We start from the raw sequence: 71,197 nt of genomic DNA, 5'->3' as shown, positions 1-71,197 counted from the left end.
AAAAGACTAGAAATCAGCAACCTATAGGAAGGGAAGAGAATAATTAGTAGAATTACAAATTTGAAAAATCTGGAATTCTATGAACACTGCAAGGCATGATAAGCCTTGACTTGAAACACTCAAACATCCTATTCCAAGAAAAAGCATTATTTCCCCTATACACTCTCATTTTTTTCCTTATTAATGCTCTATTTGTTGTCCTTGTTTTCATAGCATGACAACATTGTCAAGCCATTCCAAATGTCATGGTAGAATTCAACTGTTCTTTAAATTGTGAGTTTCTTTCAGGAAGTTAGTCAGCATCTGACGTTTCACAAAGTTACAGCAGTTGTGAAAAATTCTTATATTATCAAAATTCTATCATATGCGATGAGTGTGAGAGAGATTTTGGCAAAAAAAGTCCAGAAGAGCTAATGTCTTTGTGTATGTGGTGCTTAAAGAGAACACTAGTTCTACATACGTTTAATTGATACAATTTGTTACCAAAACTACTTGTTAAATAATAAAGCATTTTATTTAAAAGTGATAAGTATATTTGTTTAAACTGTGAAAACAAATTCAGCTGCAGTACAACATTTCTGTACTAAGGCATCAGGCGCCTTCTCTAAGTTTCTTTGGATAAACTCATTAAAAACGTAACATTTCAGCCAGCAGTCATTAACTGGGCTGAAATATTTCTTTGAGGGGATTAGAGCTTTTTAAAACTCTATTTAACAGTTTAAATGGTTATTTTATTAGAGTTTAATCGCATCCCTGGAAAAGACAGAAATGTAATCCCAAGGTTAGGTTAATTAAATATTGTTGGAAAAGTAACTAGTAAGAGTACATAACAATTTCCCTGGCTGAGGTTCAGCACGTCTGTTGTGCAGGATGCCTGGTAGCAGTACCTCTCCCTCAGTTGTATGGCATTGCATGATTCCCATCAGGGAACACAGCAAAGAATTGTTTTACTGATATCAGCACGACCATGTATGTAACGGCTTTTGTGAAAAGGTTTGCAAAGTTGAATCTGGGTGCTAATGGGTAATTACTGCAGAGTATGATTTGCTTGTACCAGACATTTCTGATTTCTTTGTGAATTACCAAAGTGCTTAGCCATAACGGGAAGACGTGCCAGGAGACGCTTTTCAACAGGTGACAGTTTTCAGTATTGTAACTGTTTCCTTTTAATTATTAGGAAGAGAAGGTATTTGACCATGTGCAGCAGGGATACCCAAAGAGAAATACAAACCCAGATATTAAAGATGTATCAGTCTAACTTCTCTCATGGCATGAAGCACTATGTTGGATAACCCTTGTTAGATTAGCGGTGCATGGAAGAACTTGAAATTATGCTTTTCTTGCATGCATACATTTGCAACAGAAATTCCCTTGATATTTTCCCTTTCACAACTGAATCCTACTCTTCTGTGACTGAACAAAAGCAGAAGACACCGCTTAGGGAATTTCTTTGTCCACAATCCCTGTAAGTAGTAAAGCTTTTCTGGAGCTTGCACCCTGCTGTACAGGCTACTGAAAGCTCCGCTGAAACGCCTATCGTTCACGTCCTGGCTTTATGCTCTCTATTGACCTTTCATCGCAATCACATTATCGGAAACCAAGGGAACGAGATAAATCTAACAATTCAGCATCATTCAGTCTGGGAAGGAAATGCTGAAGTCTTGAGTTCACTTACTCTGGAAATTGCTGTCTAATGTGATGATTACAATCTTCACCTTCCTAATTGGATTTCATACTGTTAATTTTGTGTATGTAAACAGGGCCATATGCTGTCTGTACTGCTTCTTATTGTGGTTTGACTTTTCTGAGTGTGCACATACTGTTTACTTTTTACAAATTATATCCACTGGATTTTCTTTGTTATGATTACTGTATGAAAACTTTAATCAGTTAAAAAAGCAATCCTAACTAACCAACAGCTCCTAGCTACTGTTATTTTGAGCATACAAAAGCAGATCAGGTGTCACACAGTAGAAAGGAGATGTTCAATCTAATTGCAGAGATGATATGCTGTTGAATGTTACACTGCATTAGGGACACTGAGGGAAGCAGAATGAGGGACCATGGGTAAGACTATGGAGTTTCCCTTCAAACTTACTGGGAAGAGTGAACAAGGAGAGTAAGGAGTGGAGAAGCACAAATCCCATTTGTTTTTTTCCACTTAGTTTCAATACGGAGCATCACAGTTTACCATGGGCTCAAATACCCACTGTTAAACAGCAAAGCATGCTGTTAGATGCCCAACAGGTGAGATCTATGCTGATTCAGGATAGTGCAGAACTGTAAGAGGTAGCACTTCTGCTAACCATGTGCTACTTTTAAATCTTTGTGAAGCACAGATGTTTTGCAGTGAGCTTCAAAGACTCCATTGCTATATTTTTATCTTTGATTCCTTCTAAAGAAATAGATACTTCTGTTTTATTTGGGGCAGCTTTTTCACCCATGCCTGTCAACGTCAGGATTCAAAATATGTTTTCAAAGACAAAAAGGGTGTCATTAGTCAGCCTGCATAAAATCATTATTGCTCTATGTAGTCAACAGCTGCTGTGATATAACTCCTCTATACTTTGCTGTGTTCCATAAGTACTTTTTGGTTATAAACCTTATACACTACTGAAAAGGTTTTCTAGAGTAGCTAGGCTGTAGTTTCTGCTGATACCATAATACTGTTGTAACTTTCTACTGCTGATAAAGATACTTCTTTCTGAGATGGAATCAGTCCTCTGCTGAATTAATGTTAGAAGTCAGAGCGGTCCCACTCACATTTGCTTGGATCCCTTGAGAAGAGTTGGAACAACCTGAGCTATAGAACCTTCTATGGACCAGCAGCTACAAAGGCACATCAGGTCACTTGTGCTGTCTAAACCACGGGCTATACACCTAGAAAAACATAATGTCTCTGCAGTCCTGTAGAGATGAGAATACTGTGATACAGACGATGTGAATTTCTAGCTTTTGATAGTGTGTACAAGGTAAGAATGAAGCTGCATGGCAATGTGCATTTATGATGTAAAAAGAGATGTGCTGAATGGGAAATAATCCACAAGTTCTTTGCATTTTTACAGAAAAAAAGATCTTTTTTTATAATCAGATTTGAGAAATTGTTCTCACTTTTCCAAATCATGGCAACTGATGTTTAGAAAGGAAATCCTGATGCACAATCTATTTTAAACTATCTCCATATCCACAGTGGTGGATATTTGTGTTTTGAAAAACAGTTGTGACACTGATCTGTAAATGTGGAAAAATTCTTCCCTTTCTTTAAATAGTCTGAAGTAGGTAAACATGAAAATAAGAAACAGGTGGAATAAATCCCAAGTTAAATTGATACTGGACCAAATAAATAGGATTGAGGCCATTATGATTAAGAGCAGTGTTTGTCCAACACAAGCAGATGCTCAGCAGAAGGAGGGTGATTGTCCTGCACCATCCAGGCAATGGAGCGCTCCCACCAATACACTTAATCCCATGCCAGACAGGGGACCTGTCTGCTGTCCAGGCACTGCTATGAAAAATAAGGCCAGGCTGTTGAAAGCTCAAACTTGAAAAAAAAAAAAAATTGAGAAACACTCCATTATTTAACATATAAATAAGGTTCCTTTTTTATTTTTATACTTAAAAAGCAAGACCAATATGTACTTTCTAACCATGAACATATAAGAGATGTATATTCAGAGATCATGTTTTGTGGTACAAAATTTCTTCTTGGTTTTGAACTAGCAGGTTCAGAAATCTCAGAAAATGTAGAAAGGATGCATTAGGGCCAGCACAGCACAGAAGTATGATAGGAAGGTACAGTGAAGCATTATGAAACTGATTTTTTTGTGTGTATGATGAAAATGGTATTAGCTACAGGTCCTCATGTAGACAGAGACAGTAGACATGTGAAAGAAACTCACATAGGTAGAAGATGGAAGAGGGATCTGTAGAAAAGGATTTGGTCTTCTAGAATCCCCCAACTTTTCTGCCTGTTTCCCCAAAAAAACTTCTGAAGAACTCACGACATAAGGAGCACTGAACTGCTCTGCTTTAGTCACCTTTTCTAACCCTTTCCACCCAGGACACAGCACAATCACTTGGTGGATCAAAGCGAATAACCTGTTTAAGGATTTGTAGAACTGGGTCCTTCGAGAGGGTGTCTCTGGGGCTGGCGAGGCAGCACGCTCAGCTGCACATGGCACTGAGCTCAGGGCTGGCTCTGGGCGAGTAATGACGTGGCCAAACCTCTTCTATTCCCAGCCCAGTTTGCCATCTTTTGTCATACTGTAGCAAAAAATCCCTAAAAATCCCTGTATATTTAAAACACTGTTTTTCTCCAGGGCTAATGTAGGGTTATTTCATGTTCTGTTCCTAGCAACTGGTTTAGTCCCATATAGAGACTGGTAAATAATTAACAATTATGTTATCCTAATATTAGACTAGGCCTGAACGTTTAGGATAATCATTCAGTGATCAGAAACTCCACTTCACAATTGGATGAGCCTTTCTGAACCTTGGTAATGCTTACGCCACTCTGCAGTTTACATTACAGTTGGCTGCTTTACTGAGGGATTGACAACTCCTATGCAAGTAAAATGTGAGACATCAATTCACTTTAATGGGAGTTCAATCATGCCCTTTATAAGAAAATAACCATCATGTATATTGCAAAAGTATCCATATGAATGTACTGTTATTTATAGAAGATATAAAGGGATGTACTCCCTTTGATTCAGATAACATGAAAGGTTTTTCACTGGCGATTAAAGAAAGATGAAACATTAATGCTTCTTGCACTGATGCAGAATAAAGTTATATAATAACTAATTTCTGATTATTTCTAAAATAACATTAGTGGTATTATTCATAACCATTCAAAACACGAAACTAAGTCCTGGGAAGGAAGTAGATTTCTTTACAATGCCTGATGAATTTATAACCTGTTTCTGGGTATCATCATATTTTTAGAACATAACCACTAGAACTCTTTCCATACAAAAATTATGACTAATTATACAGTGACCATATGATGATTTAAGCCAGTCTTACTTAAAAAAACCAACCTTTAAATCACTCAATTCCTACCAAGAGGAAGACAGAACAAACCTAAGCGTTACAGATATTAGTGGGATTATGGATGGTGCTCTGACACTCCAGTGATGCATCAAGTATGGGAAATGGAAAAGACCAGAGAGACCTGTCTGTCTGTCATGTCTCCTGCAGAGAGAGACTCCCTCTTGCTTTTAGAGGGGTAAAGTTTAGTTATAAAATAACGAAGCAACCGTCTTCTATTTCTGCTCATTGCAACTGGTAACTTTGTGGAACGGGAAGGTAGGTTTCTTCCATCTGTAGAACTTAAGTGATTATTTGAAAATTCAGGCAAGGTTAATTAGCTTTTCTAAAATAAAAACATAACATAGTTACTGTCTGAAACTGAGGGCGGTGTGAAGTACTAGGCTGAAAATCCTGGAGAGCAGAGTCTTTTTATACAGACAAAATGGACTATGAAATGGCAGCTCCACACACAATTCGTCATCTGTAAGCTTCAGCTCTGATGTGAACAGAAACACCCTGCTGCTGAGCTGTACCAGTGGTGGTTGACTGACAGTGCCTCGGATAAAACTTAATATCACGACTGACCTCTGAGACTATCAGTAATGACGCTGATCAGTGTTATAAGTGACAGTATAAGTGCCCATTTGATAGCAACTGGAAGAAAACAGCCTCATTATTTTCTGTGGGGAACCAATGATATTTTAACCTCTTTCGATAACTACCAGACTCTGCAGGTTTGATTCTGCAGTAGATAGGTGCTGATTTACCTTGGAATAAGAGGCTGTACCTCCCCTCGTGAGCACCAGCCCAGAGCGTACACGCCCCCAGTCTTGTGACACGGCAGCCCATGGCTCTGTGGTCCCCAGACGAACACGGATGAATCAGTTCCTATATCATGCATGTTACAGTAATAGCTGTGACATTTACAAGATGGTGTCTTCATGCAGTTCAGTCTCCCAGATTTTGTGTTGTGTAAAGAACTGTAGTTCTTGTCATCAGCACATCTACCATGAATGCAAAGCAAAGCATACATTGGGGTATGAATTATCTGCAGCTTTGTAAAAAGGCATCCTCAGGAAGCCAAAGGCCGGATCCTGGTATCCTCACTGATCAATCACGTTTAAATGGAACCAGCTGTTGTGGGGCCTTAAACACCATCAGCCACACCAGAGCCTCTCCACTTCACTCTCCTGTCAGAGGAAAGAAATGACTTGTTCAAGGTCACACAGAAAGTCTGTGGCAAGACAAGGAATCGAACCATCTTCCAAGTATCAAGTGTTGGACAGCTTTTCCTTTGGCTATGGGTCCCTTCTTCCACGGACAGTCTCGTTCATTTAAGTGGATCTTTTAAATGAACAATATATGCCAAGTGAAAACACAACACAGCAGAGATAGAACCAAAGGCTGGGTTAAGAGCATATACTACTGATTGCAGAACTATGATCCTTACTAATGATCACTGTTATATAACTTCTAAAAAAACCCTTTTTGCATCTTTCCTAAGCTGTTTTTTCTCCTTACGATGTACAGAGACATCATAACTACCTACGTTTTTTGCATTTTAGCTGTAAACCAAAGCCAGAAACCATCCGTGATGTGCACATCCTGATAGCTGAAACAATAAATAGGAGAAGGAATTGTACCTGCAAATAGGCTTTTTATTTTTACAACAAAATAGATCAGACCAGCCCTGGAAAAGATAACACTAGTGTTTGTTTTTGTATGTTGGAAACATCAATAGGAAAAAAGGACACTGGGTAATATTAACAAAAGCATTGCTCCACCTGTGCTGCCACCAGATAGCAAACAGTGTGCTACCTTTTGTCACTGCTGTTCTCAGATCTCCCTATTTTAGAGCGGCAGCTGGACCTTCAGACCCAGCTGTTCCTTGAAAGAATCCTAATAAAGAAGGATTTAAAAAATAAGTTTACAGATTTCTGTGGCACCAAATAACGACGACCAAACTCCACTGTTAAACAGAAGCCACTGCTACACTTGTGTGCTATGGTCAGCAAAGAGCACAGAGGCACTGATCCCGGTATGAACCTACCACATGCAAATACACGTGGCTACAGGATGCTGCTACCTGGCGCCTCTCAACGCAAAACCCTGCCCAGCTACCACAGCCTCAGTCAAAAGGATACTCAATCACAGGAAGAAATCAAACTATGAGATTCAATAACTTAGGAATGCTACAAAAAAACCCTAGAGCAGATTAATAACAGCAGAAATGCATAAACATTGCTTGCCAGAAGTTGTAAAATACTGGAAATAATAATAATTTGGGGAAGGAAGAAAAGTTATGCAACGAGAGAGCAAAGCGCACCATTTTGAATAAAATTATTTAGTTCGTCAAGATGAGAGAGGCTACTGGCTAAGTTCAGACAAATCCAAGCTAGATGAATGGGAGAAAAGATACATATGGAATTTAGGTTGGCAAAGTCACTAAAATGACTCACATAAACTTCTTCATTTTTTACATAGTGGTAAAAATTTAAATATCTATCTGTTGTGGAATCCAGTTAAGAGCTGCACAGCATACAGCACCACAGCAAAGGCAGACAGTCTATTAGATAGCAAATGGGTGCAGAATAACACAGAAAAGATCGTAATATCATTAGTATAATGCAGTGAGACACCTCCATACATCCCTGAGTTTGAGTTCATTTTTCTAATTATAACTTGCTAATACCCTTGGAAGGAATGAGAGGATGCGATGCCTGCAGTATTAGGCCAGTTGGTCCCAGGTGTTTCTTTCCCATCACGTGTTCCTATCTCCAAAAGCGGGAGGCAGAACAGAGGAAGTTCAAGGACAATTTCTGAGAATAATCAGTTAAAGAAAAGCTTTCATATGATGAAAAATTGAAAGACTGCACCTATTTACTACAAATATGCAACGCAGTAACTTACCGAAGACTTCCTCTACTAAACCTTTTCAAAAGCATAGATCTACACAGTGTATCATTCATGGTATAAAAATATTATCACTTCTTCCAATTATTTTTAAATTGATATTGATACATTTCTGAATTTGTTTCATCATTAATGACGCTACAATGTTTTTTTCGTAAGTTTATGTTACTCCTAAGCTCAGGGTGGTCACATGAGTCTAACCAGTTTTCATTTATTTTTCGGTGTTATAGTCCTCTGATTTCTCTACGTGTTTTTCATTGAGCAACTGTGGATTTTTACTCTGGCAAAAGAAATTCCCCCAAAGCTTCCATCAAAGCAAAAACCTGTGAATTAGCAGAGGGCCACCCTGATAATTTTGCCATCAAAAGATGACAAAATAGAGCACGTGTGATATCTAATGCCAATGTGCAGGTTTTGAGGACACATTTTGCTCATCAGGAGCCTGCAAACGTTACTAAATGTTACTAAATCCGCATCCTGTTCCTGAACCTGCCACTGGTACACTTATTCTGATCTGCTCCACGGCAGCGGAGCCTAACCACCCTCCAACAGTCCTGCTGTATTTCTGACATACAAAAGGCATGAGATCTCTAAGGAGAGACAGCTCATCTTCATTTACAAAAACACCTTCTTTTCATATTTTCTTAAATTGCTTCATCTAATTTTTGTCAGTTAACGCCCGACATAAAGGATGCGAGCACATCGAAATAAATACGCACGCATTCCCCTGTAAAACGCGCTATTAAAACCAAGAAGGCAGAAAGGGGAAAGGCACTCCGCACCCCGCGGGAGCCTCGGACGTTTCGGGGCCGCCCGGGCGAGCCCCCCCCCCGGTTTTCACACGCCGAGGATGATTCCTAGCGGCTCTCCTGCCCGGCCGCCGGGGTGGGGTCGGAGCCAGCCGGCGCCCCGCGCCCCGCGCCCCGCGCCGGGGATGCTCCGCCACACGCCGCCGCCCCGCCGCGCCTCCCGCCCCGCTCCGCTCCGCTCCGCACCGCAGTGCGCGGCGCCCCGCGGAGCCCCGCGCAGCCGTCGCCCGCCCGGGGCCCGCGGGCGACGCCCCGGCGGCCCGCCCGGCCCCGGCCCGCCGCCTTACCCCGCCGTGCGGCCGTGCCCTGGCCGCCAGCCGCCTGCGCGCCCCTCCGCGCCCGAGCCCGGCGCCGCCCGCCGCCTCCGCGCCCCTCCGCGCCCCGAGCCCAGCGCCGGCGGCGGCAGGTGGGTGCCCGGCGCGGCGGCTGCGCACCGCGGCCCCTGCCCTGCCGGGCACGCTGGGACTCGTAGTCCGGCAGCCGGCGGCAGCCGCCGCGGGGTCCGCGGGCACCGGCACCGGCAGCAGCACCGCCACCGGCACTGCCAGCCCCAGCCAGCCCCCCCCGCCAGCACCAGCTCCGCCAGCAGCATCCCGCCCGCCCTCACCTGACCAGGTCACCCCCTTGGTCCCCCAATCCTCCCTCACCCCTTTCCATTTCTTTCTGCCCCAAGCCTGCAGGTGAAGTCCCACCTAACCCGCATCCAGACCGCGTTTATTCCCCCTCGCCTTTGACCTGGCCTGATGTAGCCTCAGCCTTACCCCTCCCCTGCGTGGCCCCTCTATATGGAAACCATGAAAACAGACTACGCTGTGGCTTGGATGCTCTGCTAGCTGCAGCCATCGCCCCTGCCCTACGCACATCTCTAAGCAGCTGGGCAGGCACTCGCTGCACGTGGATGCACGGCCTCGGCACATGTGCTGGACAGTTCTGGGTGCACGTGTAGGCAGCCGACCCTAAAGAACACGGTTGGCCCCTCTCACGCACCCTCTGCAAACTGAACCAGCCAAACAGGTCCTGCAGCAGAAGCCTGCCGGCCCTCACCCTGCACCAAGATGTGTCGCTCCAGGGAGCCAATTCTGGAGTGCAGGGCGCTGGCCTCTGAGACCATTTTGATGTTTTTCCTCTCTTCTTTTCATTAGTTTTGACAATTCAATTTATATTTGTGCTTTTATTCTATACTAAACTTAACCGTTGGTTGAAATTGTATATAATATGTAATACAATTTGAATGTACCCCCTATAATCAAGTACGTCCATCATTTAATTTACCAGATTGCCTTCACTGCGTGCTGTGTTTTAGCTGAACTGAGGCCCTTGGTTCTGAGCACAAAGTGATGAGTCACTAGCAGCAGAAAAGCTATTCCCGTGATTAAAATGTCTTTAAGTTTCATGACATGTTGGCAGGAAAACAAGACGTTGCTGTGTTAAGAAGCAGATGCTGCACCAGAGATGAATTTTCCTATGGAAAAAAAAGTACAGCTAGGAAATACAATGCCTTTGGCTTCACTCCGTACCCTGCCAAACACCTCAGGCATCTGTAGCCAGACTTACAGCAGAAAACTCAGACTAATATCAGGGACTGAAGGGTTACCTTGGGCCTTTTGCCACTGCTGCTCAGGAAAACACCTGTATCCACAATAACGTGCAGAGTGCACAAAGATGCTCCAAAGCTGCAATTATCTGCTTGGAGCCTCCTTGCCTCAAACATCTTATGAAATGGGATATTCAGCCATAAGTTAACAAAGCTTTTGCCAAACACCCAAAATGTGATCAGATCAACAGAAATGGAAAAGCAACAGATCCATTTATTCCACAGCCTTCCCCTCTCTCTCTCTGCCTTGAAGCGTTCAGAGAAAACAGGGTTTGCATCCATGGTTTTGCTTGTCCAGTACCAGCAGCGTCAGGGAAGCAGAACTGAATTGCTTTGAAATCTGCTGCTCGGCAACTTGGTGGCTCAGGCTGAAGACGAATCTGTTGGTTTGGTGTTGGGGTTGAAGCTTCACTGCACACAGCGCTGATTCAGACATGAGACAGAGAAATGTGGATTTAATTCTTAACATGGATTAAACCCTCTTTTGGTGTTTAATCTTGGTCTGTACGATCAGGCGTTGAATGAGTTACTCAAATTATAATTATACAAATACTGGGAAAGGGAAATGTACAATATCAACGAAGAGCGAAAGTTAACTTGGGGATGTTTGTTTTTTGATAAACTTCTGCAAGTTTTTCACTCAGATTTTCCTGTCACGCCTTAAAATATATTTGTTAAGTTGAAACTCTTTCTCAGTTGATATGAATGGGAAGAACCCCTCCCATGCTGACTTTTCCATTTGCAGTTGCCTTGTATCTGCTGACAAACTCAGTTCATATTAGTTTCTGTTAGAAATGTAACAATCTAAGACCTCTGCAGGGAGTGCAGAGTTTGGCTGGAGTCAAGGTTCTTCTCTTCCTTGGCTGTGGTTTCATGTTTCTTTCTTCCTTTTACCTCATGCATAGAATTTGCAATCAAAAAATCAGAAACATGATCAGTCTTTGTCTAAAAAAAAGATACCAGTCACCTGTATTCATGAGACATACAGACAAAAATATACGTGATAAATATATTAGATGCAGATGTACAGAAGAGTATACCCACATGTATAGGAGTAACATTCTCCTTAAATCACAGCAGACAAAGTAAACCGTATCAGACTTCAATCTCATGTACAGAGTGTGTGTTCTAAATAATTTTTCATTCTTCCCAAACCACAAAATTAAAAGATGAAAGTATACAATGCAATTCACAAATCTAAGATGTATCCCTTGCATGGGATATACCTGCTATGAAACATTTACATCAAATGACTGTGACTACCTGGACTGACTGTATTTCCAATGTAAGGGACTTCACAGACAACACCCTGAAAGCACATCTAAAAGTGCAGGGTAAGGTTTCAAAACAGTCCTTTTTCTCTGGTAGGAATCTTGCGTAACATTTTGCCCGTCTAGGCTTTTTATGTATTTACGTATTTAAGTTGACTTGTTGAAAGAAGTACAGTGGTGGAGTTAACACCCTAAGGATACAATATACATGGGGACAACTACCCTAGAAAAAATGTTGCTCCCCTCTGAGGGGCATCTTCAAGAGCAAGCGGTGCTGTGGATCCCAAAAAAAAGTATTTCCTGGCTCTGCCTTCCCTTTGACCAGTGGCAGCTGGGTTCGGAGCTGCTGCATGGTGAATGCAGTGTAGAGGTTTGGCGTTTTTCCAACACTGCCTGAACTGAGCTTACTGCCAGCAGGCTGCACCAGTAAATCTTTAACTGGGGCACCCAAAAGCAAGTTTTATTTCGCTGAACTATCTGTAGCCAAAATGTGGTCAGTTGTTTTAAATTGTTATATTTTTTAAATTAAAAAAGCAGAGGGGCCGTTGTGATCTTTTCATCTGTTTTCCTTATAACACAGCTTGTAAGACTTTGCTTAATTAATTCCTGCTTGAGCTGGAGCTTGTCTTTTAGACAAACATCTGGTCTTGATTAGTGTTGTCCATGTTTTGATGTCTTCCCTTAAAGACCAGCTGTTGATCAAATTCAGTGACCTGTACATAAAAACCCTTGGTTCAATGCCTGATCAGCAAATCTCGGACCTAGGGTAGAGACAAAATTTGACTCTTGTTCACAAGTAAAATTACTGTGTTGTGGTGACACATGCTGAAATGTTTTTGAAAGAGAACCAAGGCATGTAGTCAGCTCCAGTTCATAAGAGCCTGGTGGTTCAGGCCTTAAAATGCTGGCCAGCAGCATCTCAAGTGGTCAAACCCCAACTATATTTAGGCTGGAATTTTTTAATTGCATTGGTTTGACAGATAATAGGATTTTCTTGGACTGTTTTATAAGGCAGAGTACAGTAATACATTAAATAACAGTAACTTCAAGTCATCTTTCACCCAAACTTGATTTCTGCGAACCTTTCTATATCCACAGTACTCTAAATCCTGAAGAAATGCATTTAGATTTGGACACAGCACTTGCCATGGTAGTAACAGTAATAAAAAATACCTCGTCTGTACCAATTAATTTGCAGCAGTAGATCTCAAATTGAATCACCATTTCCATTTTGCAGGTGTGGAAAGCGAGACACAGAACAGACGGTTATTTTAAGTCTGGGGCCCAGTCGGTGGGCATGCCGTTGGGGACGGGAACACAGGACGCCAGAAGGCTGAAAGGTGAAAGGAATTGCCTAAGGGCATAAGAAGACCACTGCTGACCCTGGGACCAGACCCCGTCAGCTCACCATCCTCTACGCCCCGCTTACAGAACTACGCAGTGCCGCTCTGCTCCAGGCAGCATGTCCAAAAGCGTGCCTTGGGTTGGCTCACACTTCCCTGGAGCCACCCCTGAGTACAGGCAACACGACTTCTGCTCCATCCACTGAGATACAGTTGCTCCTCCACCTGCCCGAGCTCTGCTGTCTGTGCTGGTATGAGAAGGAGGAGGCTTCGGAGGTACAGGCCAACTCTCCATCTCCTTTAAACTGTCCCATTTAAAGTGGTTTGCTCCCCAGAAGGGAGCAGGAGCTAACAGATACTGTCCTCCTCTCTTTACAGGGTCTGCTAATGGTGAAGATCTTTCTGCTCCACCTCTTTCTCCATGCACGGATCTGCAGGACAGCTTGTTCAGTGTTGGCTTTCCTTCTTTACCTAAAGAGCTTGAGGCCCAAGGTCAGACAAAGGCCCTCTGCAGCTGACCAGTATGCACTGGGGATGTTTCTCTTAGCACATGTTTCTTTTATACAGCCAGTTCACAGTGAATTGGGTCATTCTGGAGATGTCTAAACTGTCTTAATGGTGCACTTGAGAAACAAAACCCCTTGCAGCGTGGTCCCAGATGCTGAGCAGAGAGCGCATTAGACAGCGTGCGGGCTCCTGCAGATAGGGCTTAGAATGCTGCGAGTCTTGCGGTCGGTGCTTGAGCTTGTCTCCAGACACGCCTCGGCAGGCTGGCCCCAGGCTGGCCGCAAGGCAGCCATCTGCAAGAAGAGGGAAAAATTCCAAAACACATGTAGGTAGCTACCCCTGTGGCCTCCTACCAAAGGCTGTGTAAGCCAGCCTGCTCATGGGAATGTGCTCGTCTTAACCCTTCATGTCAGAACAGAAAATTCTCAAAGCATTGGGGTTGTGTCTCAAGAGAACCAGGACTGAACCATGTCCTTCTTTGCTGCCTTCGCTGGAAGGTATATGATTTCCTCACTCATAATTTGTTTCAATCTGAGTTTGGCCACTCTCATAAAAATATTATATAGGATAGAGGGTCCAGGCATCACTTTTTATTATTATCTAGTTTACTGACAATATCCTTCCTGTCTATATCCTGTGTGAATTCCCCAGCCCGGAAGATATTTCTGTCTCAGGCCATATACATTGAACCCATGTTCTTCATTTGTACCACATCAGCATTGTAGAAAGTAAATATATTATGCTTTAATCAGTTTAGGATTATGGCTGAGACTTTGGATGTTCCTTTCCTGCCGTGCACAGCTCAGCTCAGTGCACGGCAGCGAGGATGCTTCATGCTGTATCCACTCTTGCTTTGCATGTGCTTCTTTTCAGCCCTAGTGGAAGTTCCACTGCTGTCCAGGTCTTCTATATCCTTTGAGGTTTCGTATTTGCAACACTTCCCTCACCCATGCATTATTGTCTTAAATTATATCGCAGCCTTTGAAAAAGAAATCCCTCTACTAATCCTTTTGAGAACATTATGTTTGCCCTCTGATACATGCTTTGGTCTGTCAGCTTGGAAAACACCAGCCTTCTAATGACTGAAGGATTATGAATCTATTGCTGAGCATTTGCAGAAGTGCTCTTGTGGTTATAAAAGTGTCTCTTCATTCACCCGCAGGCCCGGTGCCAGAAGGACTCAGCGTGGCTTTGTGGGTCTCTTGCCTCCAGCGCCAAACAAGTGAGCGTCTCACAGCGGTCAAAAGCCCAGCTCCATCACCCGCTCACCACTCCCAGCCTCCTCCTTTGCACGCACTGGGAGTTTCTTTCTTTGAAGCAAAGCACTCTTAGACGGTTCAGCCCAATACATTGGACTGTTCCATTTTAAGTTTGCACAATTTTGATTTTAATATAATTTATCAGATGAATTTCTGTCTCTATTAAAGTTAATAAGAGGCTCACTAATGACTTCAGCACAGCCAGGACTTTGCAAAATATCTTTAATTAATGTATTAGTCATAAGTTACTAGAATTTTACATATTTTAAATAAACTCCATATTAAATAAAATGGATTATGTATGTTGCCTTACACTCTATATATCTTATGGAAATGAAATCTTGGCACTACTGAAGCAGATGGCAGAACTTACACTGACGCCAGTGGAGCCAACATTTCACACCCCGTTTCTTTTCCCAAATCTACCAAGAGTTTCCAGTGACTCTGAACAAATCAGTGTCTCAGTATGACCTACTGTGTAAGCCTTGGAATCATTTTTCTCTAGGTCCCAGTGGTATTGTAGGGCCCTTGATATCTGGAAAATGCTTCGAGGTTCAAACTGCTATAGCTGTACCAAGGATTACTTGTTACTATTTTCCTGCAACAAATGCCTTATCCTCAAAGCAGGAATGGCAATGTCTATTAGGAAGGTTACTCAACAGGTTCTGTTGTAAAACCATATTTTCCATTATTTTATGTGCCAAAACTTAGCCATTCAAATTAAATGGCACATGCCAGACAACTGCCTTAATTTTAATTGTTTTTTTTATTTTGAGGTGTGGAAAGTCTAACAGTTTCCAACATGAGATAAGGAGAAAGTAAACCTACGGTAAAAAAACAAACCTCTGAAGACTGCTGTCTTTGAGCTGCTCCAGCTTTCATGTACACTGAAATTTGATAGCGCACAGGCTAAATCAGGTAAGATCTTTTACTGTTTTCAAGACAATTTGTCCAGATTGCTTTCACATGATAAAGCTTTAAAAAAACTGTACATAGCTAAGGTTTACTAGCACACGGTGTTTTCTAGCACATGATGTTTGGTAGCTGAAACATCCAAAACTTCATGCTCATTAAGCACACGCCAACCCTTAACAGGACCCCTCAGCGCTTGGACTCCTCCTGCCTCACGCCAACAGGAGGGAGCGCTGAGGGTGCTCTTGGCCCAGAGCTTTGCAGGAGAAGCCACCATTTCCCTGTAATTGTGCCTTTTGTTGGGTCAGGGAGGGACGGGGCATTGAACCCAACCACAAGGGACTCATCTCCCCAGTGCCCTGCCTGACAGCCCGGAGGAGGAAGCTGCATGTTTTGCATACAAAGAAAACAAAATGTAGGCAGAGGTGAAGGCGAGGAGCCTGGAGGGGCCACAGGAGAGAAGGAAGAAGCTACCAGAGAGATCTGCAAGGACGCAGAGAGCTGTAAAGGCACACAGGGGTTTCAGGGACACCCTTGGTCCGGCAGGGCAGGCCGAGCCCCGCCACTTTGACCCCACTGGCAGCACACGTCGGGCCTGTCCGGGAGGAGCTGGCACACACACATCTCAGCCTAAGCGCAAATCCTCTTCTTTTACTGCATTCACCCATCCTCCAGCTGGGACCTGCCAGCCTCCCTGCCCTGTCCAACATCCACCGTGGCTCCCAACAGGCACTCTGTTAATGCGTGTAAATGCCAGCTCTCCCTCAACCAGACACAATTTCGGGGGTGCTGCAGAGCGGGAGCCATGAGGCCGGCAGCCTTTGAGGCGCCGCACCACGAAGGCCGCCCGGGGCCGGGGCAGCTGCGGAGCGGGGCCGGGCGGGAAGCAGAGGCGCACAGCGCTGCCCGGGGACACACTTCGCCCCCTCCGCGGCTGCGTTTGGGTCCCTCAGGGCCCGAGGTCGCCCTGCGTTTTATGAGACGGCGGGAGCCGGGCCGCCCGACACGGCACGACAGCCGGCCCGCCGTCCTGCGTGGGCCTCGACCGCCCGGCTGCGGCGCCGCCCCGCAGGCGCAGGCGCGGTCTCGGTCTCGGTCTCGGCGCCCCGCAGCCGGACTACAGCTCCCGTCATGCTCGGGCGCGGCGCGGGGCTGCTGGTCGCGGCTGAGGGAGCTGGGTCGCTGCCGCCGCCCGGGTGAGTGGGGAGCGGCCGCGGCGGGCGGGGGTCGGGGCCGGACAGTGGACGCGGGCGCTCGGGCTGTGCCGGGCAGTCCTCACGGGGGTGCCGGCGAGGGTACGGGGGGGGGGGGGTGGGCGGCGGCGGGCGCAGCCCTCCGCCCGCTGCCACGGTGCGGCGGGAGCCCGGCGGGAGGGGCCGCGGCGGCGGCGGCGGCGGGAGGAAGAAGAAGAAGGGGCTGGGTCGGCGCCCGCCCGCCCCGGGCCCCCGCTGCTCGCTGGGGGACCCCCCGAAACCTCGGTTGGTTTTCCGGAGCGGGAAGGTCGGGGCTTCGTTAGTGCGGAGCTGAAAGGCGGAGGGCGGGGTTTTGGTATTTGCATTGGGAAATGGGCTCTCCAGCAGTGGGGCTTTCCTGCCGCTGGCAGTTGAAGGGGTTTTGTGGGCTTAGGGGCTGAGAGGAGCCGGGTGGGTGTCTGCTGGTGGGCGCTCCGGTAGAGGGTGTTGGTTCGTTTTTTAGCCATCACCCAACTTTGCTCTCAGACCCGAAAACTGTAACTTTAAAAACTTTGCCTGTAGATCCGGTTAGCATAATTCTTTCAACTTGCTATATATGTTTTCTGCAACTTAGAAAGCATGCAAGTTAATGATACTTAATTACGGAAGAGTGCTTTTCCGGTGCACCCGTGGCTGGTGGCGGGTTTGTGCTCTGTAGCACTGGCACCAGGCCTCCGCTGCTGGGAGCTCCTGGTGAGGCTGCGCCCTGGCAGGGAGCGGGCCCTGGGCGAGGGGTGCTTGCACCGGGGAACAGCCAAGGCCCAGGAGGCTCCGTGCGTGTCTGCACACCCTGTTTTCTGTATTTCCTGAGAATTTTGCACATAGGCTCTCAATACAAGCCTCTGAAAGCTATCTGCCTGTTTCTCCGTGAGTAGGCACAAGTTGTGTTGAAACATAAGTACTGTTATAGAGAGTTGTTGTATACTTTAAATTTGCTATACTATATTGAATGTATCCTCAAGACTAATGTTTTGCTACTGTATCAGGTGTACAGAGCTTGAAAGACAGCCTGTGATGTAAGGGAGAACCTGAAATTGGCTAGCACTCAGAAGTTTTCCCTAAGTAACATAATGGGAATAAAGTGACTTTCTTCTACTGTCCTGTTCTAGGCTTGTCAGTTTCGCCACTTTTCTGTAATGGATACAAATATCTGAAAATTTCTATAAATGTTCAGATAGCTTGCATCTGATGTTTCTTTTTGACTGAAATGCCTGTAGGCAGCTCTTCCAGGAGGAGGTACTGTGTATCAATGTCCATGGGCAGCGTATCTCTATTGAAGAAAATCCAGGTAGTGTCTGAAAAAAAATAATGCCAAAACATCCCTCATCCTGGCCAGTCAGTAACTCCCAATGCAGTGGTGCTGCCCTGCGTGTTGGGAGAGGGAATGGACAGCTGGAGTGGCAATTTCTGCCAGAGGAGCTTCTCAGGGCAGGCAGTACCTGTCGTACTGGGGATTTTTAGCTTATCCCAGCCTTGTATTTATTTGGGATCGTAGCACCTGCCCTGCAGCTAGTTCAATGAGCACGCCTGGAAGTGTAGTGGAGATGGGTGTGCTGAAATGCTGCCTCCCGCGCCGCCGAGGCTGCTGCTTCCGTGCCCCATGTAGCTTGCTCAATGTGCGCTTTGGGGCTCCTGGCTCTGTTGCCTCTGCTATTGCCTGGGCTGGATGGGTACGTCCATACAGCCCTGCAGCGTGGATGACTGGTTTTCAAGAACAGGCACACAGGAGTAAGTTTTTATGGGACAATGCCAGCTTGGCAGCTTAGCCATCACTCAGAGCACCCTGCCTGCAAGAGAGCTGTGTCCTAGTTCTGTGTGGTTGTATACAGGACATATAAAAGAGCAAAGTGGGCTTTGTCTGGTTCCAGGTGCCCTCTGATACAGAGGAGGAGCTGGCAGGAACTGGAAATACAGGTGTTTTCTGATTTCCTTCATCATGGAAGAATCTTCATGGTCTGTGTAGTTACTCTGCAGTAGCTGTCTGTCCCCCTCCACTCCCCGGGTCACTGTATGGACAAATATGAAGTTGGGGAAGCTCAGTTTGCTGTGTATAAAATTTAGTGAATTGTTTCTTTGAACAGAATGAAGTCTTGGGCTTGCTGTTGTAGGAAAATAGCCCAGAATAGCTATTCCTTACTGCCTGGAACACAATTAACCCTGACAAAAAGCTTAGGCAAAGACGAGCTGCCACCTGCTGGCTCTGTAAAGCTTTGGGCTAGGGAATGTCTGCTGGTTCCCTGGGCAGGAGAACCTGGTTCGTGAATGCTACCCCAGGCTGGAGATTCGGAAGGCTCAGGTGGGTTTTCGAGAGCTTTCTGCTAAGAAAAGCAGCATTGGGCTGTTCAGCAGAGTTATCGTAAGGCGTTACAAAAACATCCTAAGGAACCTGCTGGGATTATGGTAATATTTATGTTTACTCATTTTTCTCCTAACTTTGGTAAATAAAGATAGCTCTTTCAAGTGCAGCACATTCTTCATAAACAGTTCTGTATAATCTTGCACACTGGAAAATAAAATTGTTGCCATCGTAGGGGTTCCCTGGGGAAACACTTGGATTAGGCTTCTCCAAGCAGCTGGGATGGTCTGGGGCTCTGGCTGGTGTGGGAATGACGACAGCCCTGCAGACCCCTCTGCTCCAAACCCCCCTGCTCTGGGCCAGGTTCACCCAGAGGCTGGGTGGAAGGAGGCTCCAAAGGAACAAATGAGATTAAAGTGAACTCTGTGAACGTGCTGGCCAAAACCGGCTTGGTTTGTTTTTCATGATGTCACTTCTATTTTAAAATCTAAGTGACGGAAACCATTTACAGTGGACTTTAACAAAACTGTAGTTTCCTGTGGGCACGATATTTCTGAAGAGTTACTTCTGTTAGGGTCCCAAGAAATTGTGTTCTTAAGTATAATAGAAATTTCGGGGGGGTGGATTTTTGAAAGAAAATTGGAAGCTAGCTATTTTTGGAATCTTTTGGTTTTTAAAAATACACTTTCAGAGAGGAGAAAACAAAAATATTTTAACTTGTAGATAAGAGATGCGTGAAAGTTGGTTGACAGTCTTTCAGGGGATGAGTCAGCTTATTATAAAATGGCCTAAAGTAAAGTTACTGCTATCTTCTAATTTCTTTAGTTGTTCATTGATTTCTCAGGTGAAGGAATAATGGCAAGATTTTTGTCTCTGTGACGTCCAGCAGAATATCTTAATTTCTGATTTTTCAACTTCTCTTCTGCTTAACAGAGAATTGAAATTTGATTGATTGGAAGTGATGGCTTTGTTTCCATTTCCCTAAATGTTTCTTATGCAACTATGAAGTTGCTAGAGTGAAGAACTTACTTTACCTTATATATCTGAAAAAAGAATACTAGCCCTTTTGACTTTTAATGTGTGTAATGTTTTCATGGTAAAGCTAAGAAGGATACTTAGAAGAAAACTAGCTCCGCTCATCAAAAAAGTGCAAAGTATTTGCAAAGCCAAAATTGATGGTTACAGTTTTGCCTACAATTTTGCAGTAAGATGTGCCACAAATATTCACAGTCTAAATAACTGCTCCTTCTAAAAACTTGTAATTTGTTACGTGTGTATCTATCTCTATGCTGCACTGCTACGGTGAGTGATGGAATGCAAATAGAGTACCAAATGTGTTTAATGGGAGGTGAAGAGGCTTGTTTGATTAGATTAGGGCTTTATCTGGCCTTTAGGCCCTTTTTAGGCAATGAGAATTCCTGACACCATGTTTTAAAACCTGATTTTTAGCATGTTATATACGTGTCATATATGCTGTGGTTTCTTTTGTAGGGAATGTTTCTGAAAGTTGTTACCAAGCAATCTCTGTGTAGTACAGATATGCTAATCAGTGCTACTATCATAACTTTTTAAAGGTGTCTCACGTTAAGTATGCTTTCATATTTTAAAAAATACTTTTGATTGATAGATGTTAGAAAATATGTCCAAAACTCTTTAAATTTGAATTTGCCAGGCCACATGTGATTCTCTTCCTCTTGCTGAAGACTCAGTTATAGAAGTAGTGGGTTTTTTTGCTCTCCTGCTTTATTTTTCACATTTTTTGTGTGTGAACACTGTAGCTCAGGATTTGAAATGGCTACTTTGATCATATTATAGAAACAAGTGAGACTAAGGGCTATGACCTGAACATTAATTTATGTATTATAAAGCATGAGTAGTTTTCCAATGTAAAACATACTAAGGCAGTAAATAAAAGGTAGTTAATTCTGGGTGACAGCATTTTACAGCGATTCATGAAGAGGAAATATAGCCTATGTGAATGTAATGTATGGTTATGCAGTGCTACTCTCCGTCAGAGTAAGGGGAGCATTATTCTGCAGTATGCTAACTATTCTGCTCTTTATAATTACCCATTAAAACTACACCTTTTAATATTTGAATGCAAATGGACATGCAGAAATGTGGTAAATAGCAGTGTGTTGATGTAGGATTCAGATGGTGCAGCCTGGTCACAAACAATGCTGTGTAATCGGCTGCAGGAAATGTTTTTCTCTTATGATAGTGTGTAATGGCTTAAACTGTAAGGAAGGGCAAAACATTAAGGCTCTAGGAATGAGAAGTTTGCATGCAGATTGTGTGGCATCTGCTGCAGCTATCAGCTAATTGTCCTTCAGCTGTTATGCACCTGGAGAAACAAATACCATGAGACCATGAAAACTGTAGGAGGTGGCACACTAGACCATAGAGGCAGTCCTTTAGTTACTTTTGGAACACAGCTTTGAAAAACATAGGTGTGCTACCCTCTGCGTTTTCTGCAGCCATTAAACTTGGATATTCTCAGCTCTGTGGCCTCTTGCAAAAGGTCCAAGCTCTTCCAACGTGATTGGTTTTAGTTCAGAGGAAGCCAGACACTGTTCTTTTGACGTAATTTGCCATTAAATTGAGAATTCCTTCTGGTTTTTGTTATGTTCGAGAGAACTTTACCCAAGTTAGTAGTTCAGCTTTGGAATTACATCCTATCGATGTCAACTGTGGTTTACAAGTAAGCTCTAGTGTTTATCTCAGTAATATTTTTTAAAAGCGGACATCATGACAATAGCTGTAAATATATTCCTCATTCAGGTGTAGATGTTGGTAGGAACTGAAAATTTACGGTTCTTGCAAAGGCAATTGTTAAAACCAGATTTGCTTTACAGGTAAACTTGACTGAATGGCATGGATGAACCTTTATGTGCTCATGTCTGTTCAGTGTCTCTGAATTAAAATATCACCATGTGTAACTGTGACAGCCAGGGAGACCTTTCTTGATGTAAACAACTGAGGTGAAGGAATCCTGTAAGCAGGATTCCATGGAATTGTATGTATATACGACCCTTCTTTTACTTAAGAGGCAATAACTTGAAATTGGTCTGTTTTTGAAGTACAGTGTAAGTGCAGGTTTGAAGTAATGCAGTTAGTATATGTGGTGTGAGCATTTGAACTGGAATGTGGGCTATTGGAGAACGAATAATGTTTGCTGTATGTCTGATCTGTGTTGACTATTTCTATAGAGCTGAGAAAGGGGTTAGGGAGGCTAATGAGCCTGAATGTATGGATCTAGCTTTTGCTCCCGAAATTACAGACACTCTTGCTCACTTACGGAGAGTCATTCAGGTTACCTTTTTTGTGTGTGTGCTCAACTTGGAGCAAGAATTTGGCTGAACAAAAGGAGAATCCCAGAACTTCTTACAGAAAAATGAGAGAAACCAACTTGTCTGCTTCAACACTGTCATGTTTAACTGTTTGTTTTTTCCAAGCCAAATGCTCAAAAATTGTGACTGTTAGAGAAAAGGTTCCCTGTGCTCTCCTTGTCCGTGAGAAATACTATATAGACTGTGCATCTTTTGAAGGACCCTGAGTATAATATTTATACTCTAAGTATAATACTTAGTGAGCAGTTATGCAGTCTGTTCTGTATTTTTAATTTTTTTTTTGGTAGTAGGATTGACTGGAGTGCTGCTACTTAGGAGCTGTATTCCCTAAGCCTTTCATCAAGGTATTTTAATTTTCCTCAGGCAGAACAGAATGTTACTTCGATAGTAGTGCTATAATTAACTCGGAGGCAAACTTCCTTTGTTCCCTCTGTAGGTAATACACAGGGATATGAGTCAGTAATAACCAATTGGCTTGTTTGTAACGAAGTTCTCCTTTACTGCCGTCGAACAGCAGCAGCAACAATAAATGTAAAGCATCTTAACTCTTCTTTTGATTGCAATATCTGTAAAAACCGATGGTGTTAAACTGGACTCATAAATACTAGGTATAGTTGGCATCTCCCCCTGCTCTGTGGGAATTATGGCCTTGGAGTTCTTGTCGAGAAAACTGGGTACTGGCATTCATCTGAAAATATATGTAGCTTAGTTGCTGATGGAAAAGGGCATGGCAGGACAGGATTCTTGTCAGTGAAGAAGCAAGGTGTAGACAGTTTCCAAGCGTTCTTTGTCTGTTGTAGAATAGCAGATAGATATGAATACTGGATGAAAAAGCTTTCCTTTCAGAGATGTATTTGGAGGTTGAAGGTGCTTTGTAGTTGGGATATTTACCTTAACTATGGTTATTTCTTTTTAAAACTTTTTTTTAATAGATCTGGTTAAGAATAAGACTTGGGTTTTGAGGTGTTTGAGCAACTTGCTACTGCCCAAGTCATGACGCTCCCATTTCGAAAGGACTTGGACAAGTACAAAGATCTCGATGAGGATGAAATTCTTGGCAAACTTTCGGAAGAAGAACTGAAACAACTGGAAACTGTTTTGGATGATCTTGACCCTGAGGTAGGTATTAGCCAAGAGAAGTTTTATTTTTTCATTTGTTCAGAAACTAATCTGAAATAAATTGAGACTTTTTTTTACTTGTGCAATATACTTTTGGACAGAGTTTTTTCCTAGTCTGCTAATGATCTTATTTACAGATAGATATGTGTATATAATGTTTCAACTGTTTATTTCCTGTTTGCAACGTGAATGCAACTGCAATAGAGGAAAATGGAAGAAGGGATTGTCAGGAGGAGCTTTCTGGGATTTATTTATAAATAAAAATTGCTCTTAGTCATGTTCTTGAAGAGAAAGTTTATTTAGAAAGGCCTGTTTAACTTTCCTGTTTCCAGTGTTGTCTGGTAAACAGCCCTTTTGCATCTGTTTTTATTTTGTTGCTTCTACCGTTGGAGTTTGATGGGAGAGGGAGGGTGCTAACCTCTTCTAAAGGTTTCTGGTCCTGTATCTGGTAGCCTATATCTATTCCTGTCCTCGTGCTGACTTTGCAAAGAGGAGGCAAATAATTACTCAGCTCCTGAATGATTATGTCAGCATGGGGTATTGAATAAGGAATATTTTAGTTTTCTGTTACAAAGAGACGAGTTATGTCCTCTACTGATCCTGCAGCTAATGTCAGAGTCCAAGACCTGTGTTTTCACCTCCTGATTCCCTGTTCTTGCTTTAATAGTACCAGGATTAAGTTTAATCTTGATGTTCAGGGATCAGTTAAGACTATTATGATCACTTATTTTTTTGCACTGCAAGATATTCTTCACATTTTAATTGGCTTTGGCTTTATAGACATTTTAACAGAGGAGAACTGGCAAAAGTGATTGGTTGTCTTTTATGACAGTCTGGATTTCTGTACGTCCTGTTCTTTCCCTACTAATATCCTCCATTTTTTTCTGTGGTTTTTTTCTTTAGCTGAAATATGTTGATAGCAGCAAAAAACCCCCACCTTGAGTCAGGTCAAAAGTAGAAATACTCTGTATTAAATGCCGGACAATAGTATAGTCAGTTGTCTTAAAGACTTAGAAACACATGGATGTAAGTGATGGAGGAAGCAGTCTCTTGCTGAATGTCTAAACTGTAAATAGCTGAGTCTTATTTACTACTACTCATTTAAACAGTGTTCATTCTAGAAAAGAAATGCAAAGTAACTAGCAAGTCTAGTGCTGGGAGCTGTTGTGCTTAAAGAATTGCTTCAGTCCAGAGTGCAGCGTGCTCTATTTTTATTATATTATTGGTATCTAAAGAATAGATTACCTTGTGTCTTCCCCTGCCCCAAAACAAGAAAGTTGGTAAGAGATCAAAGATTGCCTAAAAAGGATGATGTATTGGGTTTGAACCCTGGGGAGAGGGAGAAGGAAGAGGGAAATGAAACTAAACAGGTGTTCACTCAGACTTTCTAAGCTGTACTTATTTGCTCCATTTTGTTTTGCAGAACGCACTTCTGCCTGCAGGCTTCCGACAGAAAGACCAGACTGCTAAAAAGGCTTCAGGTCCCTTCGACAGGGAGCGACTCCTTGCGTATTTAGAGAAGCAGGCTCTTGAGCACAAAGACAGGGAAGACTATGTGCCTTTTACAAGAGAAAAGAAAGGTAACACCACCCTTTCCGGTGTAGGTGGTGATGAAATCTCTGAAGTGGACTAGCCAGTACTACTGTGAACCAAAGTTTATTGAAGCACTGGCAGCTCTAACGCTTTTTAACTCGCGGCGTTTCCAAATGAATGCTACTGTGCAGAGGCGGGATGCTTCCTGTTCAGGCTTTTTGTGGTGCTGGGGCTGGTGTGCTGTTTGCATGTAGCACAGGAAGGAAATAAGACTCAAAGATTTTATCAAAGATTGCAAAGTTCTGGTGGGGATGGTATCCTCAAAGTAAGAGCTACCGCTGATTTGTGTCAATAATAACAAATGCTGTCGTCGTGCCTGTGGCTTATGCCCTGTAGTGCTGAGTACAGACAGTAACATTTGTAATACTACGTTGAATTTAAAAAATAGCAGTAGAATGATGTCGTGGTAGATACTCAATAATGTTCAGAGACGTAGGCTGACAAGGCCAGGCAAGTGGTGCATGCAATCATGTTGTCTTTCTAGTATCCTTACCGAGAGGTTTAATAAGATTGCATAGTTATTAACTAACTACATAGTTAACATCCCAAGAAACTTTGAAATCTGGCAGTGGTTTGTGGTCCAAAAACCATGCAAACATTGACCCAATGAGTGGACCCATTATTAAAACCTGGGATCTTAAATCTTTGTTTTGGATCTAATCTTCTCATTGACTTGATGGGAAGCGTTTTCCTTTTCAGGAGAAAATTGAAAAAGAATGTGCATCTTAAATATTGTAAGAATAGATTTCCTGCCCCCCCCCCCCAAAACAAGAGTTCCCAAATTTGTTGTGCCTTACTAAGCACTATTGGTAGGGACAGAAACTCCCATACCTGTGCTGGGCACATATGCGTAGGAGGAGGCTTTTAGCTGTTGCCACAGTGTTTGTGTACTGCTTGTGAATCCTAGCTTGTCTGAACCTTCCCCAGCAGCAGGGCAGATCTGCTGCAGTAAGACTTCAGTAAATTGTTTGATAAGTTGTATTCCAACTGCCCAAGATGAACAGGCTCCTCTCTTCTTAAGGGTTTGAAACTCTTTAATTCTACTTAGTTCTCTGGTGTGAATCATTGCTTATTTCAGACTTGAGTCTTCATTCATCTACTGAGTTTGTATTTATGATTGTGGTGTATATTCAGTGAAAATTTTGTGGGGAGCATTTGCATTTTCTCTGCCTATACCAGATAGCTGTTACTTGACAATGTTGGTGTCTCTTTCTTTTCCTTGAAGTAATAGAGAGATTGTGACTTTGTAATGTACTGCACTGTATATGATGTACTGCTTCCTTAATACACTGTGTTTTGCCTTATGTGTGTAGTTTAACACCACTTTTGTTGAGAGGTGATAACTGTGACACTCCTTTGCTGACAGGAGAAAGGGAGTTTGCTGACTGAATCTGTAAGAGTAACCAAGTTAAGGATAACGCAATGTCTTGAATGTAGAAGGCAGTCAAAGGTACCTATAGCAGCAGTACCCTTATAGTACGTCCGCTGCTGGCAAGTACCTGTTGATCCCATGTTTGGCGCTGTAGTGTGCTGCTGCTTCCTCCCCTGTTCTGCTTCTTGCCCAACATATTTCCTGGTATATGTTGGAGACAGCCTAATGGTTTAACATGATTAAGTTCAAGTATATTTGGGCCTCAGAGCTAGTTTGGGGAATCCCTTGCAGCCTGGCTAGCTTGTACACCGCTCCTTCAGGATGTGAGGCTGGACATGGAGTATTTGCTCTAGTTAGTACTTCTTTTTTTACTGAGTACTAGTGCTTCATTCAGATAGGTGGTTCTTTAAAGTCAGCTTACGTATACATGCTGTTGTGGTTTAACCCCAGTCAGCAGCTAAGCACTACGGAGCTGCTCCCTCACTCCCAGTGGGATGGGGAGGAGAACTGGGGGGAAAAAAGGTAAAACTCGTGAGTTCAGATAAGAACAGTGTAATAACTAAAGTCAAATATAATACTAACAATAATAATAATGAAATATAATAATAATAATTGTAATGAAAAGGAATATAACAAAAAAAAAGAAGAGGGGAAAAAAGAGAAAAAAAAAAACAAACAGTGATGCACAATACAGTTGCTCACCACCCGCTATCCGATGCCCAAGCGGCGATCCACCCCTCCTGGCCAACTCCCCCCTGTTTATATACTGGGCATGACGTTCCATGGTATGGAATACCCCTTTGGCTAGTTCAGGTCAGCTGCCCCGGCTCTGCTCCCTCCCAGCTCCTTGCACACCTGCTTGCTGGCAGAGCATGGGAAACTGAAAAGTCCTTAACTTAGGATAAGCGCTACTTAGCAACAACTAAAACATCAGTGTGTTATCAACATCATTCTCACACTAAATCCAAAACACAGCACTGTACCAGCTACTAAGAAGAGAGTTAACTCTGTCCCAGCCGAAACCAGGACACATGCACGTGGCAAAACTATTTGTTTGGGCAGATAAAATCTGTGAGAATCATATAGAAAAACAGAAGGGTCCAGCTGTAACGCAGATCTTGGTTAAGAAAGACCAAATGTCATTTCCTTTATGTAATAAAGTATTACTAAATAGCAGTCTGTCTGGATGTTGCAATATGTCATACCAGTTCAGTTAGTAAAATTTCCTGTATCTCTTAAAAAAAAAAAAAAAAAAAAAAGTTGCTATTTAATAACTTTTTCTACCATTTCTTTTAGTACCGTAGAAGAAGAGAAAATAATATGAAAAATGAAATGTAGCTTACTTTCATTAAAACTAAAAATGTGGAAACAAATGTTCAGTATGGAAATTCATGCTCTGTTAAATGGGCATGAGGAGGCAAGAAGGCTAAGCTCATTTTGTAGTAGGTGAGGGATAACCTTTTCTTTTCCCCTCATGAAAATGTTATGGTTTAGGTTTGACTTGCTGCCATGTTTGTAGCCATTTTGCACAAAAATGGCAAACCTATGTAACTTAATCTTTTAAACCAAGAAATCATGATCTTTATCTAGATGTAAAACTTGGAAAGGGAGTGGAGCAAAACTTAATACTTGTGTAGGATGGTTTTTATCTAGAGGGAGCTCTTATACTAATGTACTTTTCCTTAATATTAAAAAACCAAACAAACAACTAAGCTGTCTTATAATTTTTCTCTTTGGCTAGATAAATGTATTACGGAGAAACGCTAACAAATTGTGGAATGGGGGTAGGTGAAAATCTTGCTTGATTATCCTGTTAATTCAGAAGAAAACTGACAATCGTAACCTTCAGATCTAGAGATTTTGGGGGGAGAGAGATGGATTGGAGTTGCAGCTATTTTCTTGGTGCCATTTTTGTGCGTCAGGCTTTGCTAAAATATTTGTGTGCCTAGCTGGTCTCATTGCTCTAACTTGGTCTAATTATTCATTTCATAGAGTAAGAAGGGGAAAATCTATCCTTGTCTTTCTCTTTTCTTTTCCTGTTTTAGTAGAACTGATGTCCTGTGTGGCGATTTGGCCTGCAGGTTTATCAAAGAAGCTTACCCTGGGTTAATTTTAAATATGCTGGCTTGCTACTGATTATGGTAACCTTGTTTCCCTGCTACAGTGTAAAGGAAAATCCTCTCTACCAGTTGTCCTAAGTACTTCATTTCGGGGTAACATGTTATTAAAACAATGTTGCATCTCTTTCACTGATAGATGATGTGATTTCTCCAAATCTTTGGAACATTTTTTTGCTATGTGCTATGAAACGTGGAAGATCTGAAATAACATAAAGTAACCTGATGTAGTGAGATGAGCAGTGCTGAAGAAATGTGAAGCTTTACAATCCCTGAATTATATTCTATTGTATTTTTCCAGTGCCTGATTTTGTTTCTAAAAGCATCCTTAAAAACGTACTTTGTTTTTAAACAATTTAATGACTTAAGTCACATTCTGTTCCAATTAAGTGTTGAACCATACAGTAAACTATTGTTCAAGAGATTCATGAGAGCAATGTGGTAATAATTTCAAGAAAACTAGCTTTGTCTCAATCTGTGTACGTAAGTATGTCATAAAGATTTTACAAGGCATACTGCAAGGAGAAGGGTCTCTCATCTAAACAGTGAAGCAAGGCTTCAGTGCTGGAGTCTGTTGCCCTTGAGTGTGTTCCACACATCTGACCAAGTCTGACCAGTGCTCCTCACTTCTCTTGGAACAGCAAAAGATGAGAATTATTGCACCTGAGATAAAAATATATCTGTCATCAGTAATGTACTTTGTGCTGTATGGTGCAAGGCATTAGCAAATTATTATGTAAACTAAGCTTTGCATTTCTAGCCTTTGCACTCACCTAATCGTGGCTTTCTTTTCCAACTCTCACTCTGCATTCCTGCCACGGTATGTTTGTTCTCTGTGGATTTGCATTTCATGTAACTTTTGCTTTAATGTTGGTTTTTTGGTGTGGTTTTTTTTTTTCCTGCTCTGTCACCTAGAAAATATTGTTAGGCTGAAACTGTAGTTACCTGGCTAGAGCTCTTTTGTTGCTGCCCTGCGCAGTTGTTGCTCTAGTTCGCCATTTGCTTCTGTTGCAGCAGGATTTGGGATGCTGTGTTCTCTGTTTGCCTTTCTATCACTGGTCTTTAAAGGAAGTGTGTTACGTGTTGTAAAATGAAGCTAATATCCTGTAGAAGCTTTGGAGAAACAACTTGTCGAATTGACATTCTCCGTACAAAACCACTAGAACAAAATAACATGTGATACTCTAGCCTTAATGTAAAACAGTTTTCTGACTTACTGCTATGTGCTCTGTAATCAGATAATGAATAACAGTACTGTTTCTACAGTAAGACACTGAGGAAAAGTCACTTGTAAGTTGAACTAAAAAAATTAGTATTAAATTGTGCTTATAAGTGAATTGATGAACCTAAGTCTGTCAAATGGTAAGAATTGGTGAATTGTGGATTACATCAATTTCTGGATTGATGAAACTTTAAGGAACATAAGATGTAAGGAATATCAGATGTTGCTTGCTCTTCCTCATTAAGTCACTGATGATACGAGCTTGTATTTGGTTGTCCTCAGGTGACACTTAATTCCTTTTCTGCAAACAGAGTACTGCAAAGTAGATTTTAGACTTTCTTCTCATCTGCAAGTTGTGGCGGCTTGCTGCCTACTAGTATGTGTGTAGGACTGCGGGATGTGTGAGAATAGTACCAGCAATATGCAGTGCATGGCCACACTGAACAGACCTGATTTCTGCTACATTTTCAGTCCCACCTTAGATACTGTGAGTCTGTGTATGAAATGTCTAGGGCACTTCAACAGACATCATCCAAAGTGTCTGCCTTTTGAGCAATACGGTTGTGTGGAACTTGGAACTGAAAGTTCATTCTGTAGCAAAGAAAGCCTGTGAATTAATCCTGGGATGTGCATCATTTAACATGTTAGCTGAAGGCATAGAAGGCCTGAATATATAATTATTACAGAAATTATGTGAACATCTCTGAGATTTGCCTCTTCATATTGTATGGCTTAATCTTTGCAGTATCCTTGTTGGCTGAAAAGGAGGATGTCATGTTCCTTCATGTCATCAAATCCCTGCTATTTGGATACGTTCCACTTGAGGGCCAAGAAAGCTATTCATCTCATGGGCTGCACAGATATGTAGTCTGGTTGTTTTGGGTTTTTTTTGCTTAAAGCTTACATTAGTAAGGGGGGAAGGGAATTTCCAGACTGTCTTGGCAGCAGGCCTTGAGTTAGATCATTGTCCCCAGAGACACAGGGGTCTTACCCTTTTTGAATTAAGTTCGTTACAAGAAGTGGAGAGTGGGGAAGGACCTGCTTTCATACGTGCATTGTAAACCTCTGAACTCTGGGCTAGGACGAGATGAAGCCAATGAATGAGAGATTATATACACAAGGGTGTGACCTGTTTTATAACAAAAACTGCTCCTGACCCAGTTCATGTGACTGGAGTTGGCTGCAATGAACATTTCTGGAGGGGAACAGCTTTTAACATTTTTGTTTTAATAAAAACTGAATATAATTCTCTCTCTTTTTAGGTTATCTTAAGAGTCAGACCTGTATGAATAAATTTAGTCTTACTCTTAGGAAGCAAATGTTTAGAACCAGAAGTTCCTAACCTATGAATTTAAGAATTAGTTAAAGTAACATCAGGAAAAGTAGTTCTTTTTTGTGAGTACTGTATGATGAACCAGACAGGAGGCTGATCTAGGTTGAAATACCTTTTTACAAAGTTGCTTTTAATTGAGATCAGTTTCCTTCTCCCGCTCGCTGCCTGCTGCACTAATGCTGCAAATAGGATGACATGAACAAAGGCTCAGGTGCTCAAATCACACTTTCCTTCTCTTCTTCCTTGTACTCTGAAATCCTCACTTTTTTACTAGTCTGTATTACTGAGGGAAAACAATGCAAACATAGCTAATGAAAGGCTTTAGATCATGTATATGCTGTTTAGAGTGTTTCAAGGGTTAATGAAAACCTTTTCAAACATTCCTGTATCTCTTCTGAAAATTACAATTTAAGTTGAAAGTTATTCTCTCCCCAGTAGGCAATGCTGGTAAAATAAAATGGGGGTAGAAATGTACTGTATCAACTATATCAAAACAATCTTAAACATTTTCTACGTAAGCCTTCAATTTATGAAGGTTTTCTTTTAATCCTGAATCACCACAAACATAGTTTCTCTTGCACTGTCCATCGAACCTGAGGTATGGGTGGTAATGCATGTCAGCTGCTTTCAGCTACCTTTTGTAGTCAGTACACTTATGTAAGGAGATTTATTTTCTGCTTCTAAATATGGATAATGACCATTTACACAACTTCCCAAAGAGATAGCAACCCAGGAACAAAAATACTGTGTTGCTAGCAACATATCTTGGTCATCAGACTGTGTTGTCAGAGAAAAACCTGATACACTTCTTTGTAATCTGTGCTAGTGGTAATGCATTAAATTCCTTTTAAAAAGGAAATTAACCACAAACTATTGTAATCTAGGATGGGAATTTGGAGAGAGAGAAAAGGTGGATGGGTTTTGTTATGCCTGTGTCTGCTGTGGGACACAGGAGCTGACTTCAGACGTTGCTTCCCACAAATGGTGAAACCAAAATCCCGCTTTGTTGGAATTTCCCAGAAATAAAACTCAAGCATCCCTATATAGCTTCTTGTCACTGGAAGGTATTTAAAAATGCTAAACTTAGTCTTAGTCCAAACATGTAACAAGATACACTTGTATGCAGTACGAGGAAAAAAAGCTTAGGCTTCTGGCTTCTGCCCAGCTGGTCTGATTCTGGTGCATGGTGGGTTTTCATCGTGTAATTGGGATAAGCTAGGGTGATTTGTGTGTGGAAATGTTTTTTAGCTATGAATATGGAAGAGGGTGGGTTCCTGAATTAGCACTGAGACTTCATCGGAAGGTTATCAACACCGCTTCCTACCCTGGGAAATAACTAAAGGAAGCTGGAACCCCTTTCCCACAGTTCTGTCTGCTGATAGCTCAGGCAACTTGGGAAGTTTGAAAAACTTTGAATAACTGTTAAGATTAGATTCGCAGTTTTCTAGTTGTGAATTACTTCTATCAAATGCATCAGTTTTGTTTTCTCATACATTACCAGAGCTTTTATTTACTATGTTAATTTGTCCTGAACCTAAGCATCCCTTACCTCTCCTGGGTTCTTACCCAGTGGTAGACTTCTTTGTTCTGAAAGGCCAATTCTAAATCATTCAAATCTGAACTGTTTTCAGAATAACTGTTAGAATAGCCTTCTCATATTCTGATTTCTTACCCTAACTTTCCAGCTGAAGATGTATGCAGGAATTATGCTAACTACGCAGACCTCTATTTATAATGCATGTCTCCTAAAATAACTTTTCCCATTACTTGTCTGTAATGACTGAAAAGTTCATGCAGAATGTGATATTACTAGTGCTCCTTTTCCCATTGGATCTTCTGTGGCCTTTCCAAGTATCATTTTAGAAGGTAGTGTCATTGGCAGAGAACTCTATTATCTTGCTTTTGCTGTTCACAAACTATGGTTTTCTCAAGCAGCTCAGGCATCTCCTTTTTTACTTCAAATTGAGTTAACATCTGAAATGAGAAATATTGTGTATGCTGTAAAACTGCAGTGAATACTCAGGTCCATGATTTCAGATGATTCTTTGATATTCTATTTCTCTGACACATTCAGATTACAGTTCTGCCTGGGTCCCTTTCTCCCTTGAGAGGATACTGGTCATCGTCCTCCAGCGACACTGAATTTTCCTTACATGCACTTTTTCTAGGCTGTTTAAAATGTATAATGGAGGCTTATATTTAACTTTCTCATCCTTAGGAGAAACAAATAAGATTGGAGTCATGATACAGACTCCTGAAAATTTGGAATAAGTAATGTTATATTCCTGCTTATGCTCTTTCCTCATCTCTGACTTTCAAGAACAAACAGAAGAAACCTCATTCCTTTATGTTGTCCTTGGTGCTCTTCTCAGGATATTACTAAATGTAATATGTATTCCTTAAGTACAGAAAAGTTTAAAGATAAGTAGCTATATAATGCAAAGTAACATCAGATTTTTCATTTTCCTTACTCCAGGGAAAGTATTTATCCCCAAGCAAAAGCCTGTACAGTCTTATACCGAAGAAAAATTCTCTCTTGATCCGGAACTGGAGGAAGCCTTGACCAGTGCCACAGACACAGAATTAGGTGACCTTGCAGGTTAGTTTTTTTGAAGTATGAATGGGCTGGTGCATATTTAGACAAGAAAGATCTATAATTAATGTGGTAGTGTATTTGTTATCTGAAATGTGACTATAGGAAGTTGTAGGTGTGATAGAAACTAGATCATGTTAGATACCAGTTTGCTTGTAGCGTATCAACTTTGTTGATTTGTGATAATTTATAGGAAGGTAGATTATTTTAGCCTGCAAAAGATACTGATTTTCAAACTCAAAACCTTTAATTCCTCAGACTGGCTGGTTTTTGTTGTGTGCACTACCGCTTTTTCTTGCGTATAAGAATGTGTTGCTATGTGCCTGTATTCCTCAAGCTTCAGTCAAGAATTTTGTGATTGAACTGCACTTTTAACTTTGCTGCTTGAACCTGGCGAGGTCAAATCTTTCTAAGATGTGAAAGCCAACTAAAAAGTCTACAATTAATTAAATTTTTTTTCTACTTTGAATTATTAAGAGATTGAATGGCGTATTGTACTGATAACTGGGTGTTTTACAAACATCAGTTGTTATTATTTAAAGGAACTCTGCATCTGAGCTGAATTAGTCAGAAACAGTAAAATTGGTTTTTTGCTTTCTCATTTTTTCCTTTTACAGCTATACTGGGAATGTCCAACTTGATAACAAACAATCAGTTCTGTGACGTAGTAGGAAGCAGTAATGGGGTTGACAAAGACAGCTTCTCAAGTAAGTGTGTACGCAAGTGCTAGGTAAATGAGTTCTTTGTACTACACAGTTACTATAGCACTAACTATTTTCTGTTGCACTAGCATTCTTTATAGACTATTCAGTCTTGTGGTGGAAATGTGCATGTCTAAAACATTGCTAATTGGGTTCTGGCAAGAGTGGAATTAAAATATATGTACGCTAAAATCTATTCTGCAGTTGAGTCACTTTCGGGGGATAAAAGTAGGCATAAACATGCATTTGTGTGTGATGGTTTTTAGATTTCATGTTTGTGTTTGTAATTCAACTCCTATGTGCTTTCTAAAAAAAGCTGGTGTGCAAGAAAAGCAGAAAGGCTATGAGGACCTTTGGAAAAGAATTGAACTTTATGAAAATATGGTCAGGAGAGGATGGTATGCTTTTTGGGTGGGGGAGAGATGTAAAGCCTGATGAAATGATCTTTAAATACAGTAAATACTTAGTAAGTGTATCATTTATTCACAGTGAATGTATGTGACCTGTTTGATTACAATTAAATGCCTTACTTTTCAGATATAGTAAAAGGTGAAAAAATGTTGCCTGTTTTTGATGAACCGCCAAATCCCACAAATGTGGAGGAGACACTGCAAAGGATTAAAGATAATGATTCTCGTCTTGTTGAAGTTAATCTAAATAACATTAAGGTAATTACCTGAAGTCTGCAGTAAATATGCTGCTTTTTCTCAGTAGAAGACACTTTAAGCTGCAAAACTCTATAAGAGAGCATGATAGGCTTATTTTAAGTACCGCAGCCTTTCTGCTGAATGTTGCAGCGTATGTAATCTCAGAAGCCTGGAGCTAAACAGATAAGCCATCTTGGTTTCTTTTGCCAAACGCGTATTTAAAAAGTCTTAGATTTTCTTACTGCCAGCCCAGATTTCTGTTGCTGCCAAGTTGGCAACAGTTCCAGCAGTTCACCATTGTGGAGTTAACTACTTCTTTGAATCCTTTGTCCTTGATGAAGCAATGTGCTCTCAGTTACTGCTATTGCAAACAAAGTGATATTTGTACCTGACATCCTTCTGATTCTTGTAGAAAAGAGCTGTCGGCAATTAGGGCAGCTTCTGCTGTTGTGTTTTTAAACATGACTAAAACTTTTGTATATTTGCGTGAAAGAAAACAGAACTGTAGCACTTCTGACTTACAGTGCAGACAGCAGTGACAGGCTGCTAGCTGCAGACTCGCTAGTAGCCTAGGCTATTTTTTGCCCTTACTAAAGGAAGAAAATAAAATACATGGTTTAAGAATATTGTACAATAGAGAAATGCTAGACAAAATAAATACCTAAAAAGGCAACAGAACAAAATTTCTGATATAGTAAACTGAGAAATTTGCTACCCTAATTGATTATCTAAAATTATTGCTTTTAAGCTTGGTTGCTACTACACTGTAAAAATTATCAAACTATAAATTGGCAAATTCTGGAATTATTCTTAATAGAACACAGAATGAAATGCAAATGGTTTCACCAGTCTAAAGCTCTAAATCTTTTAATATTTGAGAGAGGTTAATCTGATGTGGTAGTTAGCAGAATGTTCAGTTCATGTAAATTTTGCTCAGTAACAGTTCCAAGTCAGCTAAATACTTTTTAACACTTCTATTGTGGCAATGGCATCAATGTGGTAAAGATGACTTTGCTTTATAGAATTGGTGACTCTGATAGCCATTTTATCTTACATATAGCTTTGCTACACATGTAAGCCTTTACTGTGAGACTGCTGGAGACCAGTGATAGTTAATATTATAGTACATTTTGCTGTAAAGAGAATAAGATAATGGAGGAAGTTGGGGCGGAGGGGATAAACTTGTGTATCTCAAGAGAGTGAAATGCTATTTTTAATTCAAGAACATACCGATTCCAACGCTGAAAGAATTTGCAAAAGCCTTAGAAACCAACACGCATGTGAAGAATTTTAGCCTTGCAGCCACCCGAAGCAATGATCCTGTTGCTGTTGTAAGTACTCTTGCTAACGTGCTTGAGTGGGGTGCAAGGGAAGTTGGGATGGAAAGACAATGGTAAGGGATTGAATTGAATCCTGTTTAAATATTGAGGGATGAAAATGAATAAATTCTGTTACACTGTAAAATATGTTTTCTTTAACAAAACTTTGTTGTATCAACATTGGTAAATGATTACTAGTTATGCAGCAATGCATCAGATGTATGAGATGAGTGAGAATTCTTTTTTTCCAATCCCTTCCCCCGATTTTTTATTTTGCTAACCTTCCTGTTTTTTGCTTTCTTTCCTAATTGTTTAGTTCCTGATGTTCATTCCACAAGCCAATAGTATATTCAAAATTAACTTTAAAAGAAGCACATCTGAGGACTGAAAAAGCTCATAATCTTTTTCAACTAACTAGAGTTTTAGTTGAAGAAAGTTGAAAAATACCTGTTTCTCTGATCTCCCGGCTACCAAAGATTGGCTTAAAGCATTGGCATATAAAGCATAATATTAGTCAAGGTATCTAGTTTGACACAATTGAAACTTACATATTTATCATCTGGTCCTGTTTTTCCTATGTTGAATCAAAAGCAGTACCTTATTTATTTGCAAATAAAGAGGTAAGAAAACAACACTAACTGTTTTGCCAGGACAATCTTTTGCATTTGTTTTAATTTCAAAATAGAAAGAAAACTAGTTTGAAAGACTCCATTAAATGAACAAATGAACATTTGAAAGCTTTGTTTTGGGTCAATTAAAAAGTTCCTTTTCAGCAGAACTGAAACATTTGTAATAAAAATCTATAAAAGCTTCTTTTCTTGGGTGTGGTTTTGTTGGGGTTTTTTTGCATTGTGACTTGATACAAAAAAATTTAAAGGTTATGATTTTTATGACAGTAAACCTCAGCAGTCATCTATTCTTGTTTTCTTATTTTCTCAGAAATACGATCAGGTATATGCCATTTCCATAAGAGTGCTTTTAGCTACATGCTGGTACTGTACTTAGAGCTTTGAATTTTACGTCTTCCTACCAAATCTGTAGACACAAGCATTTTGAAAGTCAAATCTCCTGTTTACAAATTAACGATATCTAATTCTTTCAGTTGACTAATGCCCTTTCATTGGCCTTTACTTAGCAGCTTGCATTACTCATTGTATGCTGTGAAGGCTTACAAAATGGAATTGGTCCAATATGCTAATTTCAGACAATTTATATTCTATGTAGCTTTTTAGTTTGTAATGAGAAAGACAGGCCTTTTCTTGACTAAATACTATTAAAAAAGGGAATGCAGATAATGCCTGGTTGAAGACTCGCTTCAGTCTCAATAAGTGAAAACTTGGAAAGTTACACCATGCATCTGTGAACCTGTTGCTCCTATTGAACTAGTTAGTGGAAAAGGTTATCACTATGTCCTATGATGTACTGTAGCAAAATTCAATAGTTTAATGATCCTTTCTTGCATTCAAAGGCTCTTGCAGATATGCTGAGAGTAAACACAAAATTAAAAAGTTTAAACATAGAATCAAACTTCATCACTGGAGTTGGAATTTTGGCACTGGTCGATGCACTGAAAGACAATGAAACATTGACAGAGATCAAAATTGATAATCAGGTAAGTGAGGTGGTGGTAATATCATAATTAAAATCAATCTATCCTAGTTGACTGAATATTTTTAGAAGGCAGCTTGTGATAAACTTTCCAAAATATTTTACTTTTAAATATCTTAACCCCATGAATGATTGTCCTTAAGATTCTCAGAAGCATCCAGTTGAAGTTGATTCCTGGTCACTTCTGTGCTTGCTTCTGCTTTAAAGTGCACAAACGTATTTTATGACCTTCTGCCTTTTAGATTAATCAAAATGAAGTAAGTGTTTCTTGACTAATATGATGAAAGTATTCTGATCTCTTTTAGGGTGAATACACATAAGCTCTGTTGTCTTTGTGTACCTTTTATTTTAACAGAGGCAGCAGCTGGGCACAGTTGCAGAAGTAGAAATTGCCAAGATGCTTGAAGAAAACACCAAGATCCTCAAATTTGGATACCATTTCACACAACAGGGACCTCGAGCCAGGGCAGCTGCAGCTATCACAAAAAATAATGATTTGGGTAAGACTTGTCAGTAGAGTGACTATTATATGAATGTGTGTGTGGCACAGGTTTTAAAGGTGTCTTTTTTCTGCTTTTCTGTTGACATAACCAGGATAGCAAGATATGAGTAGATTAGTTTCATATTTCTCTTGTGCTTTACTCCTCCTCTTCTCTTGCTGCTTGATGTTCTCCTTTTTATTTTGTTGCAGGGTGTTCAGGTGTATGAGTTGAGGATTTTTAGCATAGTCTAGAACAAGAACATTCAAATTCCACGTGAGTTGTGGCAAAGGGAGGGAAAACAATATTTTTGATTGTTCAGTTTTATTCAGGTAAGAGTCATCGTTTCTTTAAAAGCAGTACTTGAAATTAGTAGTGCAGGATGCCCTCTTCAATGCCAGTACACCCAGTCTCATTTGGATTGCTTGAGCAAGGAAACTGAACATACTCTCTTGTGCAGAGGCTGGGACTGGGTCATCTCTTCCCTTATGGTTCTGTTCATATATAGGTGCCTTCCCTGCCTCTCTTAAAGGTAGCTGGTAGCAGTGGCATCTTTATTTGCTGCAGTAAGTTTTGTTGGAGCTCATCTGTTGGAATCGTAACTGAATGGACCAGCAGAAAATTGGTTAGTAATATAGTATGTGAATGGAAATTGTTTGTATAATAATGTCAAATACTTGAATCTCTCAACTACAACAAGATAATGTGGTCCATCTATTTAAATAGAATTACATTTTAAAACTCCATTTAATTAAACATTTTGGCTTTAGATGCTTTGTGGTAAGGATTACACATCTCATCAGCGTGAAAATGGGCCAGGCAGTTTAGTAGTAATGGTAGTTCAGTGTCGTGGTTTAACCCCAGCTGGCAACTAAGCACCACGCAGCCACTCGCTTGCTCCCCCGCCGCCCACCCCAGTGGGATGAGGGAGAGAATCAGGAGAGTAAAAGTGAGAAAACTCGTGGGCTGAGATAAGACAGTTTAATAGGTAAAGCAAAAGCTGTGTGCGCAAGCAAAGCAAAACAAGGAATTCATTCACCACGTCCCATCGGCAGGCAGGCGTTCAGCCATCTCCAGGAAAGCAGGGCTCCATCACGTGTAACGGTTACTTGGGAAGACAAACGCCATCACTCCAAATGTCCCCCCCTCTTCCTTCTTCTTCCCCCAGCTTTATATGCTGAGCGTGACATCCTATGGTATGGAACATCCCTTTGGTCAGTTGGGGTCAGCTGTCCCGGCTGTGTCCCCTCCCAGCTTCTTGTGCACCCCCAGCCTCCTCGCTGGTGGGGTGGGGTGAGAAGCAGCAAAGGCCTTGACTCTGTGTAAGCACTGCTCAGCAGTAATGAAAACATCCCTGTGTTAGCAACACTGTTTCCAGCACAAATCCAAAACACAGCCCCATACTAGCTACTGTGAAGAAAATTAACTCTATCCCAGCCAAAACCAGCACATTCAGGAATAGATTAGAGGGAATGACATAGGAAATTGGAATTTGGTTTAAAGATCTGCTTCCCCTCTGAGTAAAGTTTAAAGTGGAGGAGAACAGATCTGAAAGAGATGGAGGAGGAGCAACAGAATAGAGCATAGAGAGAGAAGAAAGGCACTCAGACACTGCATAACTGTTTCTCAAAATAGATTCTAAACTAGTTATTTTTTCATCATAATGCTTCAGGTGTCTCTCTACTGTCTTTTAAGGTTTCTCTTTTCACTAGTTCTCATTTTAGTGTTTGACTGTTGGAAATCTATGTTTCTATTGATATCTTGCCTTTTTTTCTTTGCTTTCTTAGTCTGGAGTATGCAAGTAAAAGTTTCTGCAAATACCTTTTCATCTCTCCAGCCCTGACGCTACAGAGACAGGTTACTCTGAATACCCAGTTGGGTATTGAGCACTGAAAACTGAGATGTTCAAAGTCTCTCATTTCTGTCTTTGTACGTTTCTTCTAAAACAATAGTCTACATCTTTCTCCCTTGTTCACACTGTGTTGTACTACTTCCCTTTTCTTTGAAACCGTGTACATGTTGCTTTTAACTGCATGATTGGAGAAGTCTAAGGTTGGAAACTTCCATCTGTTCTTGCGATTTGATGAAAGCAGGTATGCATAACTTCTGTCACTGATGAAAACGATTTGGATTCAAAGGAAGATAAGTCTATGGGTTACTCTCAAAGTGAGCAATACATTGGCTTTGTAAAGAGTAAAATTCTAGTGTGATTTTATTCTCGTTGTTTCTTTAGACTGTATCTAAAGCATTTCTTGAGACAGGAAGAGGGATGGGAAACAAAAAAGTTTTCCCTCTGTTATCTTGATCTGAAGGTAAAGAAGATCAATTCAAATTGCAAATATCTGTAAAACTGCGTAATTTCCAATGAATGGATTTGAGAACAGAATCACTTTCTTATATAGGTGTGCTTGCTTGACTTTTTTAAACAAAACAGAGATGCCCTATATAATTTCTAAGACCCTTAGCCTCATTTGTTATGTCTGCACAGAAAACACGATTTGATCGGGGAAAAAGAAAATATCACTTAAAAATACTACAAATATTGAGTAAAACTCCAGTCATTCAGTCAGTCTTGCATATTCTGAAGTCTAAACTGCATGTGAGCTTTTAGTGATTTTATTCACAAATCTTTGTTGCTCTTGCATTTTCTGACAATTGAATATTTTTCATTAATAAATGGAATATTTTAAGCTATTGAATGTAACATCTTTATTTGCAAAGTGTATAAATTGTATTAGATATACTGTGAAACTCTTGTACTGTTTCTTTTGAAGCCCTGTAAACTTAATTCTCCACCACTAGAAAACTGCAATGTAAAAAAAGAGTACTGGCTAAATCTGCTTACCAAACATAAAATGATTAATGTTTCCCACCAGTCTCTCCTCACAAATATTTGAAGCTGTTAATGAATAACGCAATAAGCACTGCTAAGGCATAAGCTTAAAACGATGGATAATAGTAAGTGTTAATTACCTTAAGTTGCACTATGTGAAACTTCATGCGGCAAAGTAACTGTTGACGTTGTAGAAATATGAAAAGTAGTTACAATGATAAAATAGTAAAACTTTTTTTTTTTCGTACTCTATTGTTACAGTTCGCAAGAGAAGGGTTGAAGGAGACAACTAGCAGATCTTGTTGCCAAAACTGTGTGGAGATTTCAAGGGTCGTCAAGGCATGCTCATCACTGTGGGCTTTGGCAATTTTGGACTACATTTACCTGGGTTAGAAGGGAAAAGACTGGAAACTCCATTCTTTTTAAAGCAAAACTATATTAATAATCTGCTGGTATGCATCACGTTTTTCAGATTGAGACACAGTAACTGCACCAGTCTCTGTACCATAGGTTTTGATTGTTTTTTTAAGAACTTTTTTGTACTTCAAGACTTCGGCTGTGCTTTCTACTAAAACTGTAATTGCAAATCAATGGTATAATTGTCTGTAGTCAAAGAATGGGACATTCAAGACCATTGGGCAGATAATGACCAAACTGAAATGTTTGTTAGAAAATCTGGGGGTGCTTATTTACATGGAGGGGTGTGTATATTCTTGAAAACAATGCATTAGTGATAAGGGATTCTTCACAGAACAGTTGGATCCATTGTGTAGAGCTGTTCAGCCTTGTTCATATGCACTGAAGAGAAATTGTTCACAGCTATCTTATTTGTAATTCTACTTTATTTTTTATTAGTTCTTGATACTGTGATTAAGTTTAAAGACATCCCTTTAAACCAAACAAAAATAAATTGGCTGACTTCTCCCAAGAGATTTGAGGGACTAATAAAAAAGTGGAAGCCTTGCAAAAAAAAAAAAAAAAACAAAAAGTAGGAGCCTTGCAAAATGACAGTTTTTCTATTACACCTAAATCCTTAAAGTCTTTTTCAAAAGGTCCCATAACTGTATCTTGCTCTGTATCTAAACTGGATATGTTTTTAGACTGAATTCATGTGTTCATCAGCATTATTTAGTTTATATTCTTTGTTTAAAAATCCTTATCTACATTCATAAGTATCAATTTCTCTAGAAGTAGTGGACATGCATTTTTTAAGTTCTGCTTAATTCTGTACAGGAAAAAGCAGCCTTAACTGTAAAACCACTGTCCTAAGCTGCTGGCAAATGGAAAAATCCTTTTTTTTCAAGCTGTTGCATTAAGCTATTAGTACTTCATATAAATCTATCATTTTTTAATAAAGCAATGAAGTAACACTTTTAAGAAAGGATTTTTCTATTCTACTTATGTCTTGATGTTGAAACACTACGTAAGACATGCAGAAATTAACCAATATGCAGTGTCAAATCTGTATGGCGTAGTAATTATTAAAGTTCTATATCTAAGAAAACTAATAAGGTAACAAGAATCACTTCAACTTCTGTACATAATCACAGTAGACTTCTTTGAAAGAATATGAAAATCTAGAGGCTTTTTGGTGTAGGTCTGTTTGGGCTGTACTGTACTAGTTTGCTCAATGTTGTCATGAGATCATAAACTCACAAAAATGTTCTAAAGGACTGCTCGGCTATATTTATAGCAACAGAGAATTCAACTGACAACTGTTTTCATCAAAGGATCATAATACGATGAGCATTTTATGTATAGAAAACATATTGGACTGAGATTTTTGCATCAGGTTGTATATACTATAAAAGTTTAACAGGGCAACTCTCTGATGTTGTGCCCATGTTGTAATTTGCTGCAAATCTTGTTTTGGATCTTTAAAGACAGACTTTATTCCAGAGGTGACTTCGAATTTTACTGCAACTGTACAGAGAATTTTAAACTATAGTGCCTTCAGTGAGGATGTATATAACTGGTTTATACTTGTAGAAGAACTTTTTTTTCCCTATTTCAAAATCGGCCTTTTATTACAATTACAAATCAATGTGTGCTCTGAAAAGCAAGTCAGAATTAATTTTCTGTTAAAACCAAAGACTATACATACTATAACTTTGAAACAACTAGAAGTGATCTGACTGGTAACAAAAAGGGCTTCTTTTGGTTTTGGCTTTTGTAATTTTTCAAGGACTTTTTAGATTTTGAAATTTAAGTTCTTACATGGTATGCATAAAATCACAAGTGTCTTTTTACAGACAGTGCTGTATAAACATGGCCAAAGCATGTCATGTGCTGAGTTGCCTAAAGCTGTACTGTACTTTTTATTTGCTAGGCACCATAATCATTTTGTGTCAAAAAACAGGCTGTAATGTCTTCCTTCATTTGTTGAAGGGCTGCATGTTCATGGAATCTGTTCATGTATTGTGATTCTATGATGATTTATTTTATCATTATCTAACAAGATTAGGCAGTTATCTCCTACTTGAAGATGAAGGAGAAAAATGAAAGGCTGGATTATGGAAATGATAGCCCAAATCCCTTCCTCTGTTAAATCAAGTTTAGCTGCTTTAATGATTTGTATTCCGGTCAAAGGCAGGGGCTTTTAAGCTGCAACTCTCGGGTGTCCTGTCACAGATGATAGTAGTGGACCTTAATAATTGGTTTAGCTCTGTCAACAGCAGCTAAGTATTTGACTGCTTGGTGGCGCTTTCAGGACAGATATCTGACAGGCTGGGCATAGAAAACTAGGTTTTTTTCAATCAGAAGGGTTTGGCCCTCCAAATTGTTGCAAGACATTTGGCATGGTGCATGAAACAGTTACAACAATCACTTTTGTGCCTACAATGTGTATCCTTTTTGGAATAAATGAAGGAATTCAGTCGGTAGCCAGGAATCATAAACAGTCTCAATAAGCAAAGTGAACACTGATGCAATCAAGTGTAGTGAGATCTTGTGTATGACTTCATTATTTTTCAGTGCAAAAGTGGTATTACTTTGATAACCAGCTACCATAAACACAAGGTCTTTTTTCCAAAAGAGGTGATACTTTTTTCTTCTTGATTATTTTTCAGGCTTAATGCAGAAATTAAATGACCACATACATTGGTTCTGTTGGTTCCAAGCTAAGCATGGAAACATAGCCTCTATTCCAAAGCAATTATCTATTTACTGTTGTATGTTAAAGAAAAAGCCTCATTCTCTCTACAGCTTGAGTAATACTGTTTGTAAGCTACAAACGAGGAAGTGTTCAATTTAAATTTCCATTGAGGAAACATGAATTGAGTGTTTTAGCATATCAGCACTATATGCTGTCAGATTGTAAACCAGTAAAAGTTTTGGATGGATGATTAAAGTACTGTATTCTTGTTGTGGTTTGGGGGGGTTGTTTGTTTCTTTTAAATAGCACACTGACATGCTTAAAGTTGACCCATGCATTTATGTCAAACCGTTACTTTTTCTTCTTCAGTAGGTGAGTGACCGACCACATGGCACTTCTGGGAGTAAAGGGCTACTCATGTGGAACTCAATTTTCACACAGCAGGCAGCAGAAGGATGTGTAAGAGCCCATAAAAGGGGTGATGGCATACTGTCACGCCTGTTCAATCCATACAAGCGAGTAAGGAAGAAATGGGGTGGGACATTAGGCTGCTTTGTGCAGGATTCTTTCAGCCACATTTGGCAATGGGAAGGTGTACAGGTACAGACAAATTATGATCCCTTTCTTCGACACAGTGGATAAGAGTCTTCCGCCTGTCTCAGCTGCGTGTGCAGTGTCTCACCTATAGAAACATGGGTGGGTTGAGCTCATCTCCCCCTCAATATCAATGTCAAAGAAACAGGAGCCAGGTCTAATAATAGTGTGGTCTGCAAGCATGGAGCTGATGGAGAACTTGTATTTAAACTACACGTCAGTAGAGCAGGGTGACCTGTACCCAGCAAGTGCTAGTACTTAAAGAGAGAGTATTACTACGAAGTAACACTGCGTGCGGCTAGTCAGCTGGCGGGGCGAGTGCCGGCAGGGAGCAGAGCCATCACTCTCATTTGTCGTTTTGCTGCCGGCCTTTGCCCACCGACTGCCCTCTTCCCGACTGCTCCAGGCCTGGGGGCGCTGACAGACCGCCTGCCTGTAGCTGTGACCAACTCCGCCTTCGCTGTTTTCTCGCAACGCCACGCTCCGCGTTAATAAACGGCTCCCGGTTCCTCGGGGGGATCGCAGTCACCGCCCGGCTGCCTGTCGCCGACACGCCTTTATCACTGATGGCAGCGGAGCCTGCTGTCCGGGGTAATCGCCGTGAGGCGCGGCCCCTTTAAGAGGAGGTGCTTCCTCCTCCTCCTCCTCCTCCTCCTCCTCCCCTGGCTTAGCCGGCGGGGCCGTGCGGCGCTCCGTAGTTGCGTCACTGAGCGGCGCCGGTGGTGTGGCCGTGGGCGCGCGGCCGTTGTGGGGCGGCGGCGGCGGCGGCGGGGCCGTTCTCTCGCCATGGCCGACATGGAGGACCTCTTCGGCAGCGACGCCGACTCGGAGGCTGAGCAGAAAGGTGCGGGGGCGCCGCGCTCCCCCTTCCCTCCCGGCTCGGTGGCGCCCCGCAGGCGGGCCTGGCGCCGGCCGCGCCGCCCTCCCTTGCCTCGTCCCCTCCCGCAGCCCTCAGGCCTGCGGGAGGTGGAGCGGCGCGGGCGGGTGGTGCTGACCCGTGGATTAAGGGTTAACATGCCTCCTGCTGGCGGCGTTGCTCAGGCAGCGGGCGTTGCCCCGGGCCTCCTTTGCACGCCTGCTTTTCTGGCCAGAGAGCAACGCCGACCGCGTTCGCGTAGCTACCCGCCACTTAAAACCGCCTCGCTGCAGTGAGGGTGTCCTGATCCCTGCGGTGGTGCGTGCGCTCCCGTGTACGTGCCCTAAGAGAAAGACCCTGGTCTCACAGCTGGGACTCCATGAAAAAGCGGTTTGTAGTGACTGTTTTGCATCACCGCGGCCATGGAAAACTCATGATGGGAAACAAAAGCAAAGCCTACCTCTGAATTTGGTAACGTTTAATCACATGCTTGCTTAGAGCTGTTTGGATTTGAGATCGTGAAAACAAGGTGTGTTTCCTGTTTGCCCCTTGTTATCTGGAAAAGTTTTAGCTGTCATCAGCATCTAAAGAAAAATGCTGGAACACCTCCTGCTTTAAGTCATTTGTATATTTTTAAAATGCTTGTTTCAATTTCTGTAAATTATTTTTCAAGGCAGATGTTCCTTTTTTTTTTCCTGCTTGAAATGGCATTCACCAAGCTCAGCATTCAAGAGTAACTCCATTGTAACAAACATGTCAGAGTACCTAAGACAGCTAACTTGGATTAAAGACATGACAGTTTTAGATTTGTAGGATCTCATAAGCCATACATACGTATTTACTTATTTTAAGCCCTCGCTATTTCAAATTTTATTTTCTTTACTTTTGTGTAATTGCTTATTCTTTCTACAGCTTCAGAATCTTAGATAATAGCTTGTGGTTTGAAACTTTGTGTGGCATCCATCATTTTACATTGTGTCTTTCACTGGCTGTGCTTTTATTAGTACACATTTTATTTTATTGTTCTAGGTAACTTTTGTAGTTCGTTCTTACAGTTCTCCATAGCTTCTCTCTGGGTTTTGGGGGGTTTTTTGGATTTTTTTTTTTTTTTTTTTTTTTTTAAAGCAATGCCCATCATCTTATGTGCATCCTTGTAGGGACATTTTAACTTTTGAAAGGGTGATGTTTGTTTTGCAGATTCCGATTCTGGATCTGAATCTGATTCTGATCAGGAGAATGCTGGCTCTGGTAGTAACGCTTCTGGAAGCGACAGTGACCAGGATGATGACAGAGAGGCAATAAAACCTAGTAATAAGGAGTTATTTGGAGACGATAGTGAGGATGAAGGGGCATCCCATCACACGGGGAGTGACAACCACTCTGAAAGATCCTACAATCGCTCTGAAGGTTCAGGACATTCTGAGCATGAAGATAATGATCAGTCAGATGTGGACCAGCACAGTGTTTCAGAAGCTGCTCATGATGATGAGGAGGATGATCACGGGCATGGGTCAGATGAAGGCAGTCATCATTCAGAGGGAGATGGTTCTGAAAAAGCACATTCAGAGGATGAGAAGTGGGGCAAGGAGGACAAAAGCGATCAGTCAGATGACGAGGAGAGACAGCAGAACTCTGATGACGAGGAGAGACAGCAGAACTCTGACGATGAGGAGAAAGTGCAGAACTCTGATGAAGATGAAAGGCCGCAGATATCTGATGATGAGGAAAGACTCCAGAACTCAGACGAGGAGAAAATGCAGAACTCCGATGATGAGGAGAGGCCACAGGTCTCAGATGAGGAGAAGATGCAGAACTCGGATGATGATGAAAGGGCCCAGCACTCTGACGAGGAGAAGATGCAGAACTCTGACGATGACGAAAGGGCCCAGCACTCCGATGAGGAGGACCAAGAGCATAAATCTGGTAGGACTGAATAGAGCAGTAATGATTTGCTTCTGGTTTGATCTCTCTTTATTGTCTCATTTATATTGGCCTGAAAAGATTCAGACTTCAATGTAAAGGCATTAATCACGTAGCTTTCAACTATAGTCACCTTTGTAATGTTTTTTTATGCAGCACTTTTAAATTCCTTTTCATCTGAATCAACTTATTAATACAAAGGAATTTTAAAATATGTGGAACAAAATTTTTAATTTGCTGAGAATAATTATGCTCCTCAGTAGAGTCTGCAAGGGGCAGTGATAGCGAAGATGAAGTTCTGCGAATGAAGCGAAAGAAACCAATTGCTTCAGATTCAGAAGTGGACAGTGATACAGAAGGACAGAAAGGTAAACGGTGGCATTGTTTTGCGGGGTTTTGCTTCATTTAATCCTCATCTTAAGATCACCGTTCATCTGCTACAGAATTCGATAAAATTGATAGCGCTTGCTATACGGTGTAACTATAGTGCCATGGAAATAACAAAACAGCACAGCAAGAATTCTGTGTGGGGAAGTACATGCTGTACTTCTGCTGATTATCTCTAGTTAGCTCTATTAGTTTTTCAGTTTCCTCCATGAGAGACGGAGCTTTTCTTTTGCGAATGTTGTTTCCCACATTTTTACTGAAAGATGTTAAGAAATGGTGCCTCTAATCAGAGCAGCCCAGAGAACCTATCCTGGTTTTGGTGATGTTTAGCTGGCTGAGAAAGAAGTGTTGATTCTTCTGAGAAGTAAAACCTCCAAAATGCATAATGAAGTTGCTGTTTACGTATATTTAAGTTGTTTACTTGAGTAAAGGATGATTTTATACTCTTAATTCTTCTGTTGCCATTTTTCAACTAGATTCTCTTATTTGATAGCGCCTTCCCAGGAAAACATACCTTGAATCCTTAGTTTAAAAATAACGTGAGAACTTTTTCAGGATAAGAGAATAATGTGTGCTTCATAAACATTCGCAATTTTTAGCCTTTGTAGGTGATTTTAAGTGGTAATAAAAGTGAAGGATGTGTTAATCTTTTTTTCTGTGAGTGTGCTTGTATGTAGGGGGGTGTGTGCACATATATGTGTTTTTTAACATAGTAATTTTTCTACTCAAGAGCATGCAGATGTCATGGATCTCTTTGGAGGTGCAGATGACATTTCCTCAGGGAGTGATGGAGAAGACAAGCCACCAACTCCAGGACAGCCCATTGTGAGTAGACTTGACTTTTGAAATAATTAACATGCCATTCCACTCTGAAATGTAGAACAGTGATTGGGTTTGATAAGATTTTAGTGAAAAAGCGAGTACCAGCATTAAGTAAGCATTACAGATAATTTTGCCCTAGCTAAAAGAATTATTAAAGTTTTATACGTAGCAATATCAGATGGATTCATTTATCTGCCTTCCCCCATTCCTGCTCCACTTTTTGTACTTGCAAGAAATATAATGAGTAGTTTTGATTGTCATCAAGTAAAATACAAGGTCTTTGGTACCTTAGTACAGCTATTTGACAAATATTTTCATTTTGTGTCTTGATGGTAATACATAAAAGTATTTTTTTTATCTGGGAAAAGTTGTCCCCCATTTACTCTCCAGTGCTTAGCTGAAAACTGTATGTCAGCTCCTTTGCTGTTTCCTTACTGTCTTTGGTCTCTTGAGTTTGCACTGGTGTTTGAAATCACTTTAAGCGGCACACGAAAATGCTGAATTGAATTGCTTTCACTGAAAATGTGCAAGTTCTTTTACCCAAACCTTCCTGATCTCTCTCTGCATATGGATTACGTTTCTTTAAGCAAAATGTAAGTGCTTAGTAGAGCAACAGTAGCCAGATAGACTTTTCTCACTTGTGCTCCTATTCTCCTTTTTTTCATTAGGATGAGAATGGACTGAGTCAAGAACAGCAGGAAGAAGAGCCTATTCCAGAGACTAGAATAGAGGTAGAAATACCAAAAGTAAACACAGACTTGGGTAATGATTTGTATTTTGTGAAGCTACCCAACTTCCTTAGCGTGGAGCCCAGGTAATTGCACATTAAATATGTGATTGATAAGGTTTTTTAGTGTTTCCCTATATTGCTTTTGGTTTAGTAATACAATTAAATATGGTGGCCAGATTTAAAATGGTTGAAATTAAGATGCACACTTTTGGTTGTGATCAGTCAATGGTAATATCTATTGTTGTTATCTAATCAAGTGCTGAGTAATTTTCTTCTGAGTTTGAGTTTCAGCTTGATAGAATAACTTTTTGTCTTTAAAAACCAAACAAAAATGTGACTTCATTGAAAGCACATGCTATCAGTTGGATTTTAAACATAGGTTCAGGCTCTCAGAGATGTGAAAGCCAAATGCACAGGATCTTTATGCAGTTTTGAGTGATAAAAACATAATTTTGAATTTTAGAATAAGCCCTTTTTTATTTGTGTGTGCTAAGTGTATTATTTAACTATGAAGAGGCTGGTTACTCATTGTCCTATTTACCTAACCCAAGCTAAAGAAATTTTCTGGAATTCATAAGGAGAAACAAAATAAATTACTAGAGTTGTTTGTGATGTTAGATTTGGCTCTAAAGCCCACCTTCAGCACTTCTAGTAAATTGCTGTTAAATCCATCTCGTCGAGTGTTTTGTTAAGGAACTTTATTGCATCGTTTAATAGGTGTCTTGTTAGTTGGCAGTGTAGCATTGTTTCTGTTATACATTAGTTAAATCATTCTTCCTGGCTTTCATGCTATAGACTGTTTCAGGAGAGAACTGTTAAGAATTCGGTTAGTGGCTGTAATCAGTGAGAGAAGTTGGGGATCTTTAGGGGTCAGACAGGACTGAAAATAGAGTTGTACAGTAGCAGAGTCTGTTTATCGCTTCTTTCCCTTGCAGCAGCCTGGAAACTATTAGGAAGGAGGCTAGGGAATGGCCTTCCCCCACTCACTCCCACCCCAATCATCGGGTTTTTTGAAGGAAGAGAGGAAAAACAATCTCATCTTCCTTTCCATTTGGTTGGTTTTGAGATTCAAATAAAAAAATTACAAAGATTGTGCTCTTAGAAAATCCCTAATTCACCACATTTATAAGATGATAATTTTTCCTTTTATTTTCTCTGTACTATATTGTATATATTTTATTCCAGACTTAACCCTGACCTCATCATCCTGATACTAAGGAAGCAGTATTTTCTGAGGCAGACTTGCTTTCTTTAGCTAGAGCCATTTAGAGGGTCTGAATGTTCAAGTGGCTGTAATGGATGGTAGTGAAGACACTTGGGGAGGCCTCCTGTGGTGCAGAATCAATGCAGTAAATTACATTACTGCAGAAATGGCTATCTCACAGCTGTAATGCCTCCTGTTGAGTGTGGTGTATAATTTAAACCTTTCAAGCACCTGTTATTTTGCACAACTCTAGAATAATCTGGATTCATTTTTAGAAGAATAAAGACTGTATTATATAATTTGTTGCAGACCTTTTGATCCCCAGTATTACGAAGATGAATTTGAAGATGAGGAGATGCTTGATGAAGAGGGTAGAACTAGGTTAAAACTCAAGGTATAATGTTAATTTTCCTTTTCTCTTTTACACATCTAGCCACATTTTTCAAAGTCTATTTCAGGTATTTTAGAATGGTGTTTTGAGTTGTGGTTCAGATTATGAAAGTGTGGACCAGTTCAGCACTGAGGAAACTTGATCCATTTTAGTAGTAAATTAAAAAAAAGCTTGAGAGCTGCATTTCACCTATAAAAGCGATACCTTTCACTTTCATTTCCTTGCATCATGCAGCAAATTATCTAGCCTTTCTAATTGTAATTCTTGACGTATATAGAGTATATTTTACCACAGTATTCCTTACTATGAGTTAGAAAAAATGTTTTGTTTTTTTTCCCACAGGTAGAAAACACAATACGATGGCGGATGCGACGAGATGAGGAAGGGAATGAGATCAGAGAAAGTAATGCACGGATAGTCAAATGGTCAGATGGAAGGTTAGTTTGGACTTTTTGCTATTGAAGGAATACAGTTGTTCTTACAGTGAAATGCCATAGCGTGCAAAATTGGAAAGTCGACAAACTTTTATGTCAGTTCTGCACAGCAGAAATTATTTTAGTCTCAGTGCTTTGAAAATTTTATGCTCTGCTTAGTTTGGATTGAAATATAATTATTGGCTATATATAAAAAGGAAACATGAAGGCTTTCTCCATTTATAAATGTGGCAAAAAATAGACTGTAGTGGCTTTATCAAATAACTGATACATGAATCTCTTTTAAGCATGTCTCTCCACTTGGGCAATGAGGTCTTTGATGTGTACAAGGCGCCACTTCAAGGAGACCACAACCATTTGTTTATCAGACAAGGGACAGGTCTACAAGGACAGGCTGTTTTCAAGACAAAGTTAACCTTCAGGTAAACATGCTATTCTATATCAAATGTTGATACTACTTTTGCAATTAAGTTTTGTAACTAGTATGTAAAGATTAGAGATACCAGTTCATAAACCTTCAGAGCTTAACTGTTCAACAAGAATGTGCTGTTTACCAAAGTCAGTATTTCGGTAAGATTTTTCCTAAATTAGATGTCCCAGTTTGAAAGGTTAATATGCCATTCACTGCAATAGGTAGGCTACATGTATTTTTTATATATATTTTAATTTGCATTTTTAAGTGCAAGTCCTCATCTGAATCAGAAAGAATTTTAATATTCCCTGAAATTAACCTTTCTTCTGATGCACAGTTGCTATCAAGATGATGATGACATCTTGGGATATTGATGTGAAATGTGAGGATGATTATTTAGGCTGGTAATGGACTGCAGATGGTTTGTTGAGAGAGGAATTGAAGTCTCCAGTAGCTGTTACAATGCACATACATAAATAAAAAAAAAAGGATGATGCTTTTACTTTTGTGCAGATGAATCTTTGAAATCTTAAGTATACTGGCCCTACTGTTGTCCTTTAAAAATGGATACGTTCCTTGAAGAAGTATTTAACCCATAGCTATTTTTTAACAGGCCACACTCTACGGACAGTGCCACTCACAGGAAGATGACTCTGTCTCTGGCAGATAGATGTTCAAAGACCCAGAAAATTCGTATTTTGCCAATGGCAGGCCGTGATCCAGAGTCTCAGCGCACAGAAATGATTAAGGTAGTGTGGCATGGAACTCTCTTATCTGCTGATTTAATCTAAAAAATCACAACTGCAATATAGCTGAACATTTCTGAACATTTTATGACTTTATGAAAAACAGAGTGTATTTTGGAGATACAGACAAGAGTTGTTAGCCATGGGTGCAGTTTGCTTAACCTTACAGATTACAAAAAAATCAGAAATGTACAATCTTTACACGGCTGTGAAATTATTTCAAAAGCTACAGTAGAATACGAGGTGCTCTTGAGTTGTTTGGGGTTTTTTTTTTTTCCCCTCAGTCTTTATATACTGCTTCTTTCTTTGGACAGAAAGAAGAGGAGAGATTAAGAGCTTCCATTCGTAGAGAATCTCAGCAGCGAAGAATGCGGGAGAAGCAGCATCAGCGTGGTCTGAGTGCAAATTATTTAGAACCTGATCGCTATGATGAAGAGGATGAGGGAGATGATGCAATCAGTCTAGCAGCTATCAAAAACAGATACAAAGGTGGCATCAGAGGTAATAATAAACCTTAACAGCATGTAAGTAGGCCCTGTGTGATTCAGATGGGTTAATTTTACAGGAGAGTCCTGGTAAGATTGTATTTTGCCACTTCATTTGATACATCAGGAGACATGAATTCAGTTCGTATGAGGTTTTTTTGTTTACTCTGGAGTTAGATTCTGCCAGCGTTTTGTGGGACTAAATGTAAGAGGATTATTTTTAATATTCTCTCTTCCTCACCAATTTCAGATAAAGATAAATATTTGTCTTTTCATTTTTCTCTGTAGAGGAACGCGCTAGAATCTACTCTTCTGACAGTGATGAAGGCTCAGATGAAGATAAAACACAAAGATTACTCAAGGCAAAGAAACTTACTAGTGATGAGGTAAGAAGAGGATTTTGTTCTTAAGCTACTCATTTTCAGTCAGGAACATTTCCTGCACTAAATCTAGTTTTTAAAGCTGAGACTTTTGTAGTTTCATTTATGCTGTGATGAATGTATTATTTGACTTGGCATGCTTTCCATGGTAATTAATCACCGATTTCTCATACACTGCATTGGTTCATAGACCTGACTGATTCCCAAAGGAGGTCACTATTGTTATTGCTGATTTAAAGATGGAAAAATTTATGCAGAGTTATGTAAAATGACTTTACCAAAATTATGCAAGGAGTAAGAAGACTTAATATCTGAATCCTAGTACAGTGTTGTCTCCTAAGCTACGTGGTCCTCTCCTGTTTATTATGGAAATAGCGAAAGCATTTTCACATAGTATTTCTGCTCTTTTTAAATAGAAGTGTTTAAAAACTGAGTTACAAAGTGTTAATGTCTGTTGCTAAATAGGCGTTATCCATCACCCAAGTGTCATCCTAAACATTAGGCCATGATCAAGTTAACTGTTAGCTACAGCAGTAGTGCTGTTTCCTCTCCTAAAATTGTATCTTACTGGTTTCTAATTTATCACTGCTGGGTATAAGCAAATGAATCTTTGTGTATATCACGTCTTGAGGTTTAGTTCATTTCAAGGGATGTCACTTCTTCTGATACAGCACTGCAGTGTAACACTTTTCAAAATTGACAGATACCATTTCTGAGATTAAAACTTCACTATTTTCATCCAGTGGTAGAAGTGGAACCAGGAAGTATATGGACTCTGTCCTATATCAGCTATACCTGTGTAGTCTGTTTTCCTGATCCTTGCTCCTCATTGTAAAATGCTTCTTTCTTCTGTGGCAAAGAGCCGTAGGACATTTACTGTGTACCTCGGGCAGCTGAAAGAAGAGGGAATTTTGGAATTCATGACAAATGGCAATTGACGCTGGCTCCCTGGCTTCCCACTGCCCTGTTCAAGAGGGAGTTGGGTTGGGTCAGGTGTTTGGCCTACTTGGTTTTAGTAGCCCATTAGTTTGCTTCCTTTTAGACATCACCAGTTCCGTATTCTGTAATCTCGCTGTTAATCAATATAGTGCAGCCCCGAGTTGCAGCTGTGCTTGCATTTCTCTCAAGCCAAGCATGGCTTAGGAGTGGTAGTTTGGTCACACCGGAGCTCTGCTGATAGCCGCCTTCACTTACGTGGCAGACTGATAAATACAAACTCACTTAGCTTAATAGGTTCTTAATACTACCCTGTAGGTTATGAGAGATGTTTTTACACTGGCATGCTAGTTTGATTAATCTTCCTGTCCTCTTTTACTGTAAATTATATTTTATTTAAAAGTTTATATGTGGAATATCATGCAGAAGTTTAAAAAGGCAAGTTTGAGTAGGTCAGTGTAAGCTTATGGAATATTTTTTAATGCTTTATGTTACCATTTCCTTTAAGAGATTATTTTAACTGTTTAGATTATTTTAACTATTGCCTTAAAATTTCTTTCAGTTGATTTCCTACAGTCATAGCTAGTGTGCTACTCTAATAGCTGCTGGAGTGGCTAGAACCTTATTCTTGAATTTTAGAGGCTTCCATAATAAAACTTCTTCTTAAAAGAATAATTTTGCAGCGTAGCTTGCTATGTGTCCTTCTAGTGAATGAACGCATGTCAGACTTTTGTAATCACAGCTGCTGAAATTCCAAAGTTGTGTTTAAATGACCGATATAGGACATAGTTTTCGGTATGACACACACCCCTATAATGTAAGAAATCTTAATTTTTGAAGGAGTAAGTTTGCTCTCATTTGCATTTCTATACTGTGCTTCCTGTAAACTTCTCGGGAGGCACGTCTTATTTCCCAGCCTGTTGGATGTTTGCTACATTCTGAATGCGTGTTCTTGCTGCTGTGACACTACTCCTCTTATACTGTCAGCTGAGTATTTGCACTAATAGGCATTGTAATATGAAGCAGAAAAAAAATTAGTTTTTCTTTTAAAGACATAGATTCTGGCTTTTTATTATACATTGAGGAAAATCTAATATTTCAGAAAATATGACAGTAATCCTGGAGACAGCCATAGTGAGGCGTGTAGACAAAACTGTAATTTTGTGAGCTCTGTTAGTGTTTGCTAGTAGAAATTGAATTGTTTATTTGTAAGACACTACTAGGTGCTAGTTCATGATACAGCAATGTCAGGACTTTGCAATTCCAGTCTCTCAGAAGAAAAGGTCTAGTCAACAGCATTTCTCTGCTGCTTGAGGAGCGATAGTCTCCATTTTAAAATTACATGACTTAAAGGTAACATGCCCATCAGGGCCACAGAGGGGTGCTACAGTATTACGAAAAATCCCCAGTGATGCATAACTACTTACTTTCAGTCACCACGTAGGAGGTATGGTATTTGTAATATGTATCTGCATACGTGAAACACGGACTTCCTTGTACACAGACTTGCTTTTATGTGCTGTCAGTCAACAACACAGCACAAATCTTTGTCCTGATAACAATTTGTTACCATTACTGAAAACTATTGTCAATCTATTATTAATACATTTGATCACCACACAGCAAGTAGTTTTACTGTTACTGTAGTTAATGGGGATATCCTGCTAAACAGGAAGATTAATCATTTAACAATAGCCTAGCTAGATTACAAGAGAATGCTTGTTCTGAGGAAGAAGCTATCATTGAGATTCCCACCCCTACTAATTCCTGTTTTCCATGCTTAAAATTCCTTCCTGAGATTCTCACTCTACTAACTTAATATGTTAATATAGAATAAAATGCTTTGAATAAAAAATTATTCATTAGAGTTCTGAAACTCAATCTTTGCTGCTTCTTAAAATCCAAGTAATATTTGTTGCTTTAAAAAAAAAAACCCTACCAAAAAACAAAACCAACAAATGGAAAAAGGGATGAGGTTACTTAGACCCGAGGGTATTTTTAAAGATACTGTTCTTTTTAAACAGTAATTGAGTTACCACTTGTTCTTCATGTCAAAATTGATGGGTTTTGCATTAACAACTAGTGATTTGTAGTTTGATTAAACATTTTCATAGCATTCTCATTTAAAATTTTGTCTGGAAGGATGATTTAAACTGAACTGGTGTAAATGCACACGGAATAAAAATCAACCTGTTGACTCTGTATTTAGGTGCTAAAAATTGGGCATCCACCCTATAAAAGTCATTATGGTATTGCTTGCAAACAGGTAATTAACTCAATGATTTGAGTTCCTTTGACCAGCTCTTTGAAGCCTCCTCAACTCTTATATTTCTTGGACTGTAAACTGTGGTGTTGATTCTCAGTACTAGCGGTTTCTCATCAGTCTTTTTCCTTTATGCCAGAGTGGTTTAGTTTTGGTTTGTTTTTTTTTTTAAATGAACAAACAAACAAAATGCCTACCCACTTACTGAATTTCTTCTTTGCTTCAACAGCTCTAATTTAGGGCATAGAAGTGTCAGTAGTCTGAAAACTTAGCAAAGCTACACAGGCTGCCTGAAGGGAAGGCTTCTGCATGTTGAAAAATTCACTACAAATTCTAGGAATTACCCATGCTCGTAAGACTTCCTGAGAATGATATTGCACATGCCATAAATCCAGATTATGACATAAATTACTTCCATGCCATAGTTCAGTTTGAAGCAGATACGGTTGCATGTCCATTGAGGTAAATGGAGCCGCAGCTGTATTATGGACCCTCTCAGGCTGGAGTTTGAGACTAGTAGCAATGTTGGCTGAATTTAAAGTACTGATACATAAGCAGTCCTGCAGCACAGTAGCACAACATGGAAAAACTAGAACTAATAATTTTTCTTTTCTTACAAGATAGACGTTGAGGTCTTTTTGTTGTTCTTCTCAGTTTTTTATTTTAGCTTGAAGTATGTTGGTTTATTTTTGTCCTTTTTTGCCTTTAGGAAGGTGAACCTTCTGGAAAGAGAAAAGCAGAGGATGATGACAAAGCAAGTAAGAAGCATAAGAAATATGTGATCAGCGATGAAGAGGAAGAAGATGACGATTAATATTAAGGAAGCACAAAAGTTGTTTGTTTTTTTTTTTTAAATATATATATTTATATATATATTGTACAGTTCTCTTACAGCAAAGATGTAAGTAACCATAATGGGGTTATTTTGATAAAGGAAGATTCCATTGAAGTCTGCGTTTCTGGTGTGAATAAAGTTTTTTGACTTCCTCTTACTTTTTAAGATTTTTCTCTTATTGCAGCAACTGTTGCACCAGGGATCATCACAGTGCTGTTTTTTATCTTGCACAGTACATTTCAGTTTTGAGAATTGTAACTGGTTATCCAAGTGAATTAATCAGTGGTTTTACTGAGTTCATTAGGAGAAACCATTCTAATCTTTATAGAATGCGTAAATGATAAGTTTGCCAGACAAGGGTATGGTGATTTAGGTTGCTGTTTGTATGGAAGGGTTGGAAGAATATGAGTGGTACAGTACAATTCTGTGTTTTTCCTAGATATTCCTTATTTCCTGTTGACTGTGGACAGTACTTTACTATGCTGGTATATTTGGATGACTGAAAGTATTTCTTATCATGTTCGAGTAAACTGTGAAGTTCTTGCCATTAGAATAGTTGACACACTATCACATAAGACATTTATTTTTCATGTATTGAAGTCCAGAATGAAAATCCGCGCCTTGCCTGAGCGTTAATAATAATAATAACAATAACAATAATAATAGGCCCATGCTAGTGATGTAAATGTCAGAGTAAAAGCACTTATTTAAACAAAACTAAGAAATTTCTGCCAGCACAGATGAAAGTCTCCTTTAAAAGGTGAAATGAACCACAATGCAAAAATATATCCTAATAATAGTGTCTCATAATCTCATATAATCCTTATGGTGCTATTTCGTATTGTTCCTGGTTGGTTTTATAAATAGGTTTCTTTAGCTGGGAGGTTGCTGGAGGAGAATGTTCTGGACAGAATCGTTGCTGCTTTTACACTATTTCTAAACACCTTATTGATTATGCAATACCAGTTGTAAAGTGGGGAAAGGCTAGAAGAAATATCTGAACTTTTCCACACTTTCTTTCCGAGATGAAATAGCCCATATGTAGTTTCTCTCGTTGGTGAGAGAGCATTCAGATGTTATCTGTGTTGGTTTTTTAAACTGACTTTTCACACAGTCCTACAGAGTTTGGATGCGACTTGAAAAAGGTAACAGAAAGAAAACAGAACTAGCTTAATGCCTCTTTAAACAAAACCATTGACTGATGCTGTGAAAAGTTTACTATGTGGATTTGTGTTACATATGATGAAATAAAGTAGCTGATAGTTACGTAAGAAGGACTGTTACCCATCTCTCTCCTGCCTAGCTGAATTCTGCTTTTTTATAAAACGGTAGAAGGGTGCAAGTGCCTCATAGTGAGCATTTTGCTCTTGTGACATTCTCTGGCTCTTTGAGATACAGCTTTCGACCTGGACATCTTGCTTTTGTCATCTTTAATTAGGCTAGTAGTTTGTCAAAATACTCTACCTCCATTTCTCCTGCCTGGAAGGTACAGGAAGCGTTCTAGCTGCAGTAGGACGGAGCTCTGCCTGTGTAATATATTCTGCTGAGCAGCTGACTGCAGCGTAGACATTTGCAAGTATGAAAACAAAGTGAAAATTTTCAACTCGGAAGTCTGAGTGCCTGAGAAACTGGTCTTTTTTTCTATAATTAAATTGCTATCTAAGAGTTCCTGTGCCTCTTTAATGTGCAGATAAAACCTTTCCCCATCTGCTGGAATTTTGACCCTGTAATCCTCTTAGTTTAGACCTCTGCTGGGAGACTAGTTCCTTACATGAGGTTACCTGCTTTCCATTTGTAATCTTCTCAGGAAGAAGCCAGCTGTTTAGAAAGGGACTCATTCTGTATGGATGTAACATGCTGTACTTTCATGTAAAACCCTCGCAGATACCTCTTAAACAACAAATTTGGCGTGTGGAAATACACCACCATTGCACTGGTGATGTGTTTGCTTTTATGTCAGTTTAATTGAAGTGTTGGGTATTTTTATTTTTACTACACTCCTAAGAGTGAAAATGTTTTAATCACTTTCATAGGTTTGATGCTGACTAAGCCTTTACTAAGTAAGTGGTCCACTTTAGCTTCCAAAAATGAAGATTTTTGTGGATTACAAAGATGAAAAGAAGTAATTTTTTACACTGTCGTCTTTTGTAAATTGCTCTTTTAAAGGCTTATTTAAACGTGGAATTTTAGAAAGTGTTTTGTCAGCTTAAATTGGTTTAACAATCATGTAATTAAAGTCACTTGAATGAACTTAGCCTTATCCACAGTATTTTTTTAGTTGTGAGTGTAATGTATAGTTTTATTTAACTCAAAGACAGTTTCTGCTACCCCTTTTCCCAGCCTCCAAGTATGAGAGAATTACTTGGAATTGTTTCATTTTACCCAAATTAAAAATATTAAGCCAAAGGAAAGAGAATGTGGATTGAACTGTGTTTACTCTTGTACTGACTGGTCAGAATACTTCTTCCAGAAAGGGCATGATTTGAACAACTTCCAACAAAGAAAAATTTCTTTGAAGAGCTGATATTAAGCTGTGTGAGTACTGGATTTTCTGGCTAGTGGCAGGATGTAGGATAAATTCTCTTGAAACAGTTGCTGAAAGCTGTTCTTGGCTATATAGTTTTGTTGTTTCAAGTATATCCTTCAACTGTATCCTGGTTTCCAGTTGTTGATGTGGAGTTTTCTTTCTAGTACCTGGTAGCATTTTCCACCAGCCATTTTTCTCCGTCCTAGCCGTGCAACTTGGCATGGATTTCATGTTGCAGCACACCTGATGGATTGGGGAGTGCCCGCTGCAAGGAGCAGCTGCTCATGCAGTCCTTCGTTCTTCCTAGCAGCAGGTTTGGCGATAACTAGCCCAGCTCAGTAAGTCAACTTGCTAAACTATCAGTAAATTTCTTTTCTGCTGAGTTCTTGTGTTTTCTGCCAGGCACGCCTGCAGCACTGCCTTATTGGCCAGGTGAGCATCAGAGCCAGCTCAGTAAGTTGGTGTGGTCGTGACTTGGGGGGCATCAGGGAAGGGTGATCTCTTTGGCAGAGGTAAACATTGACTTGCCTTTCTTCTGACAACTTACGCTGACCATACAGAAAGAAGTGAATAGTTTTCTACTGGTGTAGCTGCCTGAACTGGCACATTGAAAAGTCAGCTGTCCCTTGAGGTGGTGCAAGGGGAAGCAGAGGTGGAGCAGGACAGATCCTGTATATGGCAGCAAGTTTTAGCTCAGCTCTGATACGAAGCTGCAGCCTGAGGAATGTGTTAAACACGAGATGGTGACTTTCCTATGAAGTCATGGGTATTTATTTCTCAGCCAGTAGGCACAGAGGTCCTCGGTGTCAGCCCATTCTAGTAGAGTGCTTTTGTTTAACAGCATTAGACTGCTAATCAAGCCCTCTGGGTGTTGTGGAATGTATAGAGATTTTTACGTGGGAATGATTGAGAAGATGGTTTGTTTCTGATAAATGTTCTTTTAATTTTTGCTGTAAGAAGCATAATGTCTTACACTTGTGAAACTTAGCTAGGCTATTCTAACGCTCAGGAACTTGCCTGTGGCTTGACTTGGAAGTGCTCCTTGGAGAGCAATGTGACTAATACCTACTGTTGCCTAGCGATGCCCTTCGACTTGAGCTGGGGTTTTTTAATACTTGTCTGGACATGAAAGACTTGCAAAAAAGCTGCAAACTGGTATTGATTACTAGCTTGGATCTTTAATTGCTTTAAAACTCCTGGGCATTCTGAGGAATTATATAAGCTAAGTAGTTGAGAAAATAACATAAAATTAAGTAAATCTATGCTGAAATGATTCTCTGACACAAAGCCTTTTTATTAAAAAAAAAAATCCTTTGACAAGACTTGGTTTCTTGAGGTTTTTGGTGGTCGTTTTTAAAGGGTATTTTGATGCTTTAAGAGCCTATGAATCTTAGTTTACTGGGCTGATATTTGGAAGAAATAAGTTATTAAAGTGGAAGCTTAACTTCAGAAAGTGGTTTTTATTCTGGTCTGGGTTTTTTTTCCATTAAGGCTTAGTCTTGAAGAAATGAGAGGTGGTAGAGCCTGTTTACCAACAAGTGTAACTCCATGTCTCTGGGTTATGTTGAAATTTTCTGGGAAGTAGTAGCATTCGTGCAGTTATTGTTAGTCATGGAATCATATCCATGTTGTATTCTTTATTTACTGTAAATTAAAGATAAATGAAGTCCTATAAAACAGTGGCAGTATTAACTAACATACCCTCTTGTTTTATATCCTATGACTGAGTCAGATTATGTCTCATTTTATATTGTTTCATGCTTTTCCTGTTCTTTGCAAGATACCTCACTTCAGAATATAACTGTGGAAGTGAGATGCTAATCTTAGCCTGGTAATTTGACAGTTTTCTGAGGTTTTTTTTTTTTTTTCATCAAGTGTAAAGATGTATGATAAACATTCTGTACAGGACAGGTTCTTACAATAAGACTCATTATTGATCTTACGATAAATCCATTTTTGGAAAATTTACATGGATACTGAAGGAGCAGTCTGATTTTCAATGTGTAAAGGAAATAAACATTAGGGTTTTGGTAAGAGCAGTACCAGCCCTTCCATTCAGGTGTTTAGTACACTTGTATTTAGCGTTCACATGTAATTTTGAGCTCTAGAATCCTGCTATAGCTGTTGGTCCCGTGTTGGTTCTGATCGTGTTTAGTGTCTGCAGCTTTGAGGCCTGTTTACTGGTATAGAATAAGGTAACTGTGTTTAAACTGTGTGAGCTTGCTATCTCCTAGTCTTAGTTTTCAGCTTAAAATAAACTGCTACTTGGACTATGCTATATTTGTGAAGGGAGGAGTATATCCCAGAGAAGATAAGGAAGGATCAAGCCAAAGTGTTGTGGCTAAAACATGGTTTGGTTGGTTGTTTTTTTCTTTTCTTGTTTTTCCCTCTCAAAAGTAACTGGAAAAAGCTAAAGTGCCAAAATCACGGTTCTGCAATTTAAAATTTACCCTAGGCAGCTTGCGCCTTTCCAAATTCACACCTGATAATGTTAGGGGGTTTCTCCTTTCTTGCAAGCAAGTTAATCTGTGTTGGTTTAAGGGAAACTGTTAATTTAGACTCTGAAAGGTATCTTTCTTTAAGCAAAGATAGATCTTTCACATTTTTCTTAGAGGATACCTTATTTTACATTAACATTAACACAACTTGAGTTATTACCCCTTTTCCATACCCACCTTGCTACAGTATGTATGTCAGATCAGTAATTTGTCTTTTGGATTGAATTTCCTGTGTTGTTTCTCTCAGTACAGGTTTTTCTGGTGATGAGGAAAGGAAATGAGAATATTCTTCCTTTGGAAAAAAATGCAAAATACCTACTGTCATTTTGAGAAGCATTGATGATCATGTACAGCTTCATGTCTGATGATGAAACGAGGTTTAAATAACAAGGACAGAAATGGTGGAGTGGTAGCTTACTGACTGAAAATGTTTGTCTGTTATTCTTTCCAACAGTTCTGTGAATTGCCTTGGGACGTAGATGGCGTTCCTCTTTTCTTCTTGGAACTTATACCAGTGCTTTATTGAACATAGACAGTCTTAGTCTAATGTAAAAAGCTCGTGGTTTCATAGGACTGCAAATTTTGGCCCAAATATGTTTGCATTCTTAAATCAGTCTTCTGAAAATGACGGGGACACGTTCTTATGTTGGGACTAACTACATTTAGAAAAACCTAGTGGGAGAACATGGGACACTGATCAGACTCTTGCAGTACCTACAGTAAAGACATTTAATCCCGTAGCAACCTCCTGTATTTTAAAAAGAGTTAAATTGATGAAGGCTAAACTTTCAAATTACAGTTTCAGGAAAGTATGTAAGTTTTATAACAGTCCAGCTATGTATAAATGGTCTACTGTACCCAAGATGTACATTGCAGTGGTCTATGTGTAACAATGAATAGAAATCAATTTAGAGGGGGGCAACCTTCAAGTCAGCAAGTTGACTTGACAGGCCTGTGGTTTTTAAGGAGGGTTGACACTTTCAGAAGTGTTCGGGCTTACGGTGAAGGATAGCCAACCCAAGCTAAAGTATTGTAGAGATAAAATGGTCAGCTTCCAGAATAAACAGACAGGATCCTTAACCCAGTGAACTATAGGCACTCAGTCTAGGACGTGAAAGCTGTCTTAAGGAAAAAATCTGTCTATTCATCTAATGAGGGTGTATAAAGCCTGTTATAGTCCCTGGTGAGTATTTATGGTAGGTTTGTAAAAGACTCAAGCAATGTGTTGTACAGTGAAAACTCTAACTCAGCCTTGACCTGTCACTGTGGGACTAGGCATTGCTATAAAAACAAAAGATGTATTTGTTTCAGGTAAGAGGGGGATCAGATTCCCTGAGAAAATAAGTTTTCTTTTTCTTAAGTAGGATGTGCAAATAAAGCATGCTTGGGAAGAAAAAGATAGACAAGTATCTTCAGTAGAAAACACAGAAATTTGTTACTAGCTCTTCTCTTCTCTGACGTTATCAAGACAAACTGGTCTTCATTTCAGCACCCAATGAAGCGTGCAGTTACAGGATGTGCCTGGTCACTGTCAGTATTAATTTCAGGATTGTACTGAAGCTTTTCCAAGAATTTACAGAACGAGCCAGCAAGCAGCAATACAGCTGCCATATGGGCAGGTTTGGAATAGGATCCATCAGAGCCCAGAGCGAGGAATGCAGCATCGTAACAGGTAGCGAGTTCTGGCGCCCAGTCAGTTTCTGTGAGCTTGTTGAACCTTCAGTTTAGGAAAGAGAAGTCCAGCCGAGCACAGCACCCTTAAGGCATCGCTATCCACTGAGTCAAAGTGTTCCAATATAGGATTGTATCTTCAGCTAAACTCAAGAGCACTTTCTTCTCTTGCAGTCATGTTTAGTCATGGATAGTGGGATATACATAGGGAATATATTGATTTTTATCTTGACGGCCAGCTGATGATCTGGCTGCCCTTACTCTGTAGACACGTTGGATAGGATGTTGCTATAAATAAAAAAGTTTGATGGATATTAAAATCCATGTCTGAGTTTAAATATACTTAATTGCAATGAGATGAAAAAATTACGGGGCAGGGGGATGAATATTCAAGGATAGCAGGCGTTGTCCTGTATTGGCTGAATGAGATCCAGAGTTTTCTGCAGCTCTAACTGCGGCTGTTCTTATCACAAGTAATGTCTGTGCATCTATTTAGGTTATTTATGGTGCTTGTCTGGTTGATAATTAGGTTTGTGTCTGCTGTAATCATTTAGGTAATGTTTTCCCAGGATCTCCACTGGCAGGTGGCTGATTTTCTGCTTTTGGAATAGAGTGTGGTAGGAAGCTCCTTCAGCAGGGTCCCGTCCTGCCCTTCAGGTGATGTCGGTGGTTTGATGCTGCAGTCAGCTCAGTCCACTGAGCTGTATTGTCCCGTGGTTTAAGTGGACTGCATTTTCTTTTGGAAGCAGTTCATTCACAATTGCCTTGGGTGGAGGCTTTTCTGTTGTGAGCTGAATGATACTGCTATTTTCATAGTAGTGGCAGAGCACAAAGAATTAAGAGCAAAGACTTGGAAGTTTCGTATCTAAGCTATTGTTAAGGACCTTGTCAACAATGAGCTCTGGGAAGCTTTTTAGAACTGTTAATTGCTGTAATTGCAGGTGTGGTTAGGTATATAACTGTGTGCTGGATTGTAAGACACTTGCATCTGCATCATGTTAGATTCCCTATGAATTATCAGCATGGACTTTGTCTGCTTAAACAACTGGCATTTTGATAGTATCTTTAAATACTTTCTTCCTTCTGAAGAAAACCTTGTTTAAAAAAGTTGATTAGTAGAGAATATTGATGGGCTTTTCTTTGCTAAGGAAGAGATGCTGTGCTCTGTTGATGTGTTCCCTTTGTTGATAGCATGTATGGCTGTGGGAGAACCTTCCTGGGTCAATAAGTGAGTCAAAATTTGTATGAGGGGTAGATAAAGGGGGATTGGTGTTTTATGAATACCATTCCCAGTTTTTTTCACATATATTCATTTATATGAATGTACATTTTCCATGTAATTCTAATGTCTCTGGACATGGTCAAAAACTTTCTTTGTATCTACAGATCAAAATGCTTTCTGAACATGATTGCAAAGTGACCACACTTAAACTGAGAACATTTCACTAATCTGTGGATATGTTACCCTTTTACAAATCCTGTTTGATCTCTCGGAACTAAGTAGGATTATTCCGGCTCTCAGACTTTCTCAAACACTAAATCTGGAGTAGCTGCTGGCATGTAGCAGGCAGCATCATGTATGTGGTTGTCTGTCTTAAGATTTAGTCCTTCCATTGCATGACATTACTAGATGCTGGGGAAAACCAAATCTGTGAATGCTGCACTGCCAGTTTGAAGACTTGAGCCATTTTGTTGTTTGGCACTTCACTAGACTTCAGGGCTGCCATTTTCCTTAGTTTTTTACTACCTCTACTCCTGTATTTTTAAATTTTAGGACAACTTTCCCTTCAGTTAGCCAGCAATGTTTTTGAGTAAGCAGGATTATCTGAGCTTTTTCAAGTCATTTAAATGTCCTTAATAGATGTGACAATGACATTTGTTAAAGGCAATTCTGGATTTACATCACATGAATTATACAAATGTGTAATGCATTGTGATTGCAATATGTTCATTAGAAATACTTACACCTCTGCATAAGTCACACAGCTGTGTAGAGCAGCGTTTTTAAATCTGATTTCTGTCTCTGAACTTATTTGCAAGGGATCCACACCACGTAACTAAGAAAAGCTGGCCAGTTGTGAATAGGCGTATGTCGGGTATGCAGAAGAGCTAATAGTACTGTTAAGAATTGAGGCTGCAGATTGGAAAAGGTTGAGAGCACTGACCTGGATGCTTGGGACAGTTCATAGTTTTTGTATGTGGTACTGGATATGACAGTAGTTTGCATCTGAAATATACCTGGCTGCATAGAATGAACAATTCCCAGATAAGCTGGAAGGAACCTTTTTTTAAGGGAAGAAATTATTTTGAGGCACGTTTCGTAAACTCCTTTTGAGCCTATCTTTATCCCCCTCACCCCTTTTTTTTTTTTGCTTTCCTTTCACAACGTCTTAGTAAATCTCTTCAGGCCTTCCTAGGCCAAACAGGTTTTTGTTGTTACACAACATCATCCAAGGTGCGCTGGCGGATCAGCTGCTGTGCTGGGGAGCTGGAAATGAGAGCTCAAGCTTTTTGATACAGTTAAGAAAACAAGGTGTCACATTTGAGTTGGGGATCTCTGGGAGTAGTTTCAGACACACGCATTGCACGCTGTGGGGCTGAACTCTGAGCAAACATGCATTTTTTTTCAGCAGCCTGTGACTGTAAAATTTAAAAGAACTATACAGCTTTCAAAAATTATTAGAGATTTTAGGTAAATTGGCTTTTGAAGGCCTTTGATCTTGAAGGGGTCCTGCTTTTAGATGTTTCTTAAATCAGGTTGTATACGTGTTTCAAAAACCTGAAAAGCTTTAAAATTAAAGGAAGTCTGAAATAGATGGAATAGATGGGAAAAAAATCTGTTGTTGTGGAAGCAGAGAAATGGCAGAACTCTTAGCAGGTGTTTAATCTAGCAGAGGGGCTTTGTTGGATGAAGCTGCGGCGCTCTGAATCCGCAGTGCTTGCAGGCACTCTGCCTGTCCGTGGGAAGCCACCTCCCCTGGGGCAGAGCCGTGCAGGACCATGCAAAGGCAATGTACAGAAGGCATGTGGCGGAACGAAGGCACAAGTCACAGTCATTTGTAGCCTATATTACATCTTGGCCTTGTACACAGGGGTTTGCTGCAGCTGAGTTTGAGAGGCGCAGAACATTATTTCTTGCTCTTTGGAAAATGTGGTAATTAATGAAGAGTAGGCTTACAAATAAAAAAACCCAAGCATGCCCTGTCTTTCTATAAACACACACTAATTACTCAGAAGTACACAAGTTGTCTGCCAGAAGGATGTGTTTTTCAGGATGTGATTCCAGATGGTTCTTTCTAAACCATATAAATATATGTATTTTAAAACTGGTAACAAGACGACTGTAAAATAAACTGAAAACTTGCATTAAAAAAACATTTAGAACACATACCAATGCAATTTAGGCTGAAAAATTATTTGGATTCAACAACAAAAGTATGTGATACTTCGCATATATACATATGCATGGATTCTGTGCCTTTGCACCCCACCAAGTCGACCAAGCTGTGCAGCTCCGCGTGTGCAGTGTGCTGGGGTGCAAAGCAGACTAACCTAAACGGAGCGCTGTGCTTGTGCAGCAGGGCTCCTCGTGCCCCGCTGTCCCGTGCAGGCCTGCCACGTGCGTGTCTTCCCCTGTTAGTCATTTGTTTATCGTTCCATCTCGACGGCTGAGCTTTTGCTGTTTCTGCTCTTGCAAGGCAGGGCGGCACTTTTCTATGTATGAAATGTTTGGCTGTTGCATAAGTTACAGTCTGTTAAGTGTTTTTCAGACAAGGTGCAATTTTATTCTGCTCCAAGATAGTCGATTTATGGGAAGGATCCTGTGAGTGTGTGGCTGTTCATAGCATTGGGGTTTAGGCTGTGTGTGGAGCCTCTCTGAGGCTCGGGTTGTGAGTTCAGGGCCATGGTGTGACATGGCAGGGGAGGACGAGCTGGAGAGCCTGGTGTTAGATGGATGGGAGCGTAGCTTACAAATCCTGTAAAGAGTTTACTTAAAGGTTTAGAAAGCAGGAAAATATTTGTGGAGATGTGTAGAGTAGCAAATATCTAAAGACAAAATTCCGCAGTACAGAATACTGAGTACTTTGGTTCTTGGGTTGCTCGGCATGAAACACCAGCGATTTTAGGTTCATAGAAAAATAGGTTTGGACGTGGACCTCCATGCTCTGAGACAGGATAAACTTGATGTAAGCCTTCCTGACAGATTTTAACCTGTAAATTCCCAGTGATGATTGTGCTGCTTAGCTGTCTCCAGTTTTCCAAAGGTTTTTTGAGTCTCAGCTCACCTTTTGCTACAGCTTCAGTCAGTACATTTTCTACTCTTAGTAGACGAGGACAAGCTGCAATTTTCATAGCTGGTTTTTGAGCTTTTTTCTTAAATGTGGTGGCATCTCATTCAGTTGTGGACCACCAAGATCTTGCCAGCTCCCTTGTGCTTGGACTTCTGGATTATTCCTGCTTCTGGAAAAAAAAGTGCCTTAAGGCCCTACAACTTAAAGGTCTGTTGTCTGTCTGTATGTGAGGAGTCCGTTTTGTGAAGATGAAGCAATGCTGCACATTGCATGAGGTCATTTGGAGGTGGCAGGTGAAATATCCTTGTGCTTTGGTGTGACTCTTGATAATGCATTGGCAGAGCTTTGATGTGAAAAGCTTAGATTGCTGCTTCGGGCCGGCTGTAACTAGTCCTTGTTGCCATTCATCAGTTTTAGGGTTTCAGAAGGGAATAGGGCAGATTAGGAGAGAGCAGCACGCAAAATTCTTGTCTTTGGGCAGCTTTTTGGTTCTTGTGACTGGTTTCCATAGCAGGAAAATACGCAGCTTTGGTTAAACCTGTTATGTGTGACTTTGTTGTTGTGCTCTAAAATGGTTCCTGTATTTAACAGCAGTGTTGAGCAGTGTAAAATCCGCTGTTGCCAGATAGCGAGTGGGTGTTGTGCCAGTGTGTTTGCTCAGAGCTCCGGCAGCTGAAGGGCAGCTGGCAGCTTTCCTGCCTCGTCATGCATGCTGGCGTACTCTCCCCTGCCCGGTGAACTGATTCACCGCACCAAAATAATTTGCTGGTCCGGGGCGTTCTTCTGAACCCTGCTGGCATCTCAGCATGATCAAGGGTAGAAAATGAGATTGCCTTCTGCATGCGGCAGTTGGGAGTTTGTGTATCATTCATACCGAATATGAGGGGAATTCGTTTTTTGAGCTGAAGATCCCAGAATATTCTGGGATTCCTCTTGTCCAAAGCCACGCGCCTTTGGGAAAACAAGCAGTGATGTTTTGCTGCCAGATCTACCAAGGTGATCCCGCAGGTGTGTTTCCATGGAGTTTGGTGCAAGTATGGGGGCTTCCGTACCATGCGTGCTTTTCCACTAGCAAAGGAAGTCTGGTAATCCCAGCGCTGATCAAATTATCATCTGTTCAACAGCCACGCCTCGTGGCAGTTCTTCTTTTTCTGAAAATCTGCCAACTCTGTACAACAAGAAGAGTGGTTCACAGCTGCCATTTGGAGAAAGGTGATGGCAAGGAAGGATTTCAGATTTTGTAGGAGTGAGGGATGTCCCTGGGGAATGTTTGTAGTAAAAACCTGATAATTTCCCCCCCAGCAAATCCCAGGTACTACTTTCTGAAGTGGAGGGATGGCTCGTGTAAATTCCATTCCTGTGTTGGATGTGGGCAGCCTGTTGTGCCACACCAGCTCTTTGAGCGGCCTCGGGGAGGTACGAGGGCAGCTGTGCAGACCGTCCTCTTGCCAGGGCACTTTCTGTGCTTCACTGCTGCGTTCCCCTCCTTTGCTTTGGGTCCTCTAACTTCTCTACAGAATTCAATACTGTTGTCTTCTTTCTGCTTGTGGTAAATTCTGAATCGAAGTGTGTATTTAGCAGCGGTTTTAATCTCTTTTAAAAAAAATGTTGTCATGTTTGTTTCTGTTTTCAAGAGCAGCTAAACACCTTGTTTCTCTCCAACCTCCTTCCACTTCCCCAGCCCTCTGTTGCAGGCCGCTGAGGTGCAGAATCGCTCTATCCGCAACTGCTTTTAACTGATAATAGTTAATCACTGCCTTTTGCAAAACGGCCTGAAATGTATTCTCTTGCTCTTGCTCTTCTGCTGGCCTGCTCTGTTCTCTTTCATTTTGATCTATAGCTCTGCACGTGGGTATGTTAATGGAAAAACCTTGAAGGGACAGATTGTGTATGCTCAGACAGCCGCTTCAGGACGAGTATGCATTTAGCTGCTTAGATTTCCATGTATGTACTGCATTATGGCTCAGTGGAGCAAGTGGGGTGTGCATTTAATTTAGTAAATGTCTTTCCTGACCTGTCGCAGTGCTGCTTGTTTTCACTTGAGCATATGCTCTGATGGGGGATGTTGATTCAGCAAAAATAATGATAGTCAGTAGAGCTGATCAAATGCTCCAGAAATAGTTTATCACATAAATTATTCAGTGAGTGTTGCTGTTTCTTATCACATAATGTGTTTGACCACTTGGAGGTTGGTGTGCTGCTGTGCAGAAGCTTGCTGAGGGGGCTTTTCTGCTTCACTCAACTTTGGTGCAGGTACAAAGGTT

At 40.4% G+C, this 71,197-nt stretch overlaps 2 protein-coding genes across 7 annotated transcripts; both read left to right on the top strand.

Moving 5' to 3' along the window:
- Positions 1 to 16,791: 16,791 nt before the first annotated feature.
- LOC127020452 (tropomodulin-3) lies at positions 16,792 to 44,824 on the top strand. 3 transcript variants are annotated; one of them, XM_050903020.1, is made up of 10 exons: positions 16,792 to 16,838; positions 23,453 to 23,639; positions 25,063 to 25,219; positions 33,753 to 33,875; positions 34,487 to 34,576; positions 35,108 to 35,238; positions 36,441 to 36,548; positions 38,005 to 38,148; positions 38,500 to 38,644; positions 41,718 to 44,824. In XM_050903020.1, exons 2-10 carry the CDS (start codon positions 23,514 to 23,516, stop codon positions 41,747 to 41,749), a joined length of 1,056 nt encoding a protein of 351 aa, XP_050758977.1. In that variant the 5' UTR covers positions 16,792 to 16,838; positions 23,453 to 23,513; the 3' UTR covers positions 41,750 to 44,824. The 3 variants fall into 3 exon arrangements, with proteins under 3 accessions (XP_050758977.1, XP_050758980.1, XP_050758979.1); XM_050903023.1 differs by lacking the exon at positions 16,792 to 16,838 and adding an exon at positions 17,102 to 17,120; XM_050903022.1 differs by lacking the exon at positions 16,792 to 16,838 and adding an exon at positions 21,825 to 21,871.
- A 1,106-nt stretch (positions 44,825 to 45,930) lies between these two features.
- Positions 45,931 to 58,103, top strand: LEO1 (LEO1 homolog, Paf1/RNA polymerase II complex component). Of its 4 annotated transcripts, none has more exons than XM_050903576.1 (12): positions 45,931 to 45,988; positions 47,198 to 47,923; positions 48,184 to 48,288; positions 49,038 to 49,132; positions 49,798 to 49,943; positions 51,373 to 51,457; positions 51,797 to 51,891; positions 52,176 to 52,310; positions 52,914 to 53,049; positions 53,361 to 53,547; positions 53,820 to 53,917; positions 57,824 to 58,103. In XM_050903576.1, the coding sequence occupies exons 1-12, from the start codon at positions 45,931 to 45,933 to the stop codon at positions 57,890 to 57,892; spliced, it is 1,935 nt and encodes a 644-aa protein (XP_050759533.1). In that variant the 3' UTR covers positions 57,893 to 58,103. The 4 variants fall into 4 exon arrangements, with proteins under 4 accessions (XP_050759533.1, XP_050759532.1, XP_050759531.1 ...); XM_050903575.1 differs by having other exon boundaries at positions 57,820 to 58,103; XM_050903574.1 differs by having other exon boundaries at positions 48,181 to 48,288; positions 57,820 to 58,103.
- The last annotated feature ends 13,094 nt before the right edge of the window (positions 58,104 to 71,197 follow it).

The sequence above is a fragment of the Gymnogyps californianus genome, chromosome 11 (genome assembly GCF_018139145.2).
Source record: "Gymnogyps californianus isolate 813 chromosome 11, ASM1813914v2, whole genome shotgun sequence".
Classification (NCBI taxonomy): Eukaryota; Metazoa; Chordata; class Aves; order Accipitriformes; family Cathartidae; genus Gymnogyps; species Gymnogyps californianus.
This window is presented reverse-complemented; position numbering and strand designations above follow the sequence as displayed.

Coding starts and splice junctions, on each gene's coding strand:
- LOC127020452 (XM_050903020.1), top strand. CDS start 23,514: ATGACGCTCCCATTTCGAAAGGACTTGGACAAGTACAAAGATCTCGAT. Junction 33,876..34,486: donor AGAATTAGGTGACCTTGCAG/GTTAGTTTTTTT, acceptor TTCCTTTTACAG/CTATACTGGGAATGTCCAAC. Junction 34,577..35,107: donor TGACAAAGACAGCTTCTCAA/GTAAGTGTGTAC, acceptor CTTACTTTTCAG/ATATAGTAAAAGGTGAAAAA.
- LEO1 (XM_050903574.1), top strand. CDS start 45,931: ATGGCCGACATGGAGGACCTCTTCGGCAGCGACGCCGACTCGGAGGCT. Junction 49,133..49,797: donor CAACTCCAGGACAGCCCATT/GTGAGTAGACTT, acceptor TTTTTTCATTAG/GATGAGAATGGACTGAGTCA. Junction 51,458..51,796: donor GAACTAGGTTAAAACTCAAG/GTATAATGTTAA, acceptor TTTTTCCCACAG/GTAGAAAACACAATACGATG.